Here is a 71,359-nt window from a genome sequence, read left to right as displayed (position 1 = left end):
AAGGCAGCCAAACCTGGTTCGATTCCCTACATCCCGTAGGGTCCCCTCAAGCACTGCTAGGAGTGATTCCTGAGTACAGAGCCAGGAGTAATCCCTGAGAGACCAAGTGTGACCCAAAAAGCAAAAACAAAACAAAACAAACAAACAAAAACCAAACAATCCCTTGACTTTTTTTCTGATAAAGGAAGCAATAAATGTTTGATGTAAAGAAGGAAAAAGGAGCAATAGCACAGCAGGTAGGGCGTTTGCCTTGCACGCGACCGACCCGGGTTTGATTCCCAGCATCCCATATGGTCCCCTGAGCACCACCAGGAGTAATTCCTGAATTCATGAGCCAGGAACAACCCCTGTGCATCGCTGGGTGTGACCCAAAAAGAAAAAAAAAAGCAAGCAAAATAGTTACAGAAAACTTCAGTGAAGTCCATCAAGTCCCCTAAACTCCGCATTCTTTCCCCATCTCAGAGTGCATTCTCACACACCTGTGCCTGGGATGTCTTTTGCACCTTGTGTGGTCTGGGAGGGTGACAAGATTTCACATGTCAGAGCCATCCATGGCAAGTAGCAGGTGAGGGTTTCCTGGTTGAGATTTTTCACACCCTCTCCTGTACATGTCAATGAGGATTATCCTTTATCCCGCCCCCCCCCCCCCCCCATCCCTCTCAGCGCTCCCTCGGTAGACAACATCCAAGCAGAAGTCAGTGTGGGAAGTCAGAGCACTCTTTTGGTCAAGCCCAGAACCAAACTGGCCAAGGAGATGCTCACATCTCTCCTGTCAGTCTCCCTGCAAGGCTGGTCCTCTTCCTGTCTGTGCTAGAGCCACAAATTGGTCAGTCCGGTGTTTCTTCTGCTGACGGGCATGAAGGGCTCAGGAGGGGACTCACCCGCATACCCTCCCCCTTCACAGGACCCAAACACAGCTCAACAAACAGCAGGCCTTACTACAAAGCAAACTCAACACCCCCCCCCCCCCACCACCACCACCAACCACCACTGCTTTTCTTTTCTTTTTTAAAATTAAGTAAAGGTAAAGGTAAAGGTAAAGGTAAAGGCCCTCCCGTTGATCGTCGATTTGCTCGAGCGGGCCCAGTAACGTCTCCATTGGAGACTTTGTTGTTACTGTGTCTGGCATATCGAATACGTTACGGGGAGCTTGCCAGGCTCTGCCGTGCGGGCGAGATCATCTCGGTAGCTTGCCGGGCTCTCCGAGAGGGGCGGAGGAATCGAACTCGGGTCGGCCATGTTGGCCGCTTGTAAGGCAAATGCCCTACCCGCTGTGCTATCGCTCCAGTAAAACAGTAAAAAAATTTTAATTTTTTAAAATTAAGTTAGCAGGGCCAGAGAGACAGTCCATGGGGAAGGTGCTTGCCTTGCAAGCTGCTGGTCCCAGTGCAAATGTCCAGCAAATCCCTGAGCCTGCCAAGAGTGATCCCTGAGCACAGAGCCCCCCGAGTAAATGCTGTGTACTGCTGGGTGTGGCCTCCAAACAAAACAAAGCAAAACAAAATTTAAAAACAGGTCAACATAAAATGAACCCCATTTGAGTCTCTTTCCTTGGTTTGGGGCCACACCTCATGGCATTCTGGGGGTCTCCAGCTTGTCGCGAGGGGACAATGCCATGCTGGAGACCAAGCCCCTGGTTCCCAGGGGCACACCTGGCTTCCAGCCCTGTGAGCCTTCTCCCTGCCCACATGAACCATTTCAGGAGCACAAAAGTGATCTTAATTCACTCAGCCTACTCCTCCCACCCCACCCCATGCACTGCCGGAGCCTTTTCATCATTTCAAACAGAAATGGCGCCAGTTTTAGTGTTGGTTTATAGAGCCAGGTGCTGGTGAGCCAGAACCTTCTTTGGGTCAAGCTCATACTCCTGAAGTGGCTGGGAAGTTCACCACCACCTGCCCAGGACCCTCTCTCAAACCCTTTTTCCTGACTCCTCGAAATCACATTTTCCTTCCTGTCTGTGGATTTGTCTACTTTAGGTACCTCAAAAAAAAAATCACATAGCTCGTATCCTTTGGTGTCTGGCTTCTTTCATTTTACACACTGTTTTTGAGACCACTCGTGCTTGCTTTCGTCAAAATTTTCTTCACAGTATAATATTATATTTGGTGTATATATCACCTCTTGTTTAGCCATTCATTTGTTGATGTACACTTGGATTGTTTTCACATTTAGGCTGGTGTGAATAATGCTGCTATGTTCATAGATACACAGATACCACAATATTTTGTGGTTATTCTTGTAGTCCTAATGGATTTGAACTGCCATCTCATTGTAATTTAGTGCATATATCATTTTACTTAATTTTGGGGGGAAGCACATCCAGTGGTGCTCAGGGATAACTCCTGGTGGGGCTCAGGGGATTATATGGGGCACCAGGGATCAAACCCTGGTCAGTCATGTGCAGAACAAGAACCTTACTCTGTACTATCTCTCCTGTCCCATTCATTCTTTTTTGGGGAATACTGTTGTGAGACCATACATGGTGATACTAGAGTGGGTGCACATAATCCAAGGCTCGAACCCAGGACCTCAAATATACAAGTAGGTGTTTCACCACCGAGTCACATCCATCCTGGTTCCCTTCCAGGAAGTTTTAATCTCAGTAATATATTACAGACAGAATGATGCTTTTGATAACTGGTTTGATCATGATTATAAGCATTTCTTTTTTCACCAATTACATATTATTTACCTCTCAGAATCAAACTTTGTCCAGGCACAAGTTCTCATCAGAGTAAATGCAAGTAGCTTCATTTTCATTAGAATGTGGCATCCTGGACCTAGTGGTCACTCTTGGCGATTTTCCACGCAGTGGCTCAAGGCTAAGACTTGGCGATGCTGGGGGCCACAGGCGTTTCCCAGAAGTAGTACTGAGGGGGGGTGGGTGGAGGAGAGAGCATAGGCCACACCTGGTACAGCTGTTTGCAGACCTCCCCAGGCCCTGGAGACTGATTATTTTCATTTAAGGATAATTTGTATGATCGTGTCATGTCCTTGGGGTCAGATCCCTGTCCAGCTGGGACAGGTTGAGAGTGGGCATGTGAAAATGGGCTGACCTCTGTAGGGTCTCACGCTTAGGAGGGACTCCCGAGTTGTCGGCTCAGCCTGCTTTAGCCATCCCCCAGATCATGCCAACCCCAGGGGCCCTGCTGGCTGACAAGCTCTCCCTAACACACATTCACACTCCAGAGTTCCCCGGGGCTCACCTCAGCCTCGTAGGGGCCACCGCAACCCCCCACCCCCAGATCTCACCAGTCCCTGCTCTTGGGCCTCTGGCCTGGTGAGCAAGAACACAGAATTCACCGAGCCCTCTCGGAACACAGAATTCACTCTCAGATGTGCCCCCGCTCCCCCTTCCAGGAAGCCTTCCTCATAGCACTGCCCCAGGCTGTCGATCTGTGGCCTCTGGAAGTGGAGAGTCTCACGATTGCCCAGCCGCCTGAGAGAAAAGCTCCCTCCCACGGTGGCCCAGGGAGCTAGACCACTCATGGTCCCGGGGAGATGGCCCTGGGGGAAGCAGAAACAGCTTCACATGTTTGACACGGATTTACGGACACTGAGTCTCTGCGGCCTGCCCTCCCCCGTCTTCAGACTGGGGCCAGAACAGCCCTTCCAGGGAGCCCTGGAACCTCCCTCGGACGGTCTCTGGGCACCCGGCAGGCCTTCTGCAGCTAAATGCTGAGCGCCCAGGGACAGTCCCGGGTGTGGACATGGGGGTGGGCCCCTAACTCCCATGGCTCATTTTATTTCTCTTCTCTCTTGATTTCCCAAACCTCTGATGTTTACACAAGAGCAAAACTAGCGGAAGCATCACTTAGATTTCACAATCTCCAGAGTGGATTTTCCATAAGTTTGATGGTTCTCTTAGACGGATTGGGGGCAGAGTATCAAGCAGGGGTAGAGGGGGAGGGTCAGGCCGCCCTGGCTGTCCGCTCAGCTCTCATGGTGGGGTTGGTGAAAGAAGAGGGTAACGGTGACGGTGAGGAGGGACACTGGGCACTGAGTTTTTCCTCTACCAGCCACTCACTAGCAAACCTCGGGAGACCCCAGCCTCTCTCTGGGAAGGCGATGCTCCCTGGCTATTCTCTGCCCCCTCAGACTGCAGGGCCCCTGGACCTGGCTATGAGGCACTGTGAGGCGGCAGAATTGACCCTTGTGGTCCCATTTCACAGAGGAGGAGAGTGAGGCCCGGAAAAGGCCTCGGAGCCAGGAGAGATCACGGAGGGTGGGAGCAAGGGCTCAGGCTTGTGACCTCGGAAGGAATGGAGCAAGCAGAAGATTTCGTCTCAGATGAGGCAGGTCCAGCGCTCCACACAGCAGGCACCCCTGCTGACACAGGGTCTTCTGGGGGAACCTCGGGCCCACGGGAGGCTGGGCTCTGTGGGGGCGGGACTGTGAATGGGGGCAGAGGGGTCCCGCAAGCGTGCATCAGAAGGGAAGTGGAGCTGAGCAAGAAGGCGCAGGGTGAGCCGTGTGTGGGCGCACTGTCCACTGGGGGAGTCGTCCTGCCCAGGGCAGGATATGGCCAGCCGGGGATTTCTGGCCATTCTCATGGATCGCCCTGTGGGACGCTGATGGTTCCCTGGGAGGGAGAGAGGGACAATCAACCACCCCAGGCCGTAAGTGAGTGAGACCAGAGTCACAAAGTGGCTCTGGAGCCGGGGGTGGGGGAGGGGGTGGAGAGGACGTGGGGGCGACCTTGCCCAAGACAGCTGCAGCCTCTCCCTGAACACTTCAAAGCAGTTGATGGGGACACAGCCGTCTAGGGAGCCAGAGGCCGTGCCAAGGCCCTCAGGTCTGCAATCGCAGGAATCTCTTGGAGGCTCAGGAGGGCAGGGTCGGGGAGAGGGGCGGCACAGGGCATATGTCTGCAGGTGTGGGGCCTGGGCCTGGTACTGGCACCACAAAATGTAAGCAGAGGCCAAGAGTCAGCCATGGGGATGTGTTACCCGTGGCGTCCAGATGCCAGCTCCGACCCTGTCCTGCCCCAGCCCCTGACGGGAACAGCCTTTCCCAGGGACCCACAGCTCTCCGGGCCCATGACGTTTGTTTCCAAGAGATTGGCTTCCTCCTCCTCCTCCAGGCCCCATCCGGTCACTTGCCAGTCCCACCACCCCCTGTGGAAACCAGGACCTATGGTTTCCCCCACAGGGGGTTCCCAGTAAATCTCAAAAGTCCTCCTCCAGCTCTCAGACTCAGGGTTTGGGGCTGGGGGAGGAAATTCTCTCACACGACTGGAGTTTGCTCCAGTTCCCAGGCTGACAACTGGCCGCCTCTGCACTCACTCCCCTTCCTCCTCCCCCTCCTCCCCCCTCCTCCCCCCCTCCTCCTCCTCTTCCTCCTTCTCCTCCTCCTCCTCCTCCTCCTCCTCCCTGTCTCCTCCTTCTCTCCCGGCCCCCCTCTTTCTCAGCCCCTTCTCAGGATTTAATGACTTCCACATGGGCCTCAGCAGCTGCAGCCAAGCCTCCCAGCATTGTCTGAAATCTCCAAATTTAGAAGAAATATGAAAATTGTCAACCACTCCTTCCTTAGGGGGTAAAAGCAACATTCGGCACCCGGGGCAGGTCAAGGCGAGGCAGTCACGTGACGGGAGCCCGGGCCAATGGGGGACCCCAAGAGGACTCAGCACCCGCCTCACCCCGACACCGGGCTGGCCTCTTCAGCTCATATAAGGTAAAAGGCAGAGGGGCCTTGGTGGCCGGGGTGCAGTGGCCAGGGGCTCCGGGGAGGGGGCAGTGCCAGTCATTTAAAGGGGCCTCTGTGGCAACAGGCAGCACCAGAGCCTGGGTCAAGTTAGTTAGGAAGCAGCGACACCCTTAGCTGCCCCCACCCCTCCCCAAATGGGCCGACTCCCACCTCTGGGCTGCAAGGAGCCACCCCTGGACCAGAACTCAGGAGAGGTAAGAGCCAGCAGTGGGCGCGGGTCTGTCCATCGGGGCACCTCTGCAGTGGCCGCCCGGGGAGCTGAATCTAGGGTCTGGGCCCTGCTCTGTGCCCCCCGCCGCCTGCCCCTCATTTTCCCCGTCTGCACAGAGGCTGCACATGTGAGCAGCCCTGTGTGCCTGTGCGGGGACGCGGGGCTTCTCCGAGTCCCTGTCGCTGGGCGAGGAGGTGGCGGACAGGGTTGCGTCCCGCTGGCCCAGCTTGGTTGCCACGCCTGGTTTCTGGGCTTGTGCCGGCTCCTCTGTCGTCTCTGCTTCTGCCTTGTTCCATCAGGGTTTGATTTCACAGCTCCCAGAGCCCGGGGCGCCTGGCAAGGAAAACGATTTTCAACTAATAGTTTCATAAAGTGAAGGAGAAGTCACATGAGCGCGGCTCTGGGACAGGAGCAGAAAGGCAGGAAGGCGGCGTGGATGGGGGCACAGGGCAGAGCAGGGGCCTGTTGGTCCTAGACGCAGCTCCAACGAGCCTCTCTGCCTGCACCCTCCCATCTCCAGGCCTCAGTTTCCCCAGTGCTAAGGTGAGGCCGATGGAGCTCAGGGGTCCCCACTTTGTTGCCTCTGTGGCCTGTCCGAGCCTCAGGGGCTGCCAGAATGTAGACATGCCCCAGAGCTCAGACTGGGGCTGCTCTTGGACCATGGCCCACTGATGCCCGGCAGCTTTAAGGGTCTCGAGCAGTAAGGAGGGCCAGAAGGTGTCCAGCTGCAGCTGAAGGACTGGGGAAAGGGAAGGAGGAGGAGGAGGAAGCGGCGGCACAGATCTTCAGACCAGGAAAGAGGGTATAGCAAAGACAATGGGGAGCAGAGAGAAGTGAGGGGCAGGGATGCCCAGATGCACAGCAGCTTGGAGCAGAGGCTGGACTGGGTCAAACCCCTCTGAGCTCAAATGGACAAGGTCCACCGACACCGGCCTGTCACTGGTCACTGGAGCTCTGAGGCCTTCCTGGTCTTCAAGGACACTGGACAGGCAGCTGTTGAAGTCTGATTCCCGCAGACACCCTTACCCTGTCAGTGGCCCCGGGCAGATTCTTGACCACTGGGATCCTGGGAGCCTAGGCGTCCTCCCCACATACAATGGGAATGGCTGGGACAGGAGCAGTCGGGGCTGTGTGTGGGCCGGGCAGGGGCTGGGGCTGGGGGCGCTGGGGGTCATCGTGCGCCTCCTGAGCTTTCTCTCTGTTTAGAAACAGCAGGGGTCAGCTGGGGAGCTCTCTGGGCTGCCCAGGAGAGGTGGAAGGGATAGCAGGGGTGCCCGCAGGCTTAGGGGCACACAGGGGGGGTTGTGTGAAGGGCAAGGTGGAGTCTCCTTTCCTGCACTCTTAGGGAAGTGTACAGGCCATGCTTCCCCCCCGCCCCCCCCCCCCCCCCCCCGCTGAGTCTGGGGTCTGGACAGCAACTGGTGGGGACTGGGTGGTGAATCTGCTTTGCAAGGGCCCTTGGGAATTCCTGAGCATGTGAAAGTTTTGAGAAAACAGTGCTGCCGAGTGCCAGGGACCCAGGCAGACCCCACCAAGGCAACCATGGTCACAGAGCGGGTGTCCAGACCTTTCTCTCTGCCAGGCCCGGGTGACCCGGAGGTGGATGAGAAGGAAACCATCATTATCACTGAGTCACTCCCTGATTCTTCCACTAATTCTCACGACAATGTACTGAGGAACATGCAATTATTAGCCTGGATTGGTAAAGAAGTAAAGATACAGAAAGATAAAGGATTTGCTTGAAATCACAAGTCTTGATTGTTTAGCTTTTTAGTTTGGGGGCCACACCAAGCAATGCTCAGGGGTCATGCCCAGCTGTGTGCCAAGAGTCTCTCCTAGCAGTGCTCGGGAAACTGTGAGGTACTGGGAATTAAACATGGACCCTTGGCATCAGAGCCCTCTGGGTTATCTCCATGAGCCATGACAGTTAATTAATTGTTTTTTTTTTTTTGCTTTTTGGTTTACACTCAGCATTGCACAGGGGTTACTCCTGAGTCATGCACGCAGGAATTACTCCTGGCGGTGCTGGGGGACCATATGGGATGCTGGGAATTGAATCCAGGTCAGCCGCGTGCAAGGCAAACGCCCTACCCGCTGTGCTATTGCTCCAGCCCCAGTTCATGAATTTTTGAACTTGAAAACTGTATATACTAACACCTGGGTGGGGGGTGTCCTACCTTGCTTCTTGGCTACCCATGAATGAATGTCCCGGGAACCACCACCTGCTGCCAATGTCTGTTTGTCAAAGGGGACAGAATATGTGGCGGGGAATTCCCACCAGTTGAGCACTGGGCTGAATCTCTTGCATTATCATTACTCTCCTGCATCCCCCCCGACATTTGCATTTATAGGGAGGCTGATCGCTGGACCTGGAAATGGTGGCCGGGTTGGAGGGGAGTGTCTTAAGCTGGCCAGCCCCTCTGAGAGCAGTGGAAAGGAGGCCACTGCCCAGAGGAACGAGGCTGAGAGGACACAGGAGCCCGGAGTTCTAAGAGGCCCCCTTCTGCCAGCCCTGACACTGCCCCGGAGTGAGGAGGAGTTTGTGGAGAGTTTGTTGGTGGGCAAAGTCAGCCCTTTCCAGTCTGACTGGTTCCAGGGAAGAGCTGACACAGTCCTGAAGAATAGAAAATTCTGTGTCTGGTGCTGCCTCTAAGCCAAAGGGCTGGCCTAGTTCCCCATGTGGGTTTCCAGGGGTGGGGAGGATATGGCTGAGGGCCTTACACCCTGCTATGTCTGCCCCTTGCCCCAAATAAAATGTTCCAACCCCTTCATGCTTTGGTGCACCACGAAAGGTTTTTCTGATTGTTCGTATCACTTTTGTTGTGGTTGTGGTGGTGATTCTGTTTGGTCTGGTCTGGTCTGGTTGGGTCTGGAGGCCAAACCAAACTTCCTCCTGCTTACTCAGGCTTATTTCTGGCTCCATGCTCAGCGGTAGCTCAGGGGACCCCATACCCCTTCAACTGATGGAACATCAGATTATTTCTTCCTCTCCTTCTTCTCCTTCTCCTTCTCCTCCTTCTTCTCCTTCTCCTTCTCCTTCTCCTCCTTCCCCTCTTCCCCCTTCTCTTCCTCCTCCTCTTCTTCATCTTCTTGGTTTTTGGGTCACACACAGCAATGCTTAGGGGTTCCTGCTGGCTCATGCACTCAGGAATTACTCCTGGTGGTGCTCGGGGGCCCACATGGGATACTGGGAATCGAACCCGGGTCGGTCGTGTGCAAGGCAAATGCCCTCCCTGCTGTGCTATTGCTCCAGCCCCGAAACAGATTTCTTAAAGCACAGGTGACCGTTGCTCTGTCCTGTGTGCATTGCTGTGAGGGACAGCAAACACAAGGATGAAACAGGCCGAAGTGGGGCTGCCTGCTCTCCCCATCGGTACCTCATCAGTGGCCTGCCAGGAGCCACGTTGCAGAGCACTCCGCGAGCCTAAGCAAGTGGCCAGCCTGCCCCAGCTATGCAGGCAATTCGAGTCACCCACGGGTGATCTGCAGGAATCCTGAGTCAGGCACCCAGGGTGGCTGCCACCTCCAAACAACCCGTCTAGATGGACCCCAGGGGCTGCCTCCCCTCCCGCTGTCCGGGAGCCCGGCGGGAGCCAGCCTCTGTACTTGCAAAAGAGGCTTTGTTGGCAGCCCTGCTTCCCAGACAGAAACCTTTTCTCCAGTTCAAGTCAAGCCCTCTAGTTTCGGGGAAGGAAACTCAGGCTGACTCTCGAACCAGGGCAGGGGGAGGTGTGAGTTCTGGGCCTGCAGGGATCAGGGCAGGAGTTCAGTGTGGGTGGGCGGGAGGCTCGGATCTAGCAACAGTGGGTACAAGATGCTGTCCATGTGCCTGCAAGCATGCACCTCGGGCCTAGTAAGGATACCCACTGTACTAGATCATTGAGTTGTCAGCATTCAGCGTGTTAAATTGCAGAAAACCCTCCCAACCACCATCAGCACATAGTAAGTGCTCAGTCGAAAGTAACTGTTAAGTCACCGGGAGATAACAGAGCAGTTTGGATGTATTGCTAACAGGCATCCAACCCAAGTGCCAGGGGGTTCCCTAAGCATCGCTGGGTATATTCCTAGAGGCCCATGAGTGAAACCAGGTATAGCAATTCTTGGCACTGATCCTCATGCCTGGGTGGCCAGTGGTTGTTTTGGGGATGAGTACCCCCAACCCTCAGAAAAAAAAAAAAAGAAAAAGTGTTAAGGGATGGGATGCAGCTCAGAGGCAGAGCACTTGCCTTGCGTGTGTGAGACCCTGGGCTTAGTTCCTGACACCCCAGGGTCCCCAGAGCATGAGTTACCCCCAGGCACCACTAGGACTGAGCTTTGGGCCCAGGCCAGGCACAGACCCAGAGCACCGCTGGCCACTATAAAGGGCAAAGGACGGGGGTTGCCACTCTCCATCTGAGAAATAAACTGCTCCTCTTCCCTCAAAAAGAATTTCTGGGCCGGGGAGTTGGCCCAAATGACTGGGGTATGTGCCCTGATTCCATCCGAAGCACCACCAACTGCAGACGGCCCCAATCAAGCAATGACCATAGATCAAGTTTCTCAGTGCCCACCCAGAGCTCTCTGAGGGACAGCATCCCTGGCCCCATCTGGGATCCCAGAGGTCAGAGAGCCTGGGTCATCTGCCGGCAAGGCTCAGATCCAGGCCCGTTGGTGCCAGACTCGCTACACGCCCTGCCTGTGGGTAAGATCAGGTATGGCCCCACTGCCTGCTGGTGCCCGCCCCTGTCCCAGCTACCCGCCTGCTCCCTCCTCTCCCGGGAGCTCCGGGGGTCTGGGTGCCCCTTGCCCGGCACAGCCTGGGATCCCATTCCAGGGATGCTGCTGGCCACCCTTGCTCCCACCTGTGTCCCCCTCTGCTGCCTTGTGGGAAACGGGGTGGGGAGTGTCTAGAGGGACCAGCTGGGACCCTCACGTGCTGACCCCTAGCCCAGCTGCTTTCAGGCTGTGGTAAGAGAACAGAAGATGGGGAGCAGGGAGAGAAACTAAGGCAGACCCAGCTCTGCAGCCCCCCACATCCGGCACACTCCTGCCTCCTCCTTGCCCTCACCCCCCATCAGGCTGCCAGGGGCTGGGACTTGAGATGAAAGGGGGACAACTCAGATATAGGTGTGTGTGTGTGTGTGTGTGTGTGTGTGTGTACAGGTGCTGGGACTCTGAGGGAGGCCTGTGGGCAGGACGGAAAGGGGAATTGCACAGGCCCAGAAGGGAGACAGAAGGGGCAGGACAGTGTGGCTGGCACAGGGTGGCTCCGAACAGCGTCTCCTACTCATAGTGGGCATCATCAGCCAGGCAGGATGGGGGATGGTTGGGGTGCAGCTGGCAGGGCACGAGGGGGGGGGCTTTCTTTTTGTTCACCCAAAGAAGATACATTTCCAGGGTGTGTCTGAGTGATTTTGTTTCTGATAAGGGCACCGTAAGCCAGAGCAGCCCAGGAAGCTTAGCTGGCAGAGGCACTGTGCCCACTGAGCCCCAGAAGGTGGGAGAGGCCCTCCTCCAGGGCACTGCTCCCTGGGAAGCTCCTTTCTTGCCCCGTTTATCCCTGCCCTCCCCGCGCCACCCCTGCCCAATCCCATCAGGCCAAAGGCCCAAGTCTAGAGAGGGAGCTGGGAATGGGGGCTGGGAGGGCTTGGCAAGAGGACGGAAGTTGAGGTGGGTGCTGGGCAGTAGGAAGCCTAAGGGGCACAGTCACCATGTCTGGACCTCGGAAGAACTTCTTAGGGACCCAGGACTTCAGTCTCAGCATCTTGGCGTCATTATGAAGGCAGACCCAGCTCTACAGCCCCCTGCATCCAGCATGCTCCCACCTCCCCCCTGCCCTCACCCCCCCACTCAGGCTGCCAGGGGCTAGGAATTGAGATGAATGGGGGACAACTTAGACGTGTGCGTGTGCATGTGTGTGTGTGTGTGTGACAGAAGTGAGGGGGGAGATGGGGGTTAGCAGGGATGTGGGGCTAGGGGTGGGGGGGTTCGTAGGGGGAGACTCGGTTAAGGAGGGCAGACCTGGTCTTCACTCAAGACCAGTGATGCCTTGTGTCAGGCTGTAGGGCTGTTCCCAGTGAGGCCTGGTGTCACCCTGCCCTGCCTTGGCTTCACATGGGGCCTCTGGGGACTCCTCCTCCCTCCTGCTTCCCTCCTCCCACTGCTGTCTCTGCCCTTCCCAGGGAGTACCGGGTCTGACCCTGAGACCCAGAGTCTGGAGAGGCCGGTCCCCAGGGAACAGTCAGCTCATGGCCTCCTGCCCAGCGGGACTGAGACGGAGGGGCCTGAACCGGGAGTCTATTCACACGCCCCAGAGAGTCTATGCGGAAATTCCAGGAGGGTCATGGCAAAGCTTCCAGTTAAGAACACGACGTTTTCTTTTCATCCCCCTTTCTTTCCTGTCTCCCTTTACCCCAGAATGATGGAGCCCCAGGGGGGCCTGAAGGAGGAAAGCAAGCCTCCTGGGGGGCTGGGGGGGCAAAGCAGGAAGTCCTGAGTGAAGTGGAGGGGAGCAGACTGGGAGGGGAGCGGTCATGGATAAAGGGGGTACGGGCAAGCAGTCACAAGGCCTGGGTGGGCCCTGGGAAATGGCATGAACGTTCCCCAGGCCAGGCCAGCAGGCCTTCCCAGGTCTCCAGGGCAAGTGCCCAAACCTCTGACAAAGAGGGAACCCAGGGCCCAGAGCCACAGGACAGTGGGGAGAGCATTTGCCTTGCATGTGGCTGACCCGGATTCAACCCCCAGAATCCCAAAAGCTCCCCCTGCCAGGAGTGATTCCTGAGTGCAGAGCCAGGAGTGAGCCCTGAGCACTGCCGGGTGTGGCCCAGAACCCAAACCAAAGCAAACAAAGAGAGGGAGCCTGGACTGCAGAATCCAGAAGGCAACACCTGGAGAGGCACATGGGGCTGGAGTGCGCACTGCCTGCAGAAGCCCAGGTTTGTTCACTGTGTCACATAGCCCCTGAGCACCCCTGAGAATGACCCCCAAGCACCTAGGCATGAGTCGCCCTTGAGCACTGCCATGTGTGACCCCGAAACAACAGCAGCTAAAAGGAAGATACTTTGGATCTGGACCCTGGGATTTCCAGAACCTTGGCTCAGGGCCCCCCACCCTCCCCAGCCACATCTGTCTCACTCAAACCAAATAATCCTGGTGCTGAGCCCTGAGCTCACAGCTGCAGTCATGCTGGAAGTGAAGGGGATGTTTGAGAACATCCATGGAGCGCCTTCTTTGTAGATGCAGAGCTGGAGGACAGTGCTAGGGAAAGACAAGGCCTGAGAGAGGCTGCCGGTCGGGCCTTACGGTGGTGATGCTGCGTGGTCTTCAGTCCCTGTGAGGGTCAGAGGAGGGGCAGGTAGCCAGGAGGAATGTGTCCAAGAGGTGGTCAGAAAGGATGGCCAGTTTGGCCTGCCCTGCCCAGGAAGACCCTTTTCCATCAGAGATGGTCCCCAGTGTTGTACCCTTCACAGGCAGGAAGCCTCCTGAGGAGGAATCACCACGTCTGAGGCCCTGGGCTCTATTCCTGGCGTTTTCCCAACTTTCTGTATGACCTTGATCTTTACCTTGGGATTGAGGTCCTCTCTGAACTCAGCACATTGATCAAAGATCCCGTCTGTGATTACTCACAGCCTCCTTTAGGGCCAGCTCATTCTTTCTGCCATCAGCCCAGGAAACAGACCGCGTGGGAAGGAAACAGCAGCCTCTGGATTCCCCTTTGCCCAGAATGGCAGCTTCTAGTCTTAAAATTTCCAAGGAGGCCAAAAAAGCATGGAAAGCCTTAAAAATCCCTCTAGAGAGGGAATTTGAGACCACAGAGGCTCACAGATTGCTCACAGTCACACAGCAAATCCTCTGCAACCTGAAGTGAGCCTGGGGGCTCCTGCTTCCAATTTCAGTGCCCGACAAGGTGGTCACATTCTCCTCCAGGTCACATGCATTAGCATTCCCCACACGGTCTAGAGCCCCCAGGAAGGAAGCCTCCAATTCTTTCTGCTCTCTGGAATTTAGTTTCCTCTCTGCAGCAACAAGGTGGGGTAGACCAGATGTCCCTAAGAGCTCCTCCACCCTCGGGATGTGTTTTGTGAGAAGACTACCCTCCCCCACCACCCCACTGGGTAAGTGTATCTGGCCGGGAAACCCACCATCACTCCCCCCCAGCCTATCCCACCCCAGCCCCTGGGGTTGGGCTTCATCCTCAACTGCAGACTCTGGCCCAGCTCCCCCTCCTAGGATCTAGATTTTTCTTACCATAAAAGGGCAAGTATGCCTCTGTCCCTGCTGCCCGCCCCTCTGGGGAAAGGCTGAGCTATTTTTAGAATGTTCAGGGCTGGTTCCTGAGCCCAAGATGAAGCTTGCCTGAGCCTGCACCCAGGGACCCCTCCCAGCCCTGTGCTCCTTCCCCTCCTCCTCTTCTCCCTCCTCCCTCTGCCTTGCTCGTCTTGCTCTCACACTCACTCCATCAATCTCTTCCTTCTCTCTCCTTTCTTTGCTCTCTTCCTCCTCCCTCCCTCCTTCCCAAATCTGCTCACAGCCCATCCCCTCCCCCTTCCTCCTTCCAATCTGGTCTTTGGTGGTTAGAGAAAGTAATACATCTGCACCCCGACTCTCTTCCTAAACGCTATTTACAACATAAACTCCAAACATCCGCCATCTGGTTCTAGGAAGGGCCAAGAGATATTTGGAAAAGGAAGTCATGCTTGTTCTATCATCAAAGTCAAAGAGACATAAAGGCCCTCCTCTCCCGCCCTCCCGGGCCCCTGTGTTAAGATCTGACAGATTAGGCTCTCACAGTGAAGGGAAGGATCAATCCCAGCTGGGCCTCTGGTTTTCGGATAACTCTGAAAGCTGACTCGCCTCTCTGTGCCTCAGTTTTCTCATCTGAACTATGGGCTTGAGACTAGGGATTCCTCCGGTATACTGATATGCTGAGATTTCAGAATGTCCAGCAATGCAGGTCCCCCGGTCTGTTCTGGGCTGAGCAGTTGGACTGGGATCAGAAACAAGGAGAGCAGAAGGCAGGAGGGTCGAGGTCCAGGTGACCACAGGATCCAATCCCAGGCTCCATCCCTGATCTTCCTTGGTCCATGGCAATCTCTAGGCCACCTCCTTTATCTGACACAGTGGGAGATGGGAAATGGGATTCCAGAATTTGCCTTCCTCTGACACAGCCATTCCCGGACACATCATGATAAGGCCAAGAGAAGGAAAGGCACTTGCCCCCTGTCACACAGCGTATTTCCAAGACACCTGGAGAATCTAGACTGTGGCTCTCCATTCAACATCTTTGTGCAGAGAGCAACATCCGTGCTGTCCTGGAAGCCTCATTCAGTCCAGCAGAGTGCCGGGAAGTCTGGGGCCCCAGCTCTTGGCAGAGCAGACAGGCCAAAGGGGAGACCAAATCCTTTTAGCCTGGGATTTTTGTTGTTGTTGTTGTTGTTGTTGTTGTTTGGTTTTGTTTTCCAGGGCAAGGGTGGGTAGAGGGCTCTGTACCACACCTGTGTGCTCAGGGGCTATTTCTGCTCCCTGCTCAGCAGTGGCACCCAGGGGATCATAGGCAATGCCAGGAATTAAACCAGGATGGCCACATGCAAGGCAAACTCCCTGTGCTATTTCTCGGGCCCAAGGGTGCCTGTGGGTGTGTGAACAGCCTGCAAGTGCAAAATCCTCTGGGAAAGAAACTGAACAACCAAACCCAACTTGTTTCCCAAATCCACAAGACCTCTGGGGCCTGTGTAACACATTCTCCCTGTTCACATCCTCTCCAGAAGGGCTAACTAGTTGACCAGCTGGCCTGGCTGGTCTGTCTGTCAAACCTGCGCTGTGCTTGGACGCACGCAGGCAGTGGATGGGGAGGCTGCTGCCGTTCTCCTCTGTGCCCGGGGGGGAAGGAGGGCGCCACGAACATGTTGGTCACCTGGCAGGTGCCAGCTACCGCATGCGGGTCTGAGCCCCATCTGGTTTCTGCTCCTTCCTCATATCACTCCAGTTTCAGCCTCCGACTGTGTTCCCAGGGATTCTCCAAAGCCCCCGGCAGGAACCACCTTCCCTGGGGAGGAAGTAGGGAGCGTGTGAGGCTGGTGAACTCCAGGATGTGTCAAGATGGTGGGGGTGGGAGGATGCTTTGAGAACCACAGCCGGGGGACAAGCTGCGCCACCCAACCCAGGGCCCCCTCTGCAACGACCCCATCACTCATTTCCACATCTTTTCTTCATCCCCATGGGCCCCCTGACCTGGCCCGGGACTCACTGCAGTCACTGCTGGTGGCTGGAGCCGCCCTGGCCCTGGACACGGCCTCCTTTGGCCTCCACAGCCCATCAGGACAGGTGAAGCGGCTCTAGCTGGTCCAGCCGAGACAGGGGCTGGATGGAAGGTGGTTCCGCCCTGCTCCTCTGGGACCCGGTTTGTCTCTTCTTTCCAAACATCTGGCAGAAACCGGGGCTGGAGCCCAAAGTCCTGGGCTGTCCCACAGGCACACGTGGACGGGGGCCAAGATCGGGACCCTGGGAGCAGGGTGTGGGCGTGGGGCCTCTGACCTCTGCCACTGCACCACCATCTGGCCCACAGAGACCGCCTGTTCCCAGCCTCCTTGGGAAACAGCCACGCAGGAGAGGGCACAGGGGCTTTTGCAGAAACCGTGAGATGGTTTGACGCTCTCCAGCCCCCTGCAGCCCAAGCGTGGGTGGTGCTGAGGAAGCGAGAGCAAACCCCAAGCAGCTGCACATCCTTCCGGCTAGGTGACCCTGCCCCCCCCTCCCCCCCCCCCCCCCCCCCCCCGGCAGCCTGGGAGCCTGTCAGAGAGCAGGGAAGAACTCGCCCTTCCTCTGAGTAATCCTGAGCACTGCTGGTGTGACCTCTGGAGATTGTGAATGTCCTCAAGGGGGCTGGGAAGAGGACGAAGGGGCTAAGGTGTTTCCCGTATGCAACTGACTCCAGTTCAAATCCCCGCCACTGCAGATGGTCCCGCATGTATGGCCAGGACACTCCTAAGCAGAGTCAGAATATCACCTGAGCATCGTGGGATGTGGGCCCAGCACCCCCCCAAAAATAATGTAGGGGCCAGAGTGATAGTCCAGTGGGTAGAGCACTTGCCTTACATAAGACTGACCCAGGTATGATCCCCAACACCCCGAATGGTCCCTTGAGCCTTTCAGGAGAAAGCCCTGAGCACAGAGCCATGATTATGTCCTGAGCACTGCTGGGCTTGGCCCCGAAACCAAACAAAAACACAATTAAATGAACTTATTTTAAAGAGAGAACTTTCTGGAGGCTGGAGTGATAGTACAGTGGGTAGGGTAGTTGCTTTGCATGCGGCAAACCCAGGTTTGATCTCTGGTGTTCCATATAACCCCTGAGCACAGAACCAGGAGTAATCCTGAGCACTGCTGGTGTGACCCCAAAACAAAACAAGATCATAAAAGTTAAAAAGGGGGGTGAACCTCTGAATTTTCAGAGGGTGGGTACTCTTCCCCCACACCCAGCAGTACTCAGGGCTTACTCACTCCTGACTTTGAGCTTAAGCAGCATCATGGTGGGGCCAGGGTTACACCCAGGTCATCTGTGTGCAAGGCCAGTGCTCTGCCCACTGTACTTCCCAGCCCCAGCGGGGGAGGGGGGTGGAATTTTGCTGGCTGAAAATCTTGTGCAGCTTTAAGTGGGTTCCATCTGGCTCCAAGGCCCTCGGGGTTGATCTCCTTGTCAACCCATCTGGCCAACAAGTCCTATGTGTCCTGTGTGGGAGTCGCTGGGGGTTGCTGGCAAGCTCCATTCTCCTGAGATGAGGCTGGGGTGCAAGAGGACAGGCAACTCAATGCCCCTCAGAAGGCGCTCTCGGGGCCCCTGTGAGGGGGGACAGATCACACTGGGAGTGTGGGTTTGTTGGTTGTTGGTCTGTCGTGATGCACACAGCTGGCTCTATAAACCACCACATTTCTTCAACGAACAGCACCCAAAAGGGCAGCCCTGATCTGCAGCCTTTGAACATTGCCCCACAGGGCAAAGGCTTGGCAAAGGGGCACTACCCCATAAATGCCATCACGGGGTGAGGGTCTGGGGCCCAGACAATAGAAAGGCAATGGCTACGGTTTAAAAAGTCAAGGCAGAGGCTGGAGCGATAGCACAGCAGGTAGGGCATTTGCCTTGTTTGCGGCTGACCCTGGTTCGATTTCCAGCATCCCATATGGTCTCCGGAGCACTGCCAGGAATTATTCCTGAGTGCATGACCCAAGAGTAACCCCTGTGCATCACCAGGTGTGATCCAAAGAGCCAAAAAAAAAAAGTCAAGGCAGTTTGGCAAAGTTTATTACTCTTTGTCAATAATAATGTGTGGATATTGCCCTGTTGGTTGTGGTAAGTGCATGTTACTAAGGCCAAACTGGGTGTGAAGTATGTGGTCACTTTCTACTATCTTCTTCATTTCCGTATAAATCCTGTAAACTATTTTTAAACATCAAGTCCAGGGTCCAAAGTGATAGTACAGAGGGTCAGGCAGTTGCCTTGCACACTGCCAACCCAGGTGAGATCCCCAGCATCTCCTATGGTCCCTGAATCTGCCAGGAGTGATCTCTGAGCACAATAGCAGGAGTAAGCCCTGAGGACCACTGGGAGTGGCCCAAACACCAAAAACAGAAAAAAAAAATCAAAGTCTAGAGTCAAGGAGATGCAGGCAGTAAGTTTCCTTCCTGACAGGCAGCTGACCCGGGATCTGTCCCTAGCACCTGATCCCTGAGCACAGAGCCAGGAGTAACCCCTGAGCACTGCCAGGTGTGGACCCAAAACCAAAATAACAATAAAAATGGTGATAATAAGTTTTTTTTTATCTAATCTTTTTTTTTTTTTAAATGGAAGGGTCAGGGTTATAGCTCAGAGGTACAGCACTTGCCTTGCATGTGAGAGACCCTGAATTCCCTCCCTGTACTGCAACAGGAGAGACTGGCACCCCTGGGCAATGAAAGTGTCTAAGGCAGGCCCAGGGTCCTGCGGACAGCTCTCTGAAGCCCAAGCAGAGTGACCTTAGGCCCCAGTCTCTGAGCCTGGACACCTACTCTGAACCTGTAAAGACAGTGCTGTCACTGTGGGGACCTCAGTCACCCTGACAGAGGATGTCTTTGTTCCTTCAGGCAAGGGCGCTGCCCACCAGGAGGCCCGGGAGGAGTGTCGGCGGTGCAGAGGACAGCCCCAAAACCCGGGTAAAGGCACAAGCTCTCTCTAACACCCCAACCATGCTGGCTCCTGCTGTCACTTGGTTTCTCCCTCCCACACCTCACAACCACCACCAGCCCTACAGGGAGGAGCAGAAGGATAGTTCGACGGATGGATGGTCCTGGGTCCGGGGACAGGAAAACAAGCCAGGAACCAGAAACCAGCCCGGAATCCAGAGCCATAGCACAGAGGGTAGGGCGCTTGCCTTGCATGAGGCTGACCTGGGTTTGATCCCAGGCATCTCATATGGTGCCCCAGCACCGCTAAGAGTGATCCCTGGAAGCGGAACCAGAAGGAAGCTCTGAGCACTGCCGGGTGTGGCCCCCAAAACAAGACAAACAAAACCATCCCCACCCCTACACACACACACACACACACACACACACACACACACACACACACACGCTCCCTCCTCTCCACACTAGCTTGGCAAAAGCACAGAGAACAAGGACTGGAGAGAGGAGGTGATACCCCAGCCTGGCCTCCTCCCCACACTTCCCTGCTCCAGAAGACAGGAGAGAAACTGAGGACAGAGGGCAGAAGCCCGCTCAGAGTGGGACCGTGGCAAAGGCAGGGTCTACGCTCAGATTCAGGAGTCTGGACAAAGTGGAAAAAGGCATGGATAGAGAGGAGAGGGAAGAAGGGGGGCGGGGTGCCCAAGAAGTGGACAGAGCCAGGGCTGGCTTACAGCATGTGACACACCTGGTCCCCTAACAACCCCCCCCCCCCCCCCCCCCGTGCCAACGTGCACCCAGGCACAGCGCGGACCTGGACCTTCGTGGCAGATAAGCCTGGAGACTGGGGCTAAGCAAATTGGGTTACGGGGGCCGCAGGCCTGTCCTCCAGCCCCACCCCCCGTGCGGGCTGACACTGTGCAGGCGGCCAGCTGCTGTCTCTCCCGCACTGACAGCTGTCCTTGGCCTGCACCCTGCCCCCGCCCCAGGAAGGGGCCCAGGTCGGCGAGGACGCCCGTGATGGATGGCTGAGGGGCTAGGGGCCGGCAGAGCATACAGGATGTTCGTGCTTGTGTGAGGCCCCTTCCAGGGCTCTTCCCAGCCCCTCACCCCACCCCCCGCGCTCCCAGGGTTCCTGCTTAGGAGACAAAGGGAAGCGGTGGGACGGCGTCCTGAGAGGGCCATCTCAGGCTCTCACCCGTTTCCTTGGCTCATCCCAGAATGTGACCGGGGCCTCCCAGCCAGCCATGATGTGATGCCTGCGCCCTGGGTCTCTGCAACACTGGACATAGGGCCTAGAGCTCCTGCCCACGTGCTCACTCTCCTGAGTGTGGGAAAGGGGTGGCCTTCTCCATTTAAAGTGAGCATCACAGTCCATCCACAGACACACATGCACACATACACATACACACATATATGTATGTACATATACTCCATACACTCACACTCACACACATATTTACATACACGTACACACATTTACTCACATTCACTCACACATATGCTCACACACACTGACACGTACACACACACTCACACATAATTCACACTCACACACACTCAGATATACTCACACACTCACACATGCTCACACACATTCACACACATTCACGCACTCATTTTCATGCTTTCAGACACATACACACACTCATTTTCACTCACACACATACATATGCACATGCATACACACATGGTCACATACATGCTCTCTCACACACTCAAGCACATTCACACACATGCACACGCAGACACATACAAACAAGCACACTCACAGACATACACACATGCACACTCACACATACACACCCTCACATACATTCTCACACATAAAAACACACATATTCACACACACATGCACATACACGCACATACTCACAAACTCATACATATATACATGCATACACATATATACATGCACACTCACACTTACAAACACATGCACTCACACACATACAAACAAGCACACACACACACACACTCACACACACATGCACACACACACACACACAACACACACACCTGCCCCCAAGGGAGCGAGTGTGGCCTCTCCAAGCTAGTGCCCTTGGCAGGTGAGTGCCCTGCACTGGTGCGGGGGTCCTTAGTCCCCTCCATAAGTCCCATGACAGAGCCCCAAGACAGAGATGCAGGTCATGTTGGGGGTCCCCGCTCTCAGGTGGGCCCCATCTGCACCCTCTGGGCCCACGTGGCCTCAGGACGTGCTCTAGTTCCTGGTTCCTCCCCAGCCTGGGCCCTGCCTGCTGACCAGCAGTGGCCCCCCGTTCTGGTTGGAGAAGGGGGGAGCTCCCAGCGCGGCCCGGCCCGGCCATATAAGGGAAGGGGCCTGGCCAGAACCCGGGAGAGGGCTGTTTATTCTCTCCTTCCCAGCTCCCCGGCTCCCGACAGAGCAGCCCCCGGCCAGCACTGCAGCAGGTAAGCCCCCGTGCTTTCCACTCTGGGAGGGTCCCATGGACAGGGCGCAGGAGAAGGGACAACCCAGCTGGTGACAGGGCCTGGGTCTCCTGAGACACCCCTTTCACAACCGAGCACCTTGACAGGTTAGTGGCTGAGGAGGATCACGATTCCCTTCTCAGGAAACCCCTTGTTTGAGGAACCCTGGGTGGGAACAGTTCAGTTCGCCTGCCCTCCAGACTCAAAACATGGTATCCTGAGAGCAGAGAGACAGGCATTCACCCTTCCTGGGCCTCTATCCGTCCTCCCAATCTCCATCCTGTCCATCCTTCTTCCAGGAAGCCCTCCAAACTGCCCTCAGAGGCAGGAATGTCCATTCTCTCCGTTCAATGTCCTTATTGGGCTTATTCTGGGGGCTGGGCTGCCTGCCCCCATCACCTGGCAGGAGCATGTCCTGCCCACCTCAGCAGGGTGCCCCTCCAGGGTGAGTCCCACAGCAGGACGGTGCAGCTCTCCTCAACATGCTGGGTCTGCTGCTCCACAAGCCCATCACCAGCTCTGCCCAGAGCCTGTCCCTTGGGAAGCAGGACGGGCCCAGGCATGTGTGGGACGGACAGGCGGATGGGATCAGGGTTCTGGCTTAACCAATCCTGAAATGCCACGGAAAGGCTGGAGACTCTTGCTGGCAGCAGCATCGTCGGGTCTTTCCAGGCCCCTTGTGAGCCAGAGACACGGCTCCCAAGGGCTGAGCACGTGCTTGGCATGCAGGAGGCCTGGGTCCCCTCCCCAGGCCCCCGCGGTCCCGCTCCATCCGGCTCCCAGCCCTGCTGGGTGTGCCTCCAAACAAAACAAACACCAGTGTCACCCAGAGGCCATATCCCTCCCGGATCAGAGATGACCCCAGCCAGTCCCTCGTCTGTCCCACAGTGGGTCCCAGCCCAAGAAGGTCGCTTCCCGTCCATCTCCTGTCCCTCCACCGAGGCAGAGTCTAGGCTCCATGGAGCATTCTGGAGACACCCTCCGCTCTCCCCCGCCTGCTGTTTCGAGGGTCCTGAACCATACCATCAGCCCTAGAGGCCCTTTGTTAATTTTGCCAGACATGTGAATCATCACAAGCTTTAATTTAGTTCTCTTTTTGTGTGTGGTACTGGGGATGGAACCCAGGGCTTTGGATGTGCAAAGCGTGAGTTTTGCCACCGAGCGTCATTCCCAGCCAATATTCCAAACTGTAACAAGTCACTGGATGTTGAAGTACAAGCAGTTACTCTACATGGGAAGCTGCCCCTACCCATGACTAGGGATAAAAACAGTAGAATAGGGGCTGGAGCGATAGCACAGCGGGTAGGGTGTTTGCCTTGCACGCAACTGACCCGGGTTCGATTCCCAGCATCCCATATTGTCCCCTGAGCACTGCCAGGAGTAATTCCTGAGTGAATAAGCCAGGAGTAACCCCTGAGTATTGCCAGGTGTGACCCAAAAATCAAAAAAAAAAAAAAGCACCAAAAAAACAAAAAACCCCACAGTAGAATAAAATCAGTAAAACGGAAGCTAGTCCAATCCCCTTGACTCTGGGACTTATGCCCCATTCCACCCCCTCTACACCCCAAAGGTGGTCATTAAAGGCAACTTGGTAGAAATTGTATTATCCTTCCAATGGCAGAGCGGAGGCCCCGGGCACCCCCAGATCACCCCCCACATCGCCACACCTTGGAAGCCTAGTGGAGTAGCGGAGACCCCTGGAAATAGTGCTGGAATGCTCCTGGCAGCTGTCCTGTTCTGGAAGCCCCGCTTAGGGCCCTGTGCTGCCTTCCTATCTGCGCACCCCACACGCCCGGCCGGAAGGTCCTGAAAGGAGTCTTACAGAAAGGGATTCATCCCCTCCCTGTGGGAGCACGCTGGCCAAACGTGCAACAGAGGAGACCCCTGTCCACTATCCCCACTTTTCAGAGTCTAATTTCCGAGGGGGCTTAGGAGGAATGATGTCTAACCCTGGCCCCTTTGTGCATCTCCAAAATGTCACTGATGGCAAGGCCACTGATTTGGGCTTCTAACGAAGCAGCAGGGGCCTCAGGGTGCCCTGGAGGGTGCCCTGGTTTCTGGTGGGGTGGGGTGAGAGGGAGAGAGCTCATGAGGGGTGCCCCCTTAAGCCAGGGCTGAGGAGGAAAAGGATCCACACAGGTGGTGTTGGTCCCTTTCACCCCTGCTCACAGTCTTCTGTCCAAAGACCACAGGTTCTGTGACTACTCAGTCACCCACCAGGTACACGCCAAGCCTCGCCCTCATCCACAAGAGCCCACCCAAGCACCTTCAGGAGTGATCTCTGACCTCAGAGCTCAGAATAAGCCCTGAGCACCTCTAAGTGTGGCCTAAAAACAAACAAGCAAAAAAAAAAAAAAAAGCCAAACAGACCCAGACGCGAACAACATGGACTCAGAGAATGAGGAATACGGTCCAGCCATGAACTGATTTGGAAACTCTACACCACCTGACACTGCTTTCAGCGGTGAGTATAAGCAAAGGTCCTTTCCTGCATAGGGACCCTGCAAAAAGGACACGCCCAGTGTGGAAAACAAGGAACTAGGAAGAAGGCTCGGTGTCCTGTTCTCTGAGGAAGCCCTGGAGAGCTTCCCAGAAGAGGCGGCCAACTAAGCATCTGAGGAACCTGGCAGAGGGGTGAGGGTCGAGGGAGCAGAGAGCAAGATAGCCTGAGGGGACCTGGAGGCAGGGTGGGGGGAGGCATAGTCCCCAAAGGAACGAAGGTGAGAGCAGTGGCCCAGAGGAAAACACCCGCTTTTGGGGGACTGGGGGGTGTGCTGATCCGGAGTGAGCCAAAGGCAGGAGACCTTCCTTCAGGATTTTATGTGGGAGAAACAGAAGGATATTTGCGTTCTGAGAAACAGCCGTGGGAATATTTGATCCCGTGACACCACAGGTGCCGTGGCTGCTGTTAGGCCAGGAGGACCCCAGCATGAAGGTGGGCTGAGGGCGACCCCCTTCTTAGAGTCCAGAATAGGCAGCTGTACAGACAGAAAGGGCCTGTCCAGGCCGAGGGCTGCGGGGGCTGCTGGGACAGAGGGTCAGAAGTTTTTCTTGTATGAGGGATGCAACATTCTTAGTGACGGGAGAGATGATGCTTTGGGCTTGTACAGATTCAGAACCATTTCGTGCCTAGAAGTTTGGGGCAGATGGTCCGGAGCTCAGCACTTTGCATGAAGGAGGCCCAGGCTCAATCCCCAGCACTCCATGGTCCCCGAGCACTGAGCCAAGAGTAGTCACTGAGCAGTGCTATGCATCACCAAAAATAAATTTAAAAAATTATTCTTCACTTTGGGTGGGGGGCTGTTAGGTCACAGCCGATGTACCCCAGGGGCTCCTCCTGGCACTGTGTGTGGGAGTCGCTCTCAGTAATATACGGAAGTGCCATGACCCCTTTGCTCCACTCGCTGTGGGTGGGTTATGCTGGAGCGATAGCACAGGGGGGCAGGTGATGGCCTTGCCTTTGGCAGCCCCCAAACTCATTTCTGGCTCCTGGCACACATGCGGTCCCCCACCATTCCTGGAATAATCCCTGAGCACAGAGCCAGGAATAAGCCCTGAGCACTGCTGGGCGTGGTCCAAACATGAATAATAACAATACATTGGTGAAGTATATCTCCGTCAAGTTGTGGTTCTAAAAAGAGAAGCAGGGATCAGGAAACAGCTCAGACCTGGACGCAAGAGCCCTGGATTCGATCCCTGGCACCATATGGTCCCCGAACACTCCAGGGAGTCACCCCTGAGCACTGAGCTCGGAGGAGCCTTTGAGCATTGCTGGTCTAGCCCCATCTCCCCCCAAAAAACTGAACGAATAAAAAGTAAGACAGAGGAGGGGGGTGGAGAGACAGCACAGCGGTTAGGGCGTTTGCCTTGCACACGGCCGACCCGGGTTCGATCAATTCCCAGCATCCCATATGGTCTCCTGAGCACCGCCAGGAGTAATTCCTGAGTGCAGAGCCAGGAGTAACCCCTGTGCATCGCCAGGTGTGACCCAAAAAAGCAAAAAAAAAAAAAAAAAGTAAGCCAAAGGAGACTTGGTCCGTTCAAGCCCGGGCGGGATGGGAAGCCCCACGTAGGTGGTTGGGTTGGGGAGCTGGGTGGAGGAGCCTGGGCCAAGAACGAGGTGCCTGTCTCCCAGCCTGGGGTGCAGTGCTGCATCTCTGGTCAGCTGGGAGTCTGAGATGAAGCACTGTAGCTCAGGAAGGGGGAAGCTGCTCTCCGGGGTTGCCTGCAGTGGGGGAGGATGGACACACAGCCTGTCCTCGCTGGGCAGAGAACGACTGGCTTCCTACCCCCCACCCCTCTCCAACTCAGCTTTATGACTCTGGGTACATCTGCTTCCCCAGGCACCCTGGCTGGAGGGGTGGGACCACGCAGGCCTGGCACCCAGCCTCTTGCCCCTGCTCTCCTCTGAGCCCGTAGGGGCTCCACGAATCAGCCGAGGTGAGGGGTCCTGGCCCCCGTCTCCACACCAAATCCCTCTCCTCACTACATTGGGGCATCCCTCGGAGCCCTTTCAGCATCCCTGGTTCCTGGTACACATATGGGCCCCCACCACTCCTTAGTGACAGGAGAGATGATGCTTTGGACTTGTGCGCATTCAGAACCACTTTGTGCCTAGAAGTTTGGGGCAGATGGTTCGGAGCTCAGCACTTTGAATGAAGGAGGTCCAAGCTCAATTCCCAGCACTCCATGGTCCCCTTACACTGAGCCAACAGTAGCCCCTGAGCAGTGCTAGGCATCACCCAAAAATAAATGAAAAATTTATTCTTCACTTTGGGAGGGGGGCTGTTAGGTCACAGCCTGACAGAGCCTGTGACAGAGCCCCGGGCTTCCAACAAGGCTCCTCATCCTTGGGGTCCTCGTCTTGCTCCATGTCTTCACCTCACCCTGTGCAGGCAGCTCCCAGATGTCTGACCTCTCTCAGAGGCTGCAGACAGAGACAGGAGAATGGGTGATTGAGTACAGTGTTATTTAGCCTCCCTGCCCATGTGGATGCCGGGCAACATCACTAACCCATTTTACAGTTGGCCACACTGAGACTCACCTGGGGACTGGGTTGAGCTCCGTGTCACCTGCGCTGGCTGTCTTCAGAGCCGTGTTCTCCCTTTTCCCGGCCTCTGGTCACTTTCTGCAAACAGAGACCCACATGTCCCCCATCCGACCTATCGCTGCGTCCCCCTAGCCCTTGGCCCCACAACTATGCTTCTGTCCCTTCCCCAGCTGGGCGGGTAGCACGGGGGCTCGTGTTGCAGTTGAGGAAGGCTAAAGCGAGATGACCTGACCACCACTAAGAGACTCAGAGAGAGATTGGGAACCCGATCTGCCCGGTGGGTTCCTGCTCCGGCCTTTCCTCTGGCTGGAGACTGGGAGCTGCAGAGGTCCTCGGTGGCCCTGGACCCGCGGCTGCAGAGCAGGGGTGCAGGGTTTTGACCCTAGGAGGGACTTTCCCAGGCACCCAAAGCTGCGGACAGTTCTCCGGAAACCACGGCCGCATCCTGCGACCATGCCGCCTCCCAGGAGGGGCTGGAAGTGGAAGAGACGGCTGGTCAGGGCCACCCTCGCCCACCTTGTCCTCACGGTCCAGTTTTCCCAGGAATCCCTTAGATGCTAAGGTGGGGATTCCTGGAAATACTGTTCTTGAGGTCATGGTTTAACGACGGACCCCACCTCCCCCAGCCCCCGAGAGGTCCCCGGGGGACCAGCTGCACGATCCAGCCACAGGCTTGAGGTAAGAGGGCGGCAGTGTGCACTGGCCTGCTCAGCTGCTTTTCTTTCCATTTGGTCCTTTTTGTAACAGCCCTGGGACACTGGGTATGGGAATGTCACCACTGTCCCCCTCCTGGGAAATGTGTTCCGGCACTCAGCGGAGTGACGGTTGAGCCAGGACTCCAGAGGGGCTGAGTTCCTGCCAGGCACCAGCCCACTGCCCGGTGTCCTCTAGGGCAGGGGCTAGGGTTGTATCTGTGTTGTTGGTAAATTTATAATCCACATGAATATATAATAGCATGTGGGCTATTAAATCAGTTAGGCAAACTCAGACACATAAGTCTCAGCTAGATTTGGAAATTGCCCACAGGAACATGAACCTCTTTTTTTGATGGAGAGATTAAAACGCTCAGAGCGCCCTCTGGTGGCACTGCCCGCCCCCACTCCCTTGAGGTCCGGGGCTGTCCTGTTGTACCAAGAGCCTTTTGCCCCAGTCACTTTTGAGCCTGGACCCCATCCAATCGTTCACCACCAAGATCCCACTATGGCTCACGGTTGACTTTTACTTGCAATCCACAGCTGACTTCCTCCTCAAAGCTGCCTGAAGGCCGGGGGGAGGGGGGTCGATGAGGCTCAGGGAAATCAAGTGTTCAGCTCAACACAAGGTCACCCCAATACCAAAACACGATCCAGGTTGGACTCTAAGTTTAGTGGATGGTTGGTGAGTCCTCAGGCCAAAGCAAACTCTGTCAGAGAGCCCCGCCCTCACGAGTGGCTGAATCTTCATTTTCGGGGGGCAGGGGGAGGGTGATGCTCATATTCCCAGGGATCGAGGAATTCCCAGGGAATTCCCACGTGTGGGAGGTTGTCTTCCTAGCAAGCCACAGGGGAGCTCTTGATGGAGTATAGGACACACACCCCCCCAGACAGAGACTGGGAAGGCATCCTGCGGAACCCAGCGGCTGAGCCCACCTCGGTGCCGCTGCTGTTCCAGGCTATGGCTCAGAGCCAGCGGGAGACGAGGCTGTGCAACTCAAGGACCAAAGGAGGCTGCTCACACCCTGAACTCTGAGACAGGAGTCAGGCCTCGCTGGCCTTCCTGGGGATGGGCGAAAACAAGTCTCGGGGGGTCCCACGTGGGGTCCCTTCTGTGCTTCGTGACTTAATAAAGTGCTGGACCCCAAACCTGCGTCCTGTCCTTCCGGGGCCCCCTGGGGAAGAGGTGGGGATGTGGGGGAGATGGAACCCGGAAGCCTGTCTCTGCCCTCGGCTGGTCTGGCTGAGCGAGACGCACCTGCACAGAGGCCTGGAGGCCTAGGGCCAGGCTGCTTCTTCCCCGAGCCTGTCTGGGGCGGCCCCGTGCCCTCCCTCACTCTGGAGTCCACATCCTCATGCTCCTGCTGGGCGGGACTTGCCCTTATGGCCCGTCACGCTGAAGCCTGCAGGTTTCAGGCACCACAGCCCCGGCAGGGGCACAGCCTGAACGCCTCCACCTGCTCAGCCTGTACCCAGCACAGGTAGCTGGGACCCAGCACAGGGCCTTGGAAGCTGCCATCCTCAGAAGGGGTCCCTGTGAGTCCATCAGAGGGGCCAAGACCCATCAGTCCTCTGCCCTGACGGAACCCGTCAATAGCACAGGTGGGGCCTGACACCCGCATCCAGTCCCAGTGAGGGTCCGAGTGACCACAAACTTCGTCGTGCCCCACCATGGGTCATAAACACCAAGCTATTCTCAGCTTAGCTACACTAGGAGAGAAAAACAGCAAAGTGCCCTCATATGACGACTCCTAGCCCAGGGCCTCTACCCGGCCTGCTCCTAGACAAGTTAAGGGAGACCTGGTCCTATCCCTCTCTGGGAGGCCCTGCCCTTGTCCCTCCCCCTCTCCCTGACCCCCCGCTCAGTGTGGCCTCAAGACCTGGCCGGGCTCCAGGAGCCCCTTGGAACTCACATGCCTTGTATTTTACTCCTAAATCTCTCACGTATACCCTTGGGGCCCTTATCACCAGCTCAGACGCTGCCTCCTGACCCACACAGAGGGTTCTGGCTGTGGCCGGCAAAGAGCCAACAGATCGTTACCTTGTAGACAGACAGACAGACAGACAGACAGACAGATGGGGGCTGCTGGTAAGGTAGCCTTGAGAAGTCATTCATTGTATCTCCAAACCAAGCCCATGAAAGTCGAGCTAAGTGGCTGCTGGCCTTGTGTTTAATGTTGCACAGCATTTAGGAAAGGGCCCATGGTGTTCCGGGCTGTGTCCAGTGCCCCAGGCAGATAGGTGGCCAATCTGACAGATCTCAGCTCTGATGGACGCTCAGAGAATGGCTGGAGACAGGCCCACACCGGAAGCCAACGCCAGGGCCGAAGAATGGAGCATTGTGAGCCATGAGGGGAGAAAGCAAACAGAGTGGCCCATCTGCTGGGGCGGGGCCAGAGCTATTTTAAGACAAGGAGGTCAGGAGGGCTGAGAAACCTGATGACTGGGAGACTGCAGGAGCCGAGGCTCTGGCAAGCCGAGGGCAGCAGGCGCACAGGACCTTCCTGCGCAGGGACAGGGAGGGTCAGGCGGGACCCACTGGCCAAGCTCCCTCTCAGATGCCCTGGAGGGCTGCCTCCGCTGTAGCACAGCGGTGAGAGCACTTTATCTTGCATGTGGCTAACCCAGGTTAGCCCAGGTTATTGAAAATTTGCATGCTTTGTTAATTCCCCATTTTGCCCACTTCCTCATGTAATCAATTATAAAAGGCTAGCTTGGGAGAAATAAATTTGGAGCTTGATCAGAGTCTTCACTTGCTCCCATTCTTCTGTCTCTCTCTTTTTCCCACTCGCGCACCCTCTCCCTGTTATCCACGTTGACTAGTCCCGCGGGTCGGGGCAGTGTCCCAGCTCTTGGATGGCAGATGGGAGAAGAGAAGTGGAGGAGGTAGGGCCAGAGAGATAGCATCGTGGGTAGGGCGCTTGCCTTGCACACGGCAGACTGGGTTCAAACCCCGGCTGGGTCCCCCGGCACCGCCAGGAATGATTCCTGAGTGCAGAGCCAGGAGAAACCCCTGAGCATGTTGGATCAAGATGGGTGGGTACCAAGATCCCAGGACTCTGTAGGATGTGGGGGACAGGGGTAAGAGAGTAGGAAGCAGCACCCCCTTGGGCAAATGTGCAGGTGTTGGGGCCTGCGCTGAGGCAGGGGTGGCGGGGAGAAGCTCAGCCTCTACAGGGCAGGGCCGGCCCGGAGCCCGTCACCCCGCTTCTGAGCACTCAGCATCTCTGCATGCCAGCTGGGGCCCAAGCAGTGGTGGCTTCTCCCTGGTTGCCACCTTCTGTTCACTGTTGCAAGCTCCAGGGCGCTGCCCCAGACCTCTCCTCGAAGCTGCCCCCAGGGCCAGCAAAGTGGTCACCTTCTCCCAGTTTTTGGGTGAGACACAAGGCTGGTGCCAGGGGTCACTTCTCCTGTGGGACCACCTGGAGAGTGAGTGATGTACACCCAGTCGCCCAGTGGGAATGAGGCAACTGGGCCCTGGGCCCCTTGGCGTCTCCGGTTCAAGGTGGTGGAAGAGGAAACGGTGTTGGGAGGAACAGACGGAGCGCTGAGGGCGCTGGGAGACGACACATTCGGTGCCTTGGAACCGGCTTCCAGGAACAGGCGACATTCATGAAAACGTATGGAGCTCTGTCTTAAAGAAAAATCTGGAAGAGCGTGCAGCAAGATGTCCCAAGCAGGGCCGCGCGGGGAGCATCCCAGCCTATCTATCCACCCAGCACAGCTGCACACTGTAGCCGGCGCCATTGGGGCTTCAACAGAAGCGTCTTCTGCTTCGGGGAAGCCAGAGGGGGAGTAATTAAGTCTTTCAAGGAAGGAGAAGAAAGAGCAGGCGAGCAGGCGAGGAGGAAGCTGACTCAGAGGCTTCTCCCCTATAGAGGCCACCCACCTCCGGGAGCCCCTTCTCACTCCCCGCCCCCTCCAACCTCCCCCTCTAACCAGAAAAACCTGTGCCTGGCCTGGGCTGCCCTTGGCCCTTTTACAGCCTCAGGTCCACTGGCCAGATCCCGTCTTGCTGGCCTGAAAGAGCTGCAGGGCCCATGATCCCTAAACACCACCCCTCTGCAATCTCTCTGGCGTGCCCAGAAGCCGCCACTCTCCTAAGACAGCCCGGGCTCAGCTCCAAGTGGAGGAAGGCACAGAAGCTTTAGAGGAAGGAGGGATGCATGGGGGGGGGGGGGGGGGAGATTTGGGGGTGGGGGCGGGGGGTTGGAGGTCAGGCCAAGCCTCCAATCCACAGCACCAGGTGGGCATGGACTGACTCTGACCTCCCCCAAGTGTTAGCTGATATCTCAAGGGCCTCAGCTCTGTCATGTGGAAAACAGGCATTAGAGTGGCATTGCCTGAGTGGCATGAGGGTGTTTTGGGGGAGGAAATGCAGAATCCACAGCAGGCTTCACAGCAGGGGAGGCGCTGGGCAAATGCTTGTTCCTGCTGTGTGTTCAAGCCCCGCTGGGTTCCTTTGCTGAATACTGGCCTGCGTACCAGGGACAGAGAGACACAGGGCAGCTCTTGCTCTCTCACAAGCTCTCCTAGTCTCGGGGCAGCTGGCCCAGGGGGAACCTGCCCATTCCCGTGGGTCTGAGGCCTGGACGGGGTGTGGCTCAAGCCAGGAGGCCATCGGATGCGCCCTGTCACTTAGGGAGGGAACCTCAGAACCTGTCCCCCAGGGCCCCCAGGGGACCAACCTGGCTGCATTCGGCCGACCTGGGGTTGAAGGTACATGAGAAGCAGGGAACACAGCCCAGAGGGCTTTTGGGGAGGGGACCCTGCTGAGACTCCAGCAAGGGTCGTGTTCAGGGCCTGCTGGGTGGGGGTTGGGGGTAGCCCAGGATTCTTCCTGCTGTTCTGTTCCCCGGTCCTGCTAGGAGAGGGGGTGCAGCTGCTGTTGTTTCACAGAGGCAGCTGCCAGCGTCCTGAGACACAGATCAAGTCCTGGAGAGACTCCAGGGTCCACTCGGGAAGGGGTGTGGCATCCAGAGCTGCATCCTGGGGACAACTCGAGACCCTCTGCACCCATGTGTTCTGGTCTGTCAGGACCAATGGAGCAGGGAGACAGCAGAGGAGGAGCGGAGGGTGCCCCCCCCACCCCCTCCAGCCCACTCGTCCCCCCACCTTATATACCCTCTAGTCTGGGGAGCGTCTCTATCCCCACCCCCTCCAGCTCCATCGTCTCTGCCCAGTGTGGAGCCAGCAGGTCACCAGGCAGAGGCGAGCTAAGTCCCATCGATGCCCGCCTCCAGGTTGACCCAGTTGCCCCAGGTGGGGAGCAGCCTGTTTCCTGGGGTGGTGGTGGGGGGAGGGGCATGAAGTCACCAGAGAATGCTCAGGAAAAGGCCAGGACTCAAGCATAGACCAAGCCCCGGCGCCTGTGGGCCTGGTACTGCCCACCCAGCCAAGGCAACCGGCTGGCACTTCTCTGGGCCTGAGCATGCATGGAGCTAGGACCCGAATCAGTCCTGGCATTCACATCCCCTTCGTGGGACCTCCGCTGACTGAAACAGGGGTCAGTAACAGAAATCCTGCTCACGGCTTGGGGAGTTCCTGATCGTGGGCGGCGCCGCTACCCCCCAGGAACTGGCCACAGGCCAGTGTGCGGCCCTGCTAGCCCCAGGAGCTGGCCAGAGGCCAGTGGGGCGCCCTGTAAACCCCAAGAACTAGCCACAGGCCGGTGGGCAGCCCTGCTAGCCCCAGAAGCTGGCCAGAGGCCGGTGGGCAACCCCGCTAGCCCCAGGAGCTGGCCAGAGGCTGTTGGGGTACCCTACAAACCCCAGGAACTAGCCACAGGCAAGTGGGCGGTCCCACTAACCCCAGGAGCTGGCCAGAGGCCGGTGGGCAGCCCTGCTAGCCCCGGGAGCTGGACACAGGCCAATGGGAGGCCCTGCAAACCCCAGGAACTGGCCACAGGCCAGAAGATGGCCCCGCTAGCCCCCGGAGCTGGCCACAGGCTCCGGGTCTGGGCGCTGCGCCCGCCCTACCCGTGCGCGGCCACAGGCCAGCAGAGGGCACCAGAGAGCGCCCCCGCGGCCGCCGAGCCCTGACCTTGGCGGGGCGTGCCGGGTGTCTGCCGGGAGAGCTTCAGGGACGCCCTGGCATCAGCGTTCTCCCGGCCCTGGGGCCCCGGGCCGCCCACACCCTCCTCCTCTCCAGCTCGCTGTGCCCAAGCAGGAGGGCGGCGCCCGGGACGTGCCCAGGGACCGCACTGTCATCAGAGCTGCGGGGACCCGTCATGACACACTCAGACACGGGCGAGCTCTCGCCGACTCACAGTTCCCGACCGACTCACCCTGCAGTGCCCAGCCCCACGGCGGGCCAAGAGACAGCACAGTGGTCAGGGCACCTGCCGGGCCACCAAACTCCATCCCTGGCACTCCCCGATCCCCCCTGGATTTGGGCCCCAAACCTAAAGGAGTGAATAAATAAAACACCAAGCGCTGTGGATGCGCGCCCACTGCACAGTACACTCACACCGGCTGTGCACACCCATCCACACTCAACTCCTTGTTCGTTTTGTTGGTGGGGTGTGTTTGGGAGTTCCCTGAGTGTGCTCCGGACTCAGGGGTCACCCCTGGCGGGCCCGGTGGTGCTGGGGATCTAATTAGGGTTGTCACCAAACACCAGCCCTGCTACCTCTCTGACTCCCATTCACTCCCTTCCCTTCTCTTGTTTTGTTTTTTGGGCCACACCCCACAGCGCTCAGGGCTTGCTCCTGACTCTGTTCAGGGATCAGTGGAGGTGGTCAGGGTCTGGGACTAGGGAAAGAGCCGGAGTCGGCCCTGGGCAATGAAAGCACCTTATCCCTGTACTGTTTTTCCGGCCCCCACTCATTGTCCTGAACACACCTCGTTGGTCACACGGCACTCAGATGCAATAGTCGTCTCAGTCACGTTCACTCACTCACAGGCGCACCTGAGGGCCCCTGAGAGATGAGCTCTGTCTCCTGTTGGGATTCCAGAGACTTTCCTGTTGGGATTCCAGAGACTTTCCCAGCCCTCAGGCAAATGTGACCCATCGCCTCCCTGCCTTCCCCCTCCCTCCCCACCCCACCCCCTCGCCCCACTATCCAGAAGGACCCTCGAAGGTTGTATCAAACCTCACAGGTGGGAAAGAAACCAGAAAGTCCACAGCCAGGGTCACCCGCTCCCCACCTGCCCGCCTGTCCCCCTGGTCTACCTCCCAGGCCCTCACACTCCGTTCCCTCCTAAGCCCTGCAGTCCCCTGGAACTGTGCCACACCCATCTGAGCCTTGGTTCCTGTGTCCAGTGCCCACTTTGCAGGCAGTCTCCTCCTCAGGTTCTGCAACACAGCCTGTCCCAAGTCACCCAACGATGTCCAGCGAACACTGCTGCGTGACAAACCAATGCCCAACACAGCAGTCTCTTCTCTCATCACCCTGAGCTTGGGGGGTCCAGGGGTCCGCCTGGATCCTCCAGCTGCTTCGACACTGAACCACTCAGGACCACTCAGCAGTTGCACTCAGTGGGGAGCAGGGCTGGAGCTGGAACCTTCCAGATGGCTTCTCTCATGAGGTGAGTGCCTCTGCGTGGCCCAGGAACCTCTGTGGGGGCTCTCAGGTCTGCCCTCAGTGGGGGAGCCCTCGATGGTGGAGTAAAGGAGAGGCTGCTTGGAACTCAGCACCGCAGCTGGGAGCTGCCTTCTGTTGATCAGAGCTGCGATCCAGAAGGAAGAGGACTGAAGAGAAACCCCAATGGCCAACGAGAAACCCCAGTGGCCAACGAGAAACCCCAATGGCGAAAAAGAAACTCCAATGGCCTGGAGAGAAACCCCAATGGCCTGAAGAGAAACCCTAGTGGCCAGAGAGAAACCCCAATGGCCTGGAGAGTGGCCTGGAGCACAGACTTTGCAGGCAGGAAACCTGGTTTTGATCCCCTATGCCACATGGTCCTCCAGGAACAGCTAGGAGTGATTCCTAAGCATGGAGCTAGGAGTAGCCCCCCGAGTACTACTAGCTGTGGCAAAAACAACAACAACAACAACAACAAACCCAATTTTTTAAAAGGGGGAAATGTGGACTTTCCCCTCACCACTTGGCGACTTGCTTCACCCCCCAACAGATGGGAGGGTGAACCACAACAGAGCTACCACAGTCGGCACAATGCATTGAGCTCCCAGGATGTTTCCTATGCAAGATGTGTAAGGCAACTGTGATTATAGCATTCTCTCTCTCTCTCTCTCTCTCTCTCTCTGTCTCTCTCTCTTTCTCTCCCTCCCTCTCTCTCTCTCTCTCTCATTTTCTCACTCTCTGTCTTTCTGACTTTTTGTCTGTTTTTGTCTCTCTTTTCTTTGTCTTTCTCTCTCTTTCTCTCTGCCTTCTTGTCTGTCTCTTTCTCTTTCTGTCTCTATCTCTCTCTGTATCTCTCCTTTTGAAGCCAGGGATCAAGCCCAGGGTCTTACATGTGAGAAACATTCACTCTACCACGAAACTGCCATTCCTGGCCTTAGCATTCTTAATCACAAAGTACGTATGTCCTCTACAAGGCAGTATTGCATTTCCCTCGGTGTATTACTACAGGGGAACTATTTCATTGGCGAGTGATGGGAACCAACACCAAACGGGCTTAAGTAAAAAAAGAATATATTGACTCATGCAGGAAAATCAGAGACCTGCTGGGAAACTCAGCGATGACTAGCTTCAGGCTTAGCGGAGTCCAGCAGCTCAAGTTCTGTCATCAAGAATGTGTCATCCCTTCCACTCTTAGCCCCGCTGCCCTCTCTTCCGGACTCATCCCTTCCTCTGTAGTCAGCTCTTGCCTACAAGATGCAAAGGTTTGCATTTTATCCGCTTAGATTATCAATGGAAACATGGGCTTTCTCCTACCCTCAATCATGCCAGCAAAGGTTCCCAGAGTGTCGTTCAGTAGCCGTGGTCTGATCCCAGTGATTCCAAATGCCACTGTGACTGTCCTATGTCAACAGGGTAAGACAACACAACAGCCTGCATCCTGAGCTCAGCAGAAGACAACATTTCCCTGCCTCATTCCAGAGCAAACCCGTCACACAAGCAGTTAAATCCAGGCCATTTCCTGACCTAGGGAATAACAGCCCCCTTCACCCCTAGTTTTGCATAGATATGGAAACATACACTCCAGGTGTGTACATTGCCCACCTGTAAAAGCAAAGCATAAGACAATGCTCCAAAGAAAAGGAATTCATGGGGAGGGAGGGCTGCCCAGCCCAGGTGCTCTCAGGGAGAGGCAGTGAGTCAGCAGGGAGGATGAGCTGCAGCTCCCAGACACTCCCCACCTGCCCCTGGCAATCTCCAGGGGTCCTGCTCCACTCAGATGCCCACTCTGGGTCCACAGCAAGGGTTCAGATCGAGATGAGTGGGGCCGGAGTGATAGTACAGCGGGGAGGGCGTTTGCCTTGCATGCGGGCAACCCGGGTTCAATCCCTGGCATCCCATACGGTCCTCTGAGCACTGCCAGGAGTAATTCCTGAGTGCAAAGCCAGGAGGACTAACCCCTGCTCATTGCTGGGTGTGACCCCAAAAGCTAAATAAATAAATAAATAAAAGGCTAGTGATGGAAGATCAAGAATCATGAACTCATGGGAGCTGGAAAGATACTGCAGGGGTTATGGCGCTTGCCTGGCATGCTGCCGACGGCTGCGCCACTCCCCAGCACCTTGAGGAGTGACTCTGAGCTCTGCTGGATGTGGCCCAACAACCAAAAAAATGGGGGGAAAAAAAGAAAGAGAAAATGTCCGACTCATGCTCCTCAGAGTAAAAACTACATGTCCCATCATCCTTTGTCACTAGGCCTGGCCATGTGGCTTAGTTCTAGCCAATGATATTGGTGCATACATATCACGTGAGTTGTTTTGCCCTTTCCGTCTTTATCCTATCACGTTTCTGATCCTGAACCTTCTTCCATCTTATTTCCCAAAATGTGGGCATGACTGCCGCGTGCTATGCCACCGAGAAGGACCCCATGCGGCAGAGCGGGGCTCAGCAGGCCCAGGTCTGTTTCACAGCCTCAGCTGGATCGGCCCCTAGAACGTCAGGGCTCTTGGCCCCTTGATGACAGCTATGCCTGGTCTTCCTGGGAGAGCCCCTGACAGAAGGACCACCGGGTCCCTGGGAGAGCCCCTCAGCTACTCCCTCCACGACAGAAGGGAAAACTCAGGCCCACCCAAAGAGGCCTCGTACAGCTGTGGAGAGAGCGGGTGTTTCCAAGCCCAGGAAAGGTGTCCATCTGGGGAGACTGAGACAGGAAGGCCCTACTGGGGTTGGTGGCCTGACCAGTAAGGCCTTGCTGGTGTCCCCCAGCTCTCACTCCTGGAGTGCGAGGGCAGCCTGGATACGGTGGCTGCTTCCTGCTCCCTGGCCAGTGGCCTGTGGCTTTGAACAGAGGACGGAGCCTAACTCCCCCCCAGCCAGTCTCCTGATGAGACAAGGAGATGAGAGGGCATCGAGGGAGCCCCTCACCCCCAGGCCCAGCTCCCAACCAGCCTGGGCCTCTCTGAAGACAGGATTTGGGCCCCCAACCTAACAGGAGACAGGAGCAGCCTGCAGTGAGTACGCACCCAGCCTCCCTAGCTACAGACGGAGAAACTGAGACCCAGAAGGACAGGCACTTGCCCCAAGCACGGCAGCAGGCTCATGACTAAGCCAGGGGCGGAAAGGTCAGGCCGAGAGGTTTCCAGAAGGGAAGGGAGAGGGTGGAAGGCATCAATTATCTGGTGAAAGGTGGACTTTAGTGGGGAATTACCCTCAGCACACGTAGTGATTTCTTTGTTTGCGTTGGAGTCACACCCAGTGGTGCTCAGGGCTTCTTTCTGCCCTGTGCTCAGGGATCACTCCTGGTGGCAGGGCTCGGGGAACCAAGTGCAGAGCCGGGGATTGAGCCTGGGTCAGCCACGCACAACGCCAGCGCCTTAACCCCTTGTACTACCTCAGGCCCCAGTCACAGGACTGCTGGGGTGGGGGGTGGGGGGAGGCGAGGGGAGCTCCCAGGAATCTGTGTGATGTTCTAACGCAACGTTAACTGCACTAACAGAAACAAGAGCCGGGTCTGTGGGCCACGGTCGCACTTGTGTCTTCTGCGTCACCTCCTCTGAATCCTGCCTCCCACTCTCTGCCCCTCTCCCTCCTGATTCTTCTGCCCACACTTCCTGCTGCAGCTTCCTAGATGAGGCCAACTCTTATCTATACTTCAAAACCTTTTCGGGGCCTTTAGCTGCTATTCCGAGACCAGTGATGTTAGTGACAATGGGGTCACAGTTATAACAGCTGTGCCTGGGCCGGAGCCATAGCACAGCAGGTAGGGTGTTTGCCTTGCACGTGGCCAACCCGGGTTTGATCCCCGGCATCCCATATGGTCCCCCAAGTACCGCCAGGAGTAATTCCTGAGTGCAGAGCCAGGAGTGACCCCTGAGCATCGCTGGGTGTGACCCAAAAAGCAAAATAAATAAATAACAGCCGTGTCCCCAGCTCTTGGTGGCAGCCAGACAGGGCTCTGCCACCCCCCTAGAGAGTCTGAGTGTCATGTAGACTCATGTAGTCACGTAGGCAACAGGTGGGGTGGGGGCCCAGGGGGGTTAAAGGGAGATATCAATGAGGTGAGGCTCCTGGGCTGGGGTTTGAGCACAGCGTGGATATGTTTGGGTTTTTGTTGCATTTGGGGGCATCATGCTAGTGGACTACTCTCAGCCCTGTGCTCAGAGGTCACTCCCAGTCAGGAACCTAACCTGGGCTGGCCACACGCAAAACAAGTGCCTGAATTGGTGATCACTTCTTGGGGTGGTGGGGAGAGGGTTGGGTCCTGCCCATGGGAATCAGGGCATGTTTCTGGCTCTGAGCTCAGGGGTCGTGACTGGTAGAGCCCAGGGCTTCCGTGTGGGTCAGCAGTGAGCACGGCACGTTCGTTACCCACTGTGCCATCTCTCCGGCCTCTGGATGAATTTGACTCAACCAGAGCTACTCTGTTGGTTGTAACTCCCTGGGTCTCTGTGTTAAGGAGGATCCTGAACAAGTCTGGTCACCTTGTGCGACACCCCTGGGCTGGATGTCTCCTGTGCCCTCCCCATGGTCACCAGCAGCCACAGCTCCCTGAACTCGAACAGCATGCAAGAACAGGCCATGGGGGGCACGGTCAGCATGTCCAGTCACCGTACTGGAGAGAGCCCAGTCCTCGGGAAGAGAGTGAAGGGCCCCAGCCCACAAGCCTGTCTCCCTGCAACCACGTTTGCCCCAGCTGGGACTAACCAAGCGGTCCCTGCTGGACCGCTGCTGGCCCGTCCCAGCCAGGTCAGCAGAGCACTGACAGCTGTGTCCTGCTTGTTGACTCGGGGCGGGCAAAGGAGAGAAGGGCTGAAGGCTAAAGTCCACCCTGTGCCGATTTGCAGCTCTGGATGCCGCCCCGAGAAAAGGCTTTTGTCTGCTGCTTCCTTCTTTCTCCCAAGCCCCAGTTCCTCCTTCCGGGTGAGGGCCTGGGAGCCTTTGTGAGCCGGGAGCTGCTCTAATGACCAACTTGCCGTCTGGCCTCAGGCTTCTCCCCATCAGGGAGGGAAGCACTGAATTCCTTCCACCAGGACTGAGAGGCCACCCAATCCTACTGCCACCCCAACTTCACATCCACCGGCAATCCGTGATGATGACTGTTTGGAAACAGGGTTTTGCCAGCTCGGATCAAGTTCAGACGGAGTCAGAGTTGGGGGCCAGAGTGAAGGGTCAGCCAGTTGGGCGTTAGCTGTGCATGTAGACAGCCCAGGCTCCATCCTTACCATCCCTTACGGACCTCCATGCATCGCCAGGAGCAACTCCTGAGTGCAGAGCCAGGAGTAAGCCCTGAGCATCACTGGGTATGGCCCAACCCCAATCCCACCCACTGCAAAAAAATAAAAAATGGAGTCAGAGTGGGTAAAGGTGGGGCCTAACCCAGTGCAGTCGGCCCTTACAGGAAACTGGGACTCAGAATACAAACCCGCAGGGAGAAGGCATGTGCAGAAGGCAGTTGCAGCCGGGAGCACCAGAAGGCTAGGAAGGTTCTCCCAGAAGCCCTTGGGAGGTGCTGGCCTGTGATCCCGGGGCGCTGGTGGGAGTGAGTGTTCCCTTCTGTCGTTCCCGACTGCCTGGCTGCTGGTAACCACTCGCAGGCCCCTTGTGGAGCAGAGGCCAGGTTCAGTGTCCCTCTTGCACCCGGATGCTTCCTGCCCGGCCACCAGGGCCTCCTGCCTCTCACCCTGCCTGCCCCGAGCACAGGCCCTGCCCCATCAGAGTCCCCCTGGGTGGGGCGGGGGGGAGGGGTTGAAGTCAGTGCCAGCCCCTGGTTGGCTGAATTGAGGTCCCGGCAATGTCCCTGAGCAGCGCTGGCCACTCCATCTTGGTCTCCACAGAATGGTGAGATCTTGCTCCTCCACCCCTGCTTCTTCCTTTCCCTGAAGGTTAAGAAATGTTTATACAAACTGTTTGTTTAGTGTTAAACCAGGAGCCAGCCACATGAAGAGGAAAAGAACAAACAGCAGATGTTTTCTCAGAGGACGTCACGCAGACCCCGAGGGCCCCGCCGAGGCTCACCTTGCTGTTCAAAGGGCATCCGGCCTGCACCCAACAGGGCGCACCCTGCCGGGACCTATGGCACATTTGCCTGCTTCCTCCACCAGACCTTTGTAAAGCCCAGAGAGGGAAATAAATGGCTTTGTTCTTCGCAGCTAGCCCAGGCTTGATCCCCAGCTCCACAAATGGTTCGCCCCCTGTTCCAGGAGTAAGTCCTTCAGTACCCAAAGCCAGGAGGAAGCCTGGCAGTCGGGTGCTGGCCTACAACCCAAACAGGAAAAAGAAAACTGTTTTGTGTGGGGGTGGGGAGTTGCTCCCAGCAACGTTCAGGAGAGCAGGCAGTGCCAGACACCGGGCCTGGGACCCCTGCGTGCAGAGCCCTGGCCCCCGGGTGGACAGTCCACCATCCCCTCAGAACATGAGCACCTGAAATCAACTTGCTTTTCTCGCCTCAGTCTTGACTTCTCAACCACCCACCCTCGAGATCTTGGACCGGATAATCTAAAGTCCCATTTTTCTGGGGGCTGGAGCGATAGCACAGCGGGTGGGGCATTTGCCTTGCACACAGCCGACCCGGTTCGATTCCCAGCATCCCATATGTCCTCCGAGCACTGCCAGAAGTAATTCCTGATTGCATGAGCCAGGGGTGGGCCCTCAGGATCCCAGAGCCTGTGACTCTGAACTCCTTAGGAAGGAGCTGCTGGAGCTCTGAAGATTGTTTACACCTGGCTCGGGGCCCGTCTTGAGCACCTGGTCCTGCACACTTTGATGATGAGTCCTCACAAGCACCCCGAGAGGCCGTGACCTGCTTTTACAGAGAAGCTGAGAAACGGGGGCACTGGGAGCAAGTGGGGCTTGCCCCCGGCCAGAGGCAGACCCAGGCCTCCGAGGAGAAGCCTGCGTCTGGCCTCTGGCCATAGCTGCCCAGGCTTTATCTGCTCAGTCTCAGCACTGACCGAGTGCCTGGAGGCGCAGGCGCAGCGGTGACTAATCGTGGCCCAGCCCCCACCGCACGGTGCCTTTTGCTGGGTCAGCAAGTGAGGACAGGTGCTGAGGCCTGTGTCACACTCTGCCCGCAAGGACTGGCCCTTCGGCCGCGCCCAGGAATGCGTCCAGTATGAACTCTGATGGACGCTGGCTCAGCTTGGATGAGCCCCATTCGAGAGCTGGTGGCCGTGGCCCCTTGGGGACCACCCCCCCAGGATGGCTACAGCCCCTAGGGGGTCTCGAGAGTGGAGACCGCAACCCTGTGCAGAGCACCCTCCCTTAGGCCAGAAACCAAGCAGGCACCAAGCAAATGGCTAAGCCCGAGCATTGCTTCCCTCCCACTCCCTGTCTTGGGGCAGCTTCATCATGCCCACTCAGCCTCGGTTCACCTTCCGCCTCCTGCCCTCCTCCTGTGGCTCCTTCCACTCTCGCCTTGAATTCAAACTCCCCAAGACGGTTCGCCTGGTTCCGTAAGGCCCGAGAAGCAGCCCTGGAGCTTGCCCCTGCCCCTGGCATCAGTGAGCTGCCTCTGGGCAACATTGCTTGTGGAAGAGAGTGCCTGTGTAAGCGGTGGCATCCTGCTCCCTCTCATGGGCTCCCCACAGTCCCAACTAGTGACCTGCAGGTGTGTGTGTGTGTGTGTGTGTGTGTGTGTGTGTGGTGGGTGCGGGGGTTTGCTAGGACAGGCCCACCACTGCCTTCCCGGCCGGGCACAGCCCTACCAGCCCAGCTCTCACCTGCACCGTGCTTAGCACAGAGTCAGGCCGATTCACCCCCACTGCGTGCTCCAGGAAGCAGGAGAGCGAGAGGGGATGGCCAGCCCTGCTCTGGGCACTGGGATCCTGGCGCTGACTCAGACACTGCCGCCTCCCCTTCCCCCCGCAACCTCAGCCGACTTGCAGCCAGGGAGCTCGAAACCCATGGTCAGTGTCTGTGGGAGAGGCTCTGCTCACAGTGCCCAGGAGGCTGGCATCAGCCTGGCTGGTGAGGAAACGCCCAGGCCACAGGCAAGGCTGGGCAAGACGCTGACTCACGGACTCTGGGTTTGAAGTTTGCCGCCTGCTCTTGTCTCGTCTCTGTCTCTCCAGTGAGTCAGTTGGTTTCCCCACATCACAGCAGTGCCACTAGCCAGCCAGCCGAGACCTGCCCGGGGCTTCCAGAAGGTGCCCACGCATCCAGCCAGGGGACCTGCAAAGGTACCCTAGGGACCAAGGTGTCTGTGTTGGGGGGAGAGGGCACCTACTATGTTCAACGAGGACCACAGTGTTCTGAGAAATTGCAGGACTCTTCAGCATCTTAATGAATTCACGAGAGCCAACAAGAACCAGGCTGTGTGTGCCGGCTCCCAGAATCCCAGGTTGGGGCTGGAGTGATAGTACAGTGGGCAGAGCACTTGTTGGGTTAATGTGGACACATGGATTACAGCGTTTCTAAAACCACCCTTAGGCCCAGGGAATAGTATAGTACCGGGTAAGGCTTGCCTTGCACATGGCAGTCCCAGATTTTTTATTTTATTTTATTTTATTTTTTTTACTTTTTGGTTCAAGACTGGTATTTCTCAGGGGTTATTGCTGGCTCTGCATTCAGGAATTGCTTCTGGCATTGCCCGGGAGATGATATGGAATGTCCGGGATAGAAACCAGGTCGACCACGTGCAAGGCAAATACCCTTCCTGCTGTACCGTCACTCCGGCCCCAGTTCCAGCTTTGATTCCTGGCACTGCAGAGGGTTTCCCAGCAACTTTGGAGAGATCCCTGAGCCAGGAATAAGCCTTAACTGGCCGGACACCCCTTGCACAAGATGGGCCCCAAATATAGCTCCCTCAGCAGTGCCAGGGGACAGGAATAGCCCCTGGATACCCACATGTGATCAAACACACACACACACACACACACACACACACACACACACACACCACAAGGGGGATGGAGACACTTATAGCACACCCTCAATAAATGAACCAATAAATCAAAGAACCTGAAGTACAGGCCATGGCAGGGCAGGGTCCTTGAATTTCCCCACGTGAGAGCTCACATCCTGGGTTGCCGGGTCTTTCCAACTTCTCAACTGTATCACCGTATCACTGTCATTGAGTTGTTCATCGAGTTGAGCGAGCACCAGTAACGTCTTCATTCGTCCCAGTCCTGAGATTTTAGCAGCCTCTCTTTACTTGTCTTTCCCAATGCTGCCATATTAGAGGCTCTTTCAGGGTCAGGGGAATGAGGCCCGTTATTGTTACTGTTTTTGGCATATCGAATATGCCATGGGTAGCTTGCCAGGCTCTGCCATGTGGGCAGGATACTCTCGGTTGCTTGCTGGGGTCTCCAAGAGGGATGGAGGTTAAGCTTGTATATAAGAGAGTACAAGCAAGTATGTTAAAACCAAACACACGTGTGCTGCTTTAGGTACATCAGTAGACTAGACTATAGAGGCGCTTCTGGGAGATTTGTTTTATGGTCTCTGGATCTCGGCCATTGATGGGATTACATGGTGCCAGGGGCAGTTTGCAGGAGTGACTGCCAAGCTACTGGAAAATGGGGGATCTTGGTGGAGGAGGACCAGTCCCTATCCGAGCAGGCTTGGAGATCTCAGCCCCGGGTCAACAGAAGGTGAAAATGCAAAATGGATGTGAGATCATGTTACTTTTCGATCACTGTGACTGCTTGAGAAGGTCTGTTTGCTCGTGGGGCATGATGGGGCTGCCCACGCTCCATCCTGAGCAGTGTCCCAGGGCATGTCCTCAGCTGCTTCACCTGGACGGGAGGAGGCCACTTGTGTCCAGCACAGGCTGTACTGTCCACTCAGTCCTCTCAAAGATCTCGCCCATTCCATTTGTACCAGAGGAGAGTCCTGGGTCAGGCTCCACATGCGTCCCATGATCCAAGGGCACAAACCTTGGAAAGGTGGGGGGCGGTGGGCGCATGGTATCCATGAAGGGTGCCCACAGCATCGAGCCTGGAGGTGGCAGAGATCTGGTGCTAAGGAACCGGAGCTCTGCGCTGCGGGACCAGGGTAAGAGCCTAAGGTGCTCCCCTCTCTGCTCCCCTCTCGCCAGGGGTAGATGGGGCAGGAGAAACTGTCCCTGTGTGGAGGCCACTCACAGATTAACCCAAAAGTCCCGGCTGCCTTTCTTCCACCATGAGTCATGGCTTTGGCACAACTTTCGTCCTTGCGTCTTGTTATCACGCCACTTTTAATAACTGGTCGAGCAGGAGACCCTTCTGGAGCATGTGTCCACCAGAGGGACTTCCCAAGTCAGCTGGGGTGTGGTGAGAGACAGCGGAAGAGCATGGGCCTCAGGTGTGAGAGTTCCCTCCCAGCGTGTGGGCAAACACACTGGAAGCAAGTCCAGAGGAGCCAGGACCAGGGCCCAGGTGACTGCCTGGTCCAGCCTCTCTCCACTTGGAGCCAGAGTGATAGTACTGCAGGCAGGGACTTTGTTTTGCATAAGATCAATCTGGCTTTGATCCCCACCATCCTTTAGGATCCCCTGAGCACTGCTAAAAGTAATTCATGAATATAAAATAACACAATAGGAGACTGACACCCAAGGACAGTAGACCCAAGGGCCAGGAATATTGCCCCATAGTTGGAAGCCTCTCATGAACTGGGGGAGAAGGCAGCCAGGATAGAGAAGGGAACACTAAGTCAATGATGGTTGGAGGAATCGTTCAGGATGGGAGATGTGTGCTGAAAGTAGATAAAGGACCAAACGTGATAGCTCCGTATCTGTATTGCAAACCATAATGCCCAAAAATAGAGAGAGAGAATGGGGGACATTATCTGCCATAGAGGCAGGGGGAGAGTTGGGAGTGGGGGGGGGTGGATACTGGGGATATTGGTGGTGGAAAATGTGCACTGGTGGAGGGATGGGTATTCGATCATTGTATGACGGAAACCCAAACATGAAAGTTTTGTAACTGTTTCTCATGGTGATTTAATTAAAAAAAAAAAAAGAGTAATTCCTGAGTGCAGAGCCAGGAGTAACCCCTGAGCACTGCTGGGGGTATGGCCCCAAAACAAAATAGCCTCAACTCCCTGTCTCCAACATGAACTCCAACTGAGAAATGACGGCACCCAGAAAACCCTTACTGTCTCTGGCCCTCACCTAGTTGGCCTCTAGGTCTCTATCCAGAGGCCCTGATGTCCGCTCAGCCCTGGCAATGCACAGTCAGAAAGTGATGGGGACCCCTCATTCCCATACAAGGGGGGCACAGTCATGGAAGAGGGCACAGCTGCCCACACCACCACCCTCAGAAAGCCTTCCAGAACCTACACCCAAGCCCCTCACTGATGTCCTCTGCCACTGGGTACAGCCTGCCTGTCATCTTTCTCCTTTATGGGGTAGACTTGTTACAGACATCTGACCAAGAAACAGGCCCCCACGGGCTGGAGCGATAGTACATCAAGTAAGGCATTTGTCTTGCACGTGGCCAAGCTGATTTCGATCCCCAGCATCTCATGAGGTCTCCTGAGCACCACCAGGAATAATTCCTGAGTACAGAGCCAGATGGAACCTCTGCGCATTGCTGGGTGTGACCCCACCCCACCCCCAAAAAAAGAAGGAAAGGAAAAGAAAGAAACAAGTGCCAATGCTTGAGAGATGAGAGCGAAAGCCAGCTTAAAGGAAAAGGATGCATGTGGACTTGACCTGGCTAACGCCAATAATGCGCTGAGCCCAAGGCCGTTGATCTGGAGTTTCTGTGGTTAGTTCCTGTAGACTCCCATCCTACGTCTCCATGATACATTAGGCAACGTTCTCGCCTAACATGCGAGTGGTTGCTAACAGACCCCGCTTGGCAGGGTCAGTGACGCATGCATCCTCTTACAAGTTCCATATAGGCTTTTACTGATTGTTTCTGTGACCCCCGTTCTACTAGTCCTCTCCAGCACCCCACGCAGTCAAGCGCCTCTGTTCTGACCATGAGTTATGACCCATTCATCTCTGCCCTGCTTCTAGAATGGGTCATTCAGAGATATTGCCTCTACTTTCCCAGTCCTGAGCTTCCTGTGACAGACTAAGGCTGGAGAACAGGACAGTCCACATGCCCGTCGAGGCCAGCAGGGGCTTGATCGTGGCTCAGCCAGCAGGAGGGCATGTTAGGAGGTCCCCCGTGGACGCACGCGCCAGAGAGGCACCACACCCACAGGCCATACCACACAGTGAGTACCAGAAGGAGGAGACCCTGGGGCAGGAAACAATTCCCAAAGCAAAATCTCAAAAGTAAAACCAAAAGGAAAGGAAAAAAAAAAAGGTGATGAGCAGCAGACCTTGACCAGCACAGACGTGAACTTCTGGAGTCCCAATCCACTTCCAATACTCACACACCTCATAAAGCAGTGCAGAGTCATAGATAATAAATGTGGCATGTGATCTCCAACTGTCTTCTTCTCCTTGGAATGTTCTCAGTTCCACTCTTGTCTCTAGCTTACGTCACTGTCAGGACAGAGCCCAGCACATACATAACACACACACACACACACACACACACACACACACCCCACAAGGGGGACGGAGGATCTCACAGCTGAGTATCTGTCAAGTTTCTAGGCAACAGTAGGGGCCCCCTTTTCCTTTAGGATTGTATGCATGAGAATTCTCATATGTGTTATTCAAGTTTGGGCTGGAGCGATAGCACAGTGGGTAGGGTGTTTGCCTTGCATGCGGACAATCCGACCGACCCAGGTTCAATTCTTCCGCCCCTCTCGGAGAGCCCGGCAAGCTACTGAGAGTATCTCGCCCGCACAGCAAAGCCTGGTAAGCTCCCTGTGACGTATTCGATATGCCAAACACAGTAACAAGAAGTCTCACAATGGAGATGTTACTGGACCCGCTCGAGCAAATCGATGAACAATGGGAGAACAGTGGACAGTGGACAGTTTTTGAAGTTTGCCCTTTTCTTATGAAGGGCTTCCAAGCTGGGCCCAGGGGGACCAGAGAGCTTTCTTGGCAATTCTCAGCTAACCTGGCTGGCGGTTGTGTGAAGGTCCAAGGAGGCAGTGTTGCTCGGGGCCACTGGTGGTGCTGGAGGCCTGCAGGGCTGCACCCCACAGTGCTTGGGGACCAAGAAGTGCTGGGGATTGAGCTGGGGCTTGTCGCATGCACGATATGTACCCTTCACCCCTTCCTCTCTCTGCTTCCTGAAGTTTGGCTTCTTCCTTGGATAATCTGTCTGCTATTATGCTGTCCAGCCTCAGAAAAGAGGCTCAGAGCTTCTCCCTGCCCCCAACACCAGTCATACTGAACCAAGGCTCACCCTCAACTCCATCTGCCAACACTTTTCTTTTCTTTGGTTTTGAGCCATACCCAGTGGTACACGCTTACTCCTAACCCTGAGTTCAGGGATCACTCCTGACAGGGCGCAGGGTACCATATGAGGGGCCAGGATCAAACCCGGGTCATCTGTGTGAAAGGCAAGTACCCTACCTGCTGTACTATCATTCCAGCCCTGCCAAGACCTTTTCTTCTTTCTTTACTTCTTCCCTTCTTCCCTTCTTTCTTTCTTTCTTTCTTTCTTTCTTTCTTTCTTTCTTTCTTCCCTTCTTTCCTTCTTTCTTTCTTTCTTTCTTTCCTTCTTTCATTCTTTCTTTCAATTAATCATTAATTTAATTATTTAAAGTTGTCCATGATGATTTATTACATTCAATATTTTGACACCAATCCCCCCACCATTGAACCTTCCTACCACCATTATTTCCAATTTTCCCAACCGCCATGCAAGTCTGCCCCAATAGCAGGCCCTCAATAATATATTTTGTATTGCTTGTTATAAATAATTTACTAAAAATGATCAAAAAAGATTTCCTTAGAAGAAAGTGTGTGAAGATTATGGTATCTTACTCTGAAGCCATTGAGCCTTGGTATAAGAGATTACTAACATGTTGTTACAGGTTAAGTCTTCTATGTTAATATTTTCTTAATTGAGATTGGTTGCCTCTTTACATCCCATCCCACTTGGTGTGCTACTCCTGGTGTATCAGTGTTGTAGAGTTTGAAATGTTGAGGCTGTGCACTCCAGGAATTCTAAAATTTTGAATGGGGTGATACAGCTGGAGTTAAATTTTTAACTGGATGGTGACTTTGGGGTCCGGAGGCATCTCTGCAGCTTGTTAATCTCTTTCGAAATTTATTTATGAGTCTTTGGCTCATGGATGGTTAATGAGCTTATTTGGCTCCAGAGGCAGGTCATGGGCATCACTGCCAGACTCCTGAAAGCACAGGGAGATGGGGGGAGGTCACCCATCCCCAACACCGTGCCTGGAAAGTTCGGGCCAAGACCTTTTCTAAGGGAGATGTCTCCCACAGGAAGTCAGCACCCACTGAGGTGGCCACACCACAGCCTGCTGCTCCCTCACAGAGCTGGTGTGTGCACAAAGGGCCTTCCTGGGAAGTGCCCAGGTGAGCCAGCCCTTGGCCAGCGCCCTTATACCTGGCTGAGTGTCTGGGCCTGACCCTGAGTGTGGTCAGTGGGGGCTCCAGAATGTCACTGTGGGGAAGAATGGGGTGCCAGAAGCGCTCAGCATATACAGAGACAGCCTGAACCCCTGAGGACCTGGCCGTGGGCTGCCACATTTCCAGGGGCCCCCACGCCTTCTCCTCCCACCCTTGCCAGATCTCTGTAGGGGAGGTGGTGGCCTTCACTGGGGGTGGCCGCTAAGAGCTCTATACCACTGTAGGTGGCTGGGATCCCAGAGGGTGTCCACAAGCCCTGACAGGTATGTCACCCTGGGGGTGCTGGGGAGCTGCTGAGGAGACACAGCTTCCTGCCTGGAAGAGAGCTCATCCATGAGAACAGATGGACTCTGAGATTGGTGCCCGCCCCTGCACTTTGGCGCTCCTCCACTCAGCGCCTTGTGATGTTCAAAGTCCTAAGTGAGAGATCTGATGGGACCCCCAGCCAGCAAGAGTCCAGGCTTCTATTCTGGTGTCTGAAAATGTGTGCTTAGGTTTCCTCAGATTCCTCTGGGTTCTGGTTGCCCAAAGTGTTTTGAAAATTGGGGGGGAATTAAGTTCTGAGCAGGCAGGCAGCCTGGTAGGGGTGAGTAGAGATGGCTGGGTGAGCTGTGCCTTAGCCGGTTGGGCAAAGATCAAAATCAAGATCCTTAGGGATGGGTGTCTGGAGGTTCGAGCTGACAGGGACGTAGGTAGCATTTACACAGTCTGCTGTGTTGGTCAGCCTGGATTACACCTCTAATCTTTGCAGCAAAGCCACGTGGTCTAATTATATCTGCACTTTACAGAGGAAGGAAGAAACACAGGCTCTGGGACTTGTCCTGGGCCTCCTGCCAAGAGGTAACAGATGAGCACCGGGAACACAGTTGGACCATGAACCTGGGCCGAGCCCCCAGCACTGGGCTCCCTGCCCTGTGAGAGGTCTCCTAATCTGGCCATGAAGATTAGGCCAGACGTGAAGCCACAGACAGGGAAGAGGGATCCAAAAGCAATGACAGGGCAGAGGCAGACACTGGGCAAAGACTCTAGTCCTGAAGGGCAGCCGGTCAGAGCTAATGAAGAGTATATGAGTGTGTGCAAGTGTGTGTGTGTGTGTTTGTGTATGTGTGTATGAGTGCATGTATGTATATGAGTATCTGTGTGAGTGTATGTGATTGTATATGTGTGTGAGTGTGTGTATGTGTATGTGTGTGTATATGTGTCTATGTGTATGAATTTGTGTGTACTTGTGTGTGAGTGTGTGTGTGAGTGTATACATGTGTGAGTGTGTGTGTGGTGTGTGTGTGTGTATGTGTGTGTAGGAGGCCTGGCAGGGAGTGCTTTGAGCAAGTCCCAGGTGGGGTTCCCGGGGGCATCTGTCTGACTCTCACAGCTGCCTGCTCCACGGTGCGTTCAGAGCTAGGCAGCAAGGCAGCGGAAATACTCAGGCTCTGCGTGTGTCAGTCCTGGTGTGATCACCAGCACCACTAAACCCCACCAACTCCCCTAGATCTGGGCTGTTCTCCATAAGGATCATGTATTTGTAACTAGATTTTAAAGTGGGATGAATTTGGACAAGATTTAAAGAGTAACAAGAAGGAAAAGGAGGGTGCAGGAACCAAGCTCTCTGCTTCAAGCCACGAGGACCTGAGCGATGGCACCGTGGGCAGGGGCCTGCCTTGAACCCTGCCACATTCAATTCCTGGCACCCCATATGGTCCCCTGAGTCATGCCAGGAGTGATTCCTGAGCACAGCCAGATATGGACCAAATTTTTAAAATAATTGGGGGGGGGTATAAAAAGTACCAGAAAAATAGTACAGAGGTCAAACTACCTGACTTACACGTAGTTTGACCCTTGGCATGTCCTGACCCCCCAAACATGGCCAGGAGCAATTCCTGAGCACAGAGGCATGACTAGCCATGAGTACCACCACTAGGCGTGGTTCCCAACACCTCCCCAATAAATTAATTTACAAGATTTAAAAAGCACAAGAAGTGGGTTGGAGCAGAGTGGGGAGTGACGTTTGAGCATCAAGATCTCATATAATTTTTTAATTTGGGGCCACACCTGGCAGTGCACAGGGACTATTCCCAGAGGTGCTCAGGGGTCCATGAGGTGCTGGGGATGGATCCCAGGCCTTCTGCATGCAAAGCACGCATTCTAGTCCTTTGAGCATCCCCCAGCCCAAACCACGATAATATTTTTCAAAAGTGTGTGCGGGAGGGCCTTGGGGAATCGCTTGCAGTGGTCACTTGGGGGGGGGGGGGGGGTGAGGGTGGATGGGCTACTCCTGGCGGTGTGCTTTGGGGGTCTCTCCCAGAGTGCTTGGGAGACCGGGATCAGGTGGGGATTAAAAAACTGGGTCTCCTTCATGGAATCAGGGCCTCAGCCCACCGAGTTATCTCTCTGAGCCCCAAACTATGCAGTGTGCACCCACAATCAGCCCACTCTGTCTTCACAAACACAGCTGACCCTTCATGGGATTTACCTGGAAAGGAGGGAGCTGGTCTTGCCCCAGAGGGCAGATTGGCTTCTGCCAATTGATTTCTGCCTCCCTCAAGTAGCAAACATTTTGGGGGCAGAGAGGCTCCCATGGGCTCTAGCTAGGATTGCTGCAGTGAGCACACAGACGCACACCCTCCAGTAGAGGCCCGGGGTTGCTGCCACTTCAAAATAAGAGTAGAGGGGCTGGAGTAATAGTACAGTGGGTGGGACATTCCCTTTGTCTCTGGTTGATCCCCAGCACCCCATAGGGTCTCCCCTGAGCACCACCAGGAGTGATTCCTGAGGGCAGAGCCAGGAGCAAGTCCTGAGCAGTGCTGGGAGTGGCCCCAAAAACCAACCAACCAACTAATAGGTAGAAGCCAGAGAGATAGTACAGAGGTTAAAGGCAATTGCCTTGCATGTGGCCGACCCAGATTTGAATCCCAGGTACCACATTTAGGGTCCTCCAAGCACCACCAAGGGTCACTCTGAAACTGGGAAACAGGAATAGCCCCTGAGCACCACTGGGTATGGCCCAGATAAACAGAAAAAACAATAAGGATCTAAGCATGAGACACAGCATCAGAGATGAGGGGCGTGAGTGCTACCTGGAATCGGCCCTGAGCACTGCAAAACATTTTTTAAAAAAAGAAGAAAGAAAGGAGAGAAAGAAAGATGAAAGAAAGAAAGAGAGAAAGAGAGAAAGAGAGAGAGAGAAAGAAAGAAAGAAAGAAAGAAAGAAAGAAAGAAAGAAAGAAAGTTGGCAAGCGAGGAAGAGGTCGGGGGCGTGATGGGTGGGAGGGCTGGAGCATGTGCTGGCCTGGGCTGATCCCCAGCTCTGCAGGGCCCCTCCCCTCACCCCAGCACTGCCAGTGTGGTCCCCCACCCCACCTGGCCACGGTTGGCATACAGGACAGCTGCACTGTGGAACAGTGGCCAGACCTGAGAAGGCGAGATTGCAGGTGGGCTCAGCTTGGTTGAAGGTGAGTTCATGCCCAGACGTGAGAGGGGTCCAGGTGGCTGGAGGGGTGTTGAGGGGTCTGGAAAGGCCTGAAAGGGTCAGAGTCTGGGGCTGGTTCAAGGCTTGGACCTTGCACTTGTCAGAGCGATGACTCAGCCTTGACTGAATGAAGACTGGGTGGGGCTGGGCAGGGCACCCCAAGAGAGGTGGAGGGGAGAGGTGGTATCTCGCCTCCCTGCACAGGGGCCCCTGGGGAGCGGGGACACGCTTCTTATTGTTGCTGTAGGTGGTGTCTGGGAAGCTGAGCTCATGCAGGCGAGCCTGACGCCATGCCTCCACCACTCCGAGGCCTGCAGACCTCGCCCAGTGAGAGGTTCAGGGAACACTGTGGGCTCAGACCACACTGCCTGACCTGCAGCCCAGGCTGAGCAGGGGTGGGTTGCAGGTGGGACAGGGCCCCACGTGGGGCTCCACTCGCTCACCTGATACAGCTGCACACAGAGGGACTTTCCTTCTGCAGAACAAAGGGCCTGGCTAGAGCTCCGGGGTGACTCACTCTGCAGAGGGACCAGAACAAAGACAGCTCTCCAGATCTGCACAGAGCCTGTGCCTCCAGCGGTACCCCGGCTGGGAATGTCCCAGACATAAGACAGGGGTTGTGTGTCCTTCACCTGCTCCCCAGCACCACCAATGACCCCTGGGCACCGTCAGGTGTGGCCCACCCCAACTATGAGAAGGAGTAAGGAATGTTCCAGCATGGAGCCACCTGTCAAGGCAGCACACGAGAAGGCTGAGCGGCTGTGGGTGTGTCCCCAGCTGGGCCTTTTTCCTGCTGCCCCTGGACTAGGTCACCTCTTGCCCTCTTCCCTGGAAGGAAACAGACCAATTTGAAAGCACCAGCTAGCTCTGACCATCCAGAACCATGGAGACACACATGACCAGCTTCTCCCTCAAACTCATCATTCTCTGCCTTCTCCTGGAGGCGCCCATCGCCGCCCCCTCCTCCCACCACCCCGGCCTCAGGACCTGATCCCACCTCCACCTGGACCTGCCTGGCTCTGCCAGCCGAGTATTTGCATAGTTCTTTCAAATGACCTCGATTTTACTAAGCAGTATTGACTTTTCCTCCCCTCCCCTTTGGTAGAGCTGGGAGGTTGGCTGCTAGGCTGTAATCAGGTGGTGGGGAGGAAAGGCACGCCCAGGCCACTCCCTGCTCCCAGCTCCCCACGGGCTCACTGAGGGCAGGCCTGGCCCTTCCCGGGTCTGACTGTCTCACATGTGGCCTTCTTCAGGCCCCCTGAGAACAGAACCCCCTGAGAACAGAACCCACAGCAAGAGCAGGCCGTGCCTAGAGCCCACCCGTCAAGGATGGTCTCCCAGCTGACCCCAGAATTGCCGTCACCAGGCAGGAAGGGCCAACAGCTGCCCAGACATGCAGCTGCTCTGACTCACCCGCAGCCTGGGCATCACCCCACCTGCCCATTGAGAAGCGTGGTGGAAACCAGATGGGTGGGTCTGAAGAAGCAAAGCAGCTCGTTGGCCCACTTTCCCTGCCAGCGTGGGCCTCAGCTATTAGGTCTTTCCTTTTCCCAGTGGAACAGTAGCTTTAGGAGATAAGGCCTCCACCTTCTAAGTCCACATGCCCTTTGGAAAAACGAAGGAAGGAAGGAAGGAAGGAAGGAAGGAAGGAAGGAAGGAAGGAAGGAAGGAAGGATAGTTCAATGAGCTGGAGTGTATGATTTGCATGCTGTACCCCCAGGTTTGATTCCTGGCACTGCATGGTGGGCCACTGAACCCACCAGGATCAACTCTGAATATGGAGCTGGATTGGTGACCCTGAGCACCATCAGATGTGCCCAAAGGGCAAAAGAAGAGGAAGAGGAGAAGCAACAACAGCCCCCAAATGGAACCGTTCATCCTGAGTTCTAGCAAAACGTAATCCCTCACTAACTGCAGTTTCAATCTCTCCCCAGAGTGGAAATTTTAACTGAACAACCTGGAATTTCCTGTCTTAGCACCCTCAAGGGAAGGTGGCTTTGCCTCAAGTAATCTTTTTCTTTCTTTGCTTTTTTTGGGGGAGCTAGTCTGGGGGTGCTCTAGTCTGAGTTCAGTGGATCTTATGGAGTGTCAGGATCGAAGTGGAGTTGCAACGCTAGAGCCTGAATCTATCTCTCTGACCCTCTTTTAATTTCAGTCATGACCTATTGGACCTTCTTCTTTTTTTTTTTCTTTTTGGGGGTCACACTCGGCGATGCTCAGGGGTTGCTCCTGACTCATGCACTCAGGAATTACTCCTGGCGGTTCTCAGAGGACCATATGGGATGCTGGGGATCGAACCCAGGTCAGTCACATGCAAGGCAAATGCCCTACCCACTGTACTAATGCTCTGGCCCCCTGTTGTACCTTCTAACTATAAAAATCTTCTATTTTGGACAACTTCTTGCAGATTCACGAATCATTTAAGAGAGCCAATTAAGTCTTGAAAATCAACCCGGGTGGAATCCTGAATTTTAATAGTTTTCTCAAAAATCCACATCACCCAGTCTATTCCCTGAGGTGGTGAGGAAGCTTTCCAGAAGGTCAACAAGGACTAACAAGGACCAATCTCCTGGGAACTGTCTTCCTCTTGGACAGCAATAATGGCCCTAACATTGATCAACACTGATCAACAACCAACAGGTCAGACCTGTTCTAAATGCGGTCAAGTTTTAGCCTTTCCTTTGCTCCTAGGTTGCAGGAGATAAACAAAAATTGGCCTGCAGTGAATCAGATGTGGGAATGGAATGTCATGGAGGATCAGGGCGTCAGCCTGCATGTGGTTGACAGTGAGACGCAGGTTACGTTACTCTCCACCAGCCCCCGTCTCAGGAGGCCTTGCCAGAGTGAAGAGGAAGTTCTGCTGGTCCAGAAGCAAAGTCAGCGCTGAGGAAGTCTCAGCATGCTCCACTCTGATGCTGACGCCTTCTTCACTGGAATGGGAACAAACTGATGGGAGAATCTGGGGAAAACTGACCTGAAGTGATCAAAATTGGATAGGAATCCAAGTGGGCTTAGACACCAAATGACGGTGAACAAAAACGTAGACCTAAGTGAGTTGGGGCAGGCATCTCCCAGTCATGGAGGGGCTGCTAACTCCGGCATTTGTGTGAGGGCTTCTTTTCAACTTCCTGTAGACAGTACTCTATGTACACTTGTATTAACCCATCTGTGAGACTCCTCGAGGGAGAAAGTTTTCATTTTTTTAGAGCCCAAGTAGGTGTTTGAATGTTGGTAACATTTCATCGACCATGGAAGAAGAATTCAATGACAGGAGTGCTTTGACAACTGATCATCTATCTCCTCCGATAGATCAAGAGATTCTTTGGCCTGCTCATTGCTGCTATCATGGGGAATCATCGCAGTGACAGTGACAATGGCCGTGGCAGACGCAGCTCTGAAGCAAGTAACATAAGACTGTGGAATTCATCCAGAAATCGCGTGAGAACTCTGGGAAATTATGGACTACTCAAAGACAAATTGACTCTGAACTGCAGTCTGAATTAGCTGATGTTCCTTGAACTGTTACTTTGCTTGGAAAATAGTCAGCGAGCCTCCGCTGTCAGATGTTTTTAAAATGTGATTGGAATACTGCTTTATTCTGTATAACACCTGTGCTGTATAAAGTGATTGAAAGTTCATGGGATAAGGTTAAAAAACATCTCTTAATGCATAAGGAAATAATAGATAGAATACTGGATCTGTAAATTCATGGCACCTATAAGAACTATCTTTTTGACATTGGATTTTCAGAAATATGGCAAAAAATTTCCGATGATTTAAATTCTTTTCATTCTAAGGGGCTGCTGGGAAGATCTGTGAGAATAGGTGTTCGGTTCTTGTTATTGGGCGTTTTGTGCCTAGCATTTTATTTTAAGGTTAAAGGATTTGAAGTTAAAACTCTATAAGGAAAGGCAGCTTAAATTGTTACGATGGTTAAAATCCATCATAAACAAAAGGGGGGAGATGTTGGGGCTGGACTGAGCTACCAGGATGAGCCCATGTAAACTGCTCCGCACAAAGGCAGGAATATAGGGATCTATGAAAGTGGGCAAGATTTCTTGTGTGTCCTGACTGGTTTGGATGAGGCTGATCATCTTTTACTTTTGGCTGCCTTAGTAAATAATTTCATAAATTTTAGTACACTGCAGTTGTCAGTCGTCCTTTTCTCACAGATCCCTGTTTGTTGTCAGTATGCAGATCCTAGGTTACTTAACCTGTTTGTCGCCAGTATGGAGATCTTAGGTACTTTGTTTGTTTTCAGTATGCAGAAAACTTTCAGTTTTGCATGTTCTTCCTGTAACTCCTTTGTTGATGACCTCACTGTATTAAACTGTAGAATAGTAATAAAAGGAGATTTCTGGGCTCTCTACCTTTGTCACAGGTCTGAGAGAACCTGGGCCCTCCATCCCTCCATGTCTTTCGCGTTCCTTGTCTCAGCGCCTCCGACTGAATGAATATTGACACAACATCTGTACTGGGGCAGTGAGGGGGACAGGTCACCACAGACTGTGGCTTTCACAGGCTGAAGTTGCCTTTCTTTGCAAAGAAACAGAGAGACAAGCAAGATATACATTTACTTTTTTATTTTTTGGGGGTCAGATCCAGCGATGTACAGGGGTTACACCTGGCTCATGCACTCAGGAATTACTCCTGGCAGTGCTCAGGGGACCATATGGGATGCTGGGAATCAAACCCAGATCAGCTGCGTGCAAGGCAAATGCCCTACCTGCTGTGCTATTACTCCAGCCCCAGCAAGACACACATTTAAGGGAAAATCTGTACTTGACAAGCAACCCCGAAAGGCTTTTGGGAGGAGCTTTCATACAGTTTTTCCAAATAGGTTTTTCTTTAGTTTTGTCTGCAGAAAAATTAATCTGGGTGTTGTCACAGAAAGACTTGAGCTGTTGATGGTCCCTTTCTAATCTCATAGATTCCTCTGTAGCTTTCTCCTTTTCCTAGCTTTCTCCTTTTCCAAGGGATCCACTCTTCTCTGGGTGGGGTCTTTGGATTTCTGCATCTGGGTGATGCCTTAGTTTTTCTTTTTCAAGACTCTCTAAATTTGCATGTCAAATTCTGAAGCATGCCTTTAGGCTACTGCAGAGCTAGATACTCTCATTTTAAATTTTATTATTTTCCCAAAAGTACATTAGTAGATTAGTAGGACTCCCAGATCTCACTGCCTACAGGGTCACACCAAATTCAAAACTGAGAATGGAATTTAAATATTTTTGTTGCAAAGAGAAGCAATCTGGCAATCATTCAGACATTAGAGCATGAAAATGAACTCTGTGGAGAAAGTGGAGTGGAAATGGAGGTGCTAAGGGAAAAAAACGGAACGGTGTGTAAGACTTCTGATGACAGGCCGTGTCAACCCACCCATCAGCCTGGCTCTACAGATTCACAACTAAATCTTGGAACAGATGTGAAACAATCTGCTAAAATTCATGGGAACACTGATTTTTCAACTGAAAACTCGGGGGGGGGCGGGTAGCCTGAGTCCCCACGATGCCAATGCCCACCCCCTAGCTGTTGCCACACCAATGGCCCAACTCCACTGCTTCACAGCTATCCAAACCATAAAAATTGCAGATACACTAGTTTTGAGGCTGAAAACTCTGGAGTTTTCTTCGAGTGGGGGGCAGGCAGTCCCCCTGCCTCCCTCTATACTTCCGGAAGTCCTAGCAGCCCTACCCACACCCCACAGTCACTGCCATATCAGTTCTACAGCTCCTGAAGTTTCTGGACCACGTGGCTGTAGGAGCACACCAAAATTAGATGGGAAAGTAATACAGACACCAACTAAGCTCAACCGAAATAATAACACGGAAGGCTCAACCAGCAACGGATAGCTAGCAAATCCCCAGACAAGGGACTTACGACCCCAAAATGAGATAAAACAATCTTCACAACTTTTATTTTACTCAAGTATTTTTGATAATTCCATTAGCCATTTAGTTATACCTAGCAATACAAAATATTTTTGTGCCTGCTGAGGGGGTAAGCTTGGTCGATGGTTGCAAAAATGGGGACAATGCTGGAGGGAATGGTAGTGGGATTGGTTTTGGAACATTGAACGCCCATAACAACTGTATTGTGAGCCACTTTGTAAACCATGATGTTTAAATAAAGTTAACTTGTTTTTTTTCTGGGGCCAGAGCGATAGTACAATGGGTCGGGTGTTTGGTAGCAGACCTGGGTTCAATCCCTGGCATCTCATAGGGTCCCCCAAGCACTGCCAGGAGTAATTTCTGAGTGTAGAGCCAGGAGTAACTTCAGAGTATGGCTGGGTCTGACCCAGAAAACAAAAAACAAAAATAATTTTTTTTTTCTGATGAGATTGTGTTTGTGTATTTTTTTCCCCCAGTCATATCCAACTGTGCTCACGTTTTATCTCCTGGGTTTTTTTTTTTTTAAATAATTTATTTATTTATTGAATCACTGTGGGAAAAGTTACAAAGCTTTCAGGTTTAGGTCTCAGTCATGCAAATATCAAACACCTTTCCCTTTACCCTTACTTATTTTTCACCACGAAGAATCCCAATAAAACCCCATCCCCCACCCCTCCCAATGCCTGTGAGGCAGATGAATTCTAGTTGACACTCTATCTGCTTTGATTAGATTCATTGTTTCAATAAAAGATGCACCACTATTATTTAGAGTTTACTCCCTCCCCCCAAATCAGACATGCTAAAAAAGCATTGTGAAGGGATTCGCTTTCTACAGCTGGGTTCAAGAATTAAATGAAGTCAAGAATTAAATGGTTTTGGATTTCTGCTATTTTACTTATTAACCCTGGAAGTATTTCTACTGAAAGTCAGATAATTAAGAGATTGGTTTCTGTGCTCTGGAGTTGTGGCTGTGCAGGAGAGCCACTCGTGGGGGGCAACTGGTGGCCTCGGTAGGGCGTGAAGGACAGACCAGAACGCCCCCCTTCCCATGAGGTTTTAGTCGCCCTCACACCCCTGGTTCACATCTGCTCTCCACAAGGTACCCATGTGGCCGCCATCTTTCTTTCCAGAGAGGAGAGGGCGAATGGGGCAACACCCTTTCCCCTCCGGGCAGACATGATGGCCTGGATTAACGCATAGTCCGTTCACTTTTCTGCTCCAAGCTGCTGGGTTCTGCATTAGGTCCTTGTGCTTCTGGGTCCGTGGCCGTGCCAGAGAGCCGCTTGTGGGGGGCAACTGGTGACCTCGGTAGGGCGTGAAGGACGGACCGGAATGCCCCCCTTCCCATGAGGTTTTAGTCGCCCCCACACCCCCGGCTCATACCTGCTCTCCACAAGGCTCCCATGTGGCCGCCATCTTTCTTTCCAGAGGGAGGAGAGCTCTGGCTTTGTTTTAAGGGCTAACTCCTGGCAGGGCTCAGGAGACCAGATCTGCTGCCAGGAATTGAACTGAGGTCAGCCACATGCAAAGCGAGTATCTCCCTCGCTATACTGTTTCTCAGGGCTGGAGCAATAGCACAGCGGGTAGGGCGTTTGCCTTGCACACAGCCAACATGGTCGACCTGGCAAGCTACTGAGAGTATCTCGCCCACACAGCAAAGCCGTGAAGTATTTGATATGCCAAACACAGTAACAACAAAGTCTCACGATGGAGACTTTACTGGCCCCCCCCCCCCCCCCCCTGCTCAAGAAAATCGATACTGTTTCTCAGGGCCATCTGCTGCTTTCAAAGACAGCAGCAAGCCAGGCCCCACAGGCTGTGCCTCCTCGTCCCACTCAGAGCCACCTTCTCACCAGAAGGAATGCACCGCGGCTGTCTTTTGTGGATCCTTTATCATTGGAATGTAATTAAAGGCAGAAAATTCAAAAAGGGGGCCAAAGGTGTCCAGGAGAGTTAGTGCACAGTCCCTGGCAGGAATACCGAGTGTAACTTTTGCAACTATCGTTATGATTATGATTATGATTATTATTATTATTTTTTGCTTTTTGGGTCACACCTGGCGTGCACAAGGGTTACTCCTGGCTCTGCACTCAGGAATTACTCCTAGTGGTGCTCAAAGGATCATATGGGATGCTGGGAATCGAACCTGCGTTGCTGTATGCAAGGCAAAGGCCCTACCCACTGTGCTATCGCTCTAGCCCCTACAATTTTTTTTTTAAGTAGTTCGGCAGGGTGATACCATTTCACCGAAACTCTTCAGTGCCACCCTTGAGGACGTCATGCCACCCTCAAAAATGTCATGCGACGACTGGAATGGGAAGGAATGGGAGTGAAGATAGACGGTCGGCAACTGTACCACCTCCGCTTTGCTGATAACATTGTTCTAATAACACCAAACATTAGCCAAGCGGCACAAATGCTGACTAACTTTGACTGAGTGTGGAAAGGTCAAACTCCAGCTGAATCTCACGAAGACAATGTTTATGAGAAACAGTCTCATTCCTGACGTTCTATTTGCTCTCAATGAAACGACCATCTCCGAATGCAACAGTTATGTGTACCTAGGTCGAGAAGTCAACATGATGAATGACCTGGCAGCTGAGTTGCACAGGATGAAAAGAGTGGCTTGCAAGGCCTTCAAGAACGTCGAAGAATTAGCTAAGAGGATGAAGAACCTCCGGCTCCGGGCACATCTCTTCGATTCCACTGTTCTTCCTGCATTAACATATGCCTCAGAGACCTGGGCCCTACGCAAACAGGATGAGAACACTATTTGTGTCTCCCAAAGAAGAATCGAAAGAGCTATGCTTCGAGTATCACGTTTCACTCAAATGAGAGAAAGAATCCAGAGTTCCGACCTCGTCAACGCTCAAGAATTAGGGACGCTGTCTCGTTTGCCAAGAGGTCGAAAATCAGATGGGCTGGATACGTAATGAGATTTGGAGACCACCGCTGGACTAGAGTCATTACCAACTGGATTCCATGGGACGTTAAAAGACTACGTGGCTGCCCACCTACGAGATGGTCAGACTTCTTCATCAAGACCTTGAACAATCAGTGTGAGGCTCTTCGTGTTCCTAGAACGAGCAGATGCCATTGGGCTACACTAGCACGTGACAGGGATGAATGGAGACATTACTGGCGCCCGGTTGAGCAACTCGATGAGTAACGGATGTCAAGTGAAGTGATCAAAGTAGATATCCACTTTACAATATACAAAGAGATACGCCTTGTTTTGTTTAGTTTTGTTTTGTTGGTTTTGATTTGGGGCCACAGCCAGCTGTACTCAGGGCTTGCTCCTGTTTCTGTGCTCAGGGATCACTCCTGGTGGGGTTCAGGGAACCATATCGGATGTTAAGAATCGAACCCAGGTCAGCCGCATGCAAGCAACCATCCTACCCCTACCCAGAGCAATAAAACAGATAGTGCCCTGTCCTGGTGCTCTGCCCAAGAAGATACACCATTCCAGCACCCCACCAATTTTCAAATATCTCTACAGGACGTGTGAGCAAAAGAAGGTGAAGACAAAAATCTAAGTCAGTTGCAGTAACCACAATATGACCGTCCACACTTTCCTTTGCTCAGAAACTCTTATCTAGTTCCGACCACCTCATTTTGGGAGAGATGAGAACATTTTCCCCCACCCTGCTCTGACCAAGTGCCAAGTGTGAACACAAAACAAGTTTAGGCAGGAAGAAGCCACTGAGCTTCCGATTTGCCCTGTGGGTCCTACGCAGTCAGTGCCCTCTTTCTGAGCTTCAGTTTACTCAACATCAGTGAATATGAAAATGCATTCTTAAATCTCAAAGGCACAATCTTGGGACCAGGGAGATTGTTCAAAGGGCTGTAGCACATGCTTTGCATTGCAGGAGACCTGGATTCAATCCTGGCACCTCTGAGGATCAATATTACCCCTTCCCCCATTCCCACCACCAAGCATCCTGCCAGAAGTAACCCCTGAACAGTTCTGCATATGATCCAGGAAAAAAAAAAGAGTGGGGTGGAGAGATAGTTTCACACGTACAGAAAACAAACAAACAAACAAAAAATAAAACCAAGGAAGGTATATTCTTGTCTAAATTTTATAATGAATTTTCTTTCCAGCACTAATTTGTTTGGGGCCACACCTCAAACTCATCATAGCTCTGTCCTTGGAGATCACTCCTGGAGGGGCTCAAGGACCATTTGTGGTGCTGGGGATCAAACTTACATCCTTGGCACCACATGCAAGGGAAGCTCGCTTGTGCCTGCTGTACTGGTTCTCTGGCCCCTGTTTGCTAACGTTTTGCTTGTTTTTTTTTTTCTACTTATGGCCACAGCCAACAGTGGGAGGGACAACTCCTGGCTCTCTGGAGTCACTCACAGTGGTTTTGGGGAAATTAGGCAGTGCCGGGGGATCAGACCCCAGACTCCTATAAGCAAAGCACATGGTCCAGTCCACTGAACTATCTCTCCAGCTCCAAGATTCTTTGCTACATTTTCATGCTTAAACCTTATATTCTTTGCCCACCTCCCACCTCTGCCTGCCCTTCCTGGGAAGGCATAAGCACATCTTCGGTTGAAGTGGATGCTCACCTGAAGATCTTATGTCTGTCCACTGTGACTTTCTGGTAGAAATCTCTTATTCACCTACCCACTAAGACTGCTTTATCTGTATCCAAGAGATAAAATTCCATGAGTATAGGAATATTCCCTAACCACCTACTGTGTGTGAATGGGCCATTCCTCAAGCATGAAAAGTACAGACCAAAAAAAGAGTCTGGGGCTGGAGAGATAGTACAGTGGGTAGGTCCTTGTAGATCAGGGTTTGATCCCCGTCATCTCACATGGTCCCTGAGCAACTCCAGAATTTACTCCTCAGTGGCACGGCCACAAAGAGAAGAAGAAGAAGAAGAAGAAGAAGAAGAAGAAGAAGAAGAAGAAGAAGAAGAAGAAGAAGAAGAAGAAGAAGAAGAAGAAGAAGAAGAAGAAGAAGAACAACAACAACAACAACAACAACAACAACAAGAAAAACAAGAAGAAGAGGAGGAGGAGGAGGAGGAGGAGGAGGAGGTGTTCTGGCCCTTTAGCTTTTTTTTTTCTTCTCTTTTTTCTATATATTTTTTGGAGGGGTGTGCAGGGAGGGTGTGGCCACACCCAGCTGTGCTCATGTGCTCAGAGCTTAATCCTGATTCTGTCTGGGATCGCTCCTGGTGCCATGGATTGAGCCCAGTTGGCACCATGTCAAGGCTTACCCACCACCCTTTAGCCCTTAAGTAATTCCGTCTAGTGAGGTAGAGCTGTGAGTCCAAAGACATGCGGTGTGAAGCTGCCTGCTGATGTTTGAATTAACAAGCAGACAGGCAGGAAGAAAGTGGAAGGCATTTCCCTGGGCTGGACATGTAAGAATGCTTTGACATGTGGGAGCCGCTGGTGTGTCTGATGTTCAGGACACAGGAATACAAGATTCAGACTGGAGATAGTAGAGATGGGACAGGTTGGTATCAGTGATAACTTCGAGAGTTGCACCATTATTCTGAAAACAGGAGGAGCACATTCAGAATGGGCCTTTGGGCACAGAGGTCTGTCAGGGCTTGGTGTTCTGCAGAAACTGAGGCGAGAGGCGACCACCTGGACGGGTCTTAAGTACTGCTTCCAGGTTCCTACTGAGAAGTGACAAAAAGAATCAACAGGGGGGCTGGAGCGGGTAGGGTAGGTGTACAGCGGATAGGGCATTTGCCTTGCACATGGCCGACCTGGTGGTGCTTAGGGGACCATATGGGATGCTGGGGATTGAACCCCAGATGGGTTGGCCCTCCCTGCTGTACTATTGCTCTGACCCCTCTTTTTTTATTTTTTGTTGAATCACCATGAGATAGACCATTACATAGTTGTTCATGAGCAGGTTTCAGTCATTATGTTCCAATACCCAGCCCTCCACTAGTGTACACTTCCCACCTCCAATGTCCCTAGTTTCCCTCCCACTACCCCAGATCCTCCCCAGCCCCAACTAATCTGCCTCCATGACAGTCACTTTAATCCTCTCTCTCTCTCTCTCTCTCTCTCTCTCTCCCCCCCCCCCTCTCTTTATGCATTATGGTATGCAAGACCGATACTAAGTGACCATCGTGTTTGTTCAGGACATTCAGTATTTTTATTGGGAAGGTACAGCTGGAGTAGCCTTTTTAATTAGGTGGCAGCTTTGATGTGTAGATGAGGCTGTCAGGGCTTCCGGAAGTACAAGGAGGTGAAAGGAGGTAGCCCATCAACTCTGAGAAAGCCTGGAGATTTCAGTCACAAAATCCACATTTTTCTGTGTTTTCAGCAGGCTGATTTCTCGGTGTGGTCCATCTTGAGATAGTGGGGTCCAGCTGGGGACATGACAGCGACTTTGTATTGTGTGAGCAAGCAGCTGCTAAGGGGCTCTGTTTGGGCGGGCACGGGGCTAACCCGCCCCTCTCCACTGTGCCAGATTATTCAGCCATGTATGGGTTTATCAGGGCTTTTGATCTCTTTGGAGATTTATTTATGAGATTCTAGAGCAAAGCTGATAAATGATCTTGCATGGCGAAGCCAGAAGTGGTTTGTGGGTGTGGCTCCTGCATACCTAAATTTTGGTGGTTTAATTTCTCAGGACACTTGATCCTGAGTTGTTGGAGTCCGGCCAGAGGCATAGCGGAAACTTTGGGGCATCAGGAAGCTAGAGGACACCATCAGGCTGCTGGTTCTCTCTCCTTGCAGGCCCAGGTTGGCCCACCAGTGGTGCTGCGTTCTGTGGGCCCCAGTGGTGACTGCAGCAGTGGCAGGGGCCAGGATCGGGCCAGGGTGGCTACTCTATGCAGCTTGGGCACTCATTTTCTTTATTTACTTTTGGGTGGTGCTTAGGGTTTATTCCTGGCTCCGCACTCAGGGATCACTCCTGGAAGAGTGAGGGAATTGCTGGGGACTGAATGCAGGTTGGCTATACACCAGACAAACCCTTACCTGCTATGCTATCTCTTTGCCCTATTACTTGGGTTTTTTTTTGGCGGGGGGGGGGGGGGGCGCACCTCGCTAGACCCAGAATTTTTTTTTTTATTAAAAAATTTTTAATAGTGAGACATCATGAGGTACAGTTGCAGACTTACACATTTTTGTGCTTGGGTTTCAATTATACAATGATCAAATGCCCATCCCTCCACCAGTGCCCATTTCCCACAACCACGGATCCCAGTATACCTCCCACCCACCCCCGTCTCCCCCCATCCCACCCTGCCTCTGTGGCAGGGCATTCCCTTTTGTTCTCTCTCTCTTATTGGGTGTTGTGGTTTGCAAAAGAGGCAATGGGTGGCAATCATGTTTAGTCTATAGTCTACTTTCCGCATGCTTCTCCCATCCTGGGAGGATCCTCCCAACACCTTTATTTGGTGTTCTCTTCTTTATCTGAGCTCCCTTTTCCCCTAGTATGTGTGGTTGGCCTCCAAGTCATGGAGTAAAATTCCTGGTACTAATCTCGGCCATTCTTGTAGACCCAGAATTTTTTTGTTTTGGTTTGGGGGCGATGCTTGGTGGTGCTCAGGGCTTACTCCCAGCTCTGCGCTTAGGGATCACTCCTGGTGGGATCAGGGGACCATATGGGATGCGGGAGATGGAACCTGGGTTGGCTGTGTTATAAGACGAACACCCTCCCCACAGTACTTTGGCTCCCACCCCCCCATCCCCACTTCAGCTCCAGTAATTTTCTGATTAGTGCTTATAAAGTATTGATAGACACTCTGTCTTCCGGAAATGATCCACTTAAAAGTCCTGTCCTATGCTTCTTTCCTTGGAGCAAACCAAGTTTTCAAGTCATTTTCCATGGTCTTTTTTTTTTTTTGCTTTTTGGGTCACACCCGGCAATGCACAGGGGTCACTCCTGGCTCTGCGCTCAGGAATTACCCCTGGCAGTGCTCAGGGGACCATATGGGATGCTGGGAATCGAACCCGGGTTGGCCGCGTGCAAGGCAAACGCCCTACCCGCTGTGCTATCGCTCCAGCCCCTTTCCATGGACTTTTAATAGCTTTATTTAAAGAAAGTTACTAAGTTACTTGGAGAAATGGAAACAAACCTTCTGTTTGTTAGATGGGCGTTGCCCAACTCGGGAATCACTTAACAAGCTAATAGATTTTCAAATTTACTCGGATTGATTTTGTGTTTCACCAGGAGTTTTCATTTATCAAAAGAATTACAGGAAGTATGGGGAAAGGAGTAAGTATTAAGCTCCTTTGTAGACAATAGTGAGTCAGCCTTGATATTTGCTGGCCACTGCCTGACCTGGGCTCTCAGGCTGCACAAAAGCCAGAGCTGAGGGCAGTGTCCCCCACACTGAATGTGCTCAATCGCAAGACATGCAATGTGAACAGAGTAAAGTACACCCGGAGTCAGTCAGCTAAACTGTTGTTCTTTACAGCACTGAGGTCAAATCCAGGGCCTCACACTTGCAACTTAAAGCTAAATCCCCTAATCAAGTTTTCAAGTCATTTTCCATGGACTTTTAATAGCTTTATTTAGGGGCTGGAGAAATAGCACAGCGGGTAGGGCGTTTGCCTTGCACGCGGCCGACCCGGGTTCGATTCCCAGCATCCCACATCGTCCCCTGAGCACTGCCAGGAGTAACTCCTGAGTGTAGAGCAAGGAGTAACCCCTGTGCATCACCGGGGGTGACCCAAAAAGCAAAAAAATAAAATAAAAATAGCTTTATTTAAAGAAAGTTACTAAGTTACTTGGAGAAATGCATGTATGTTTGTAGGTGTGTATGCGTGTGTATGCGTGTGTATGTGTGTGTGTGAGGAAGAGAGAGAGAGAGAGAGAGAGAGAGAGAGAGAGAGAGAGAGAGAGAGAAAGAGAGCAAGCGCACCTGAGGAACGAGCACATACATGGACTTCATCAGAGGAAGAGATGCCCAAAGTACATCTTAGGTTAAGATGGGACCAGTCTCTAGCCAGAGTGGAGAATACACTTTCTGTCTGTCTGCTCCTAGCAAAGGAATGAGAGTTTCCTTGAGCAATGGACAAACATAAGAAAGCATTTTAGTTTTAAAGTCTATGGAAGGACACAAGTTTGGAGGAAGAGAAAGAACTGAAATGATCAGACTTGGCTCATGTAATACCATCCTTTGGAAAACATTAGTGTTGGGGCCATACTCGGCTGTTCCCAGGGCTACTCCGGCTCTGGACTCAGAGCTCCATCCCAGTGGTTTGAACCTGAAATTCCTACATGCAAAGCATGGAACAGTGCAAAGCCTGTGCTGAGCCCTTTGAGCCATCTCTCCAGCCTTTGGGATCATGTTTAAATGACACATTTCCAAGTCCTCAGTCAAATATCGGTAACACTCGTTTACGATGAGGGCAAGAGCTGCGATTCTATTCTCAAGAAGCTGAATGGTGGAGTAGGGAGAGCGGTTTTTGTTGATTCCCTTTGGGGGCAACACTAGTGAGGGGGTCATGTTAAAGCTTTTAGTCTTGAGTCTGAGAGACAGCTCAACAATGGGACCGATAGTACAACAGATAGGGTGCTTGCCTTGCATATGCCGACCCGAGTATCCCATATGGTCCCCAGAGATGGCCAGGAGTGATTTCTAAGTGAACGGAGTTAGGAATAACCCCTGAGCACTGCTGGGTGTGGCCTTAAAAACTGAGAATGAGAGAGAGACAGAGAGACAGACAGACAGATGGACAGAGATAGATAGAGACAGAGAGAGAGGGCATGTGCACTCAATGAGCTGAGCACACACAAAGCATGTAGGATGCCTTTGTTGGATTTCTGATACCTCATGGTCCCCTGAGCACAGAACCAGGAGTACTTTTGAGCACAACAGGTATGGCCCCGACACAAAGACGTTTTGAATTTTAAAAGTCAGCATTTTTGTTTAGGTCCAAGAGAGAGAAAATGCCAGGGTTTGAGTTAAGCACAAATGCATCTGATGGCCAGCACAGACAGTAGCACTTGCAGCAGGCTAATACAGTACTGGTCTGTATTAAAGCTCAGTTGCTGTTTTACTGGTCACCTTTGGTCACTCCCAAAACAAGGAGGGGAAAAAGATCCTATGAAGTTTCTTTTGGCACAGACATTGTCTCTTTCCTTCCTCACTCCTGCATGCCAAAGGTGGACATGGATAGAGTCTGGCAAAGGCCCTCAGACAGCTGTGGGTCATTTACCGGAAAGTTGCAATGCTAAACCCTCACAGATAGGCAGCTTATTTCTTTCTGTGTTTACGTATTTCCTAGCAACTGGGACACATTGTGGTTTGTTTTCCTTCGTGACAAGCCCTGAAAAAGAGGCAAGGAGTCCATGCCAGGGCAGGAATTCACCAGCTTCAGGATTTGCCTTTCTGAAAGATCTACGCAGGATACCTGAGGGTAACAACAGCAGAGCCAGCCAGCCCTGTCAAACCCCCCCACAGATGTTCTCACAAATAAACCATGGCCAAGAATCTGAAAAACAGCTGCCCTCAGCTCTCCATGCTAATTCTCCTTTTGCTAATTGGGCCCGGAAGTTCCACCATGTTGTATGGAGGAGCAAAGCAATACTAGTCACTCTCTTATGGCTCTTGGTGGGTGTCACTGCTTCCAGCCTCATCCTACTGTGGAGGAAGTTTCAAGGAAGCCTTGGTGCAGCTAGTAGGAGGGGAAGGCTACCGAGTTAATGTGAAGAAGTAATTTGGAGGGAAAAGCTGTGATTTTCAAATTCATCTGTGACAACAATCTGCAGCGTGCTGACGATTAACTAACAGTTTCTTTCTTGGTCTTCTTAAGGGTATTGCTGGCTTTATGGGTGTCTTCTACGGGACCCACCAAGTCTGCAAAAGTCCGCACTGCACTGTTCTCCCATTGTTCATCGATTTGCTTGAGTGGGCCCAGTAATGTCTCCATTGTGAAAAGTCAACATGAACATTTCAAAATCTCTGCCAGGGTTTCTGATCCTATGTCTTAGTTATTAAAAATGTGGGATTTCAAAGGATTCATAAAGAACTTGTTTGTGTATGTGTGTTGAGCTGGGAACTAACCCCAAGCCTTACACATTTAAGGCAAGTACTCAAGCACTGAGTACTTCCCCAGCACACTGAGAAATAGTTTTGATAGAAAATGAAATCCCGGGGACTGGAGAGATAGCACAGCAGGTAGGGTGCTTGCTCTGTATGCAACAGGCTAGGTTTGATTCTTGGATCCCCACATGGTCCAAAGATTAAAACATCATAACACACACACACACACACACACACACACACACACAAATAAGCACCAGGCATCCTAAACTTCCGTAATATCTGTAGGCTCAAATATGCATTATCAAAATCCCCAGGCACTGCATTCATCAATATTCCCATCCTTAGAATGGTACTAGAACTAATGATCACTGCTGTGTGCCTGGAGTATCACTATCAACCCTGCCCTGTAACTGACAAAGGAAGATTGAAGATTGAAGACAAACACTCTCAAGACCCTGATCTCGGCACATATCTCCTCTATGTATCAAACCCTGGTTTGATCCCAATTTTTTTTTCATTCACCTTACTGTTTATCCAAAATCTCATTATTTTCTTTTCCTTTCCACCCCACAATTGGTATCAGGAAACAAAACTTCCATGGTTGGGACCAGAAAGATAACTCAAATGGCACAGCACAATTTTTCTACGTGGGAAGTCTGGATTCAATCCCCAGCACTATGTGACCCCCCTGTGCATGCTGGAAGTGACCTCTTAGCACAAGAAATGCACAAGGCTGGATATCTTCAGGGTTCCAAGTAGCAAAATCCCATGAAAAGGTTTTTTTCCTGGCTGACAGAAAATTTATGCACATGACCAGCCATCCAACCTCCACCACCATATCCCTAATCTAATTGTCATTCCTAATCATGATGGTATCCATCATTCTTGGATATCCTTGTTAGGATAATGCAACTTTTAGATGAATAAAACTGTCTTTGGAGAGGGAACTATCTGGAAGGGAATTCATCTATACTTGTGTTTATACCAACTTTTGGTAAAACGAGCATGCTATTCAGGGTACTCTCATACCTGACAATGAGAACCTCTGGGCTTTACTGGTACCTAACTTTATACTAAAGGAGCCAGGCTGTACCCCATTACTCATGAGGGCGTTTTGCTGATTCTTCTGAGATGTTTCCTTAGAGAGGGTATGTGAACCCCCCACCCCCATTCTTCAAAAAACATTCAATCATCTCTTTTCCATCACTCTACTACATCCATGTTGCAGTCTTCTAAGAATCCCTTGGCATTCCCAAGTAGTACAATATCCAGCACTTGAGAGTTGGGGGATGGTAGCTAATCTTTAACCAACTTGTAAGAAAAATGATTCCCCATTACTTTTTGTGTAGAACTACCCTTCCTCTTCCTCCTACCATTGTGCAGGGAGCAGAGTGGCCATAAATAAAAAAATTGTCTCAAGTATGCTTTTTCGGTGGCAGCAACAATACATAATGTTAAGGACAATTTGTTTCACTTTGCCTTGATCTATACTAAAACATTATATTTGATAGTTGCATGCCAGCACCAGGCAGTCTTCAATTTTAAAAAATATTTACTTAGCAACTGTTGTGAGCGATTTCTAAAAATATTCATCTCCTCCTTTTCTTCCAGTCCCAAATATCAAACGCAGCACGTGGTCATTCAGGCTGGCAGAGAACCAATGGAGGGCTGCATGGGGGACTGGAAATTATTTTCAAGTTCATTCAAATGGTTTTACTTTCTGCATCAGCCACATGACAAACATAAGACGGTAACGTTAAGGAATGCAATACTGTCCAAACATCCTTTCTATTCCATAAATGACATCAGGCTATAATCTACTG

This window comes from Sorex fumeus, unplaced genomic scaffold (assembly GCF_029834395.1).
Source record: "Sorex fumeus unplaced genomic scaffold, SorFum_2.1 ptg000051l, whole genome shotgun sequence".
In the NCBI taxonomy this organism is placed as follows: domain Eukaryota; kingdom Metazoa; phylum Chordata; class Mammalia; order Eulipotyphla; family Soricidae; genus Sorex; species Sorex fumeus.
Note: the sequence above shows the minus strand (reverse complement) of the source record.